The 72,089-nt window shown below is 43.7% G+C and overlaps 1 protein-coding gene across 1 annotated transcript; it reads right to left on the bottom strand.

The window, feature by feature from the left end:
• Positions 1–15,102: 15,102 nt before the first annotated feature.
• On the bottom strand, positions 15,103–53,224 carry DEPDC7 (DEP domain containing 7). The gene is made up of 9 exons (XM_077460902.1): positions 53,102–53,224; positions 43,738–44,137; positions 32,973–33,100; positions 29,153–29,336; positions 28,201–28,418; positions 24,311–24,453; positions 19,833–19,958; positions 18,885–18,963; positions 15,103–15,409 (listed from the first exon to the last, which is right to left on the bottom strand). The coding sequence occupies exons 1-9, from the start codon at positions 53,172–53,174 to the stop codon at positions 15,195–15,197; spliced, it is 1,566 nt and encodes a 521-aa protein (XP_077317028.1). The 5' UTR covers positions 53,175–53,224; the 3' UTR covers positions 15,103–15,194.
• Positions 53,225–72,089: the final 18,865 nt, after the last annotated feature.

The raw sequence follows: 72,089 nt of genomic DNA, 5'->3' as shown, positions 1-72,089 counted from the left end.
TGCGTCTTCTCCCACATCTCATCCATGCGCCGTGCATCTCCTCCCACTTCCTCCTGCTGCCAATCCGATCTAATCTCCTTTCGGCCAATATGGTGATGGGCCTTATGACCCGCTTCCTGATTGGCCAGGAAGAGAATCAGTGTTACAATAGCAAATATTCATTCACTATTGTCATACAACTGGGTGGCCTTTGAGTGCAGTGCTCTACTCCCTGAGCCCACCCTTTCTTGAAGCCTATTAGTGCCTCTAATCACTTGCTTAAAAAAAAAAAAAAAAAAAAACACACAACAAAGAAAGAAAAAGAACCCCCCCTCGTCCATTAGGGGCTGGGTGGCGGCACCCGTGTGCCCCTAATGGACGAGCGCCCACTGGTGTATACGTGTAAATTACTGCACTCATACATAACATTTTCTACTTTTCTTTTATAGCTCATGTAACAAGTTTAGGCGCATTAAGACCCCTTTCAGATGGAAAAAATTTGAAAAAAGGAAGGATGGATATGGAGTTGCAATTATTAAGAGGTAATCTGCAACCTCTGGATACTTGAGGGGTGTGTATACCACGGGTGCATTTAATGCAAAAAGTGACAAATAAAAAGTGCAGAGAATAGAAAATGTAAAGGATATCCTACTGTGTAAACTTCCTGATCGCTTATTTATAATGCATACTGTTAGAAGCTATGTGCATTCAAAAAAAAAAAAAATGAAAAAAAAAAACTAATAGAAAAGCGCTAACTTTTCCTGTGTAAAATCCACAATCCTGTGCAAAATCTGCAATTCAAAGTAACATTTCTGTGCCAAAAATACTACATATATGACTGGGCTCAGACACATGCATATACCATCCTTAAAACCCTGGTGTATAGAAAAAGTCCAATAATAAAGTGACAATGTGCTTCTTTATATTGTTCTGTGCTTCTTAGAAAACAGTTCCCCATAAGAAACGCACTCACCGCTATTATTCACCCCACAAGGAGGTATTTCACTTTCACAGTATGAGCCACTGTGCAGCCTGTGGAGTAGGAAAACGTCCTGTCCTGTATCCACCAAATGCCTCCTTTTCTGTGATGTAAGTGGTCTCCTTCCTGTTAACCTCTTAAATGTTGCCCATGTGTAGAGAGGAAAGAAACTCCATAGTGTGATACCGTGTGATGACGAAACATGTACGGCAGGATTAACAGTGTCAATGCATCACTTCCAGTTTTGAGCCGTGGAGCACAGATCGCTCCAGCTTCCTGGTTAAAATTTTTTTTATGAGTACCCATTCCCCCAGTTGGTTAGAAACACTCCCCTAGGACACACTTAACCCCTTCCCTGCCAGTGTCATTTACACAGTAATCAGTGCATTTCTATAGCACCGATTGCTGTATAAATGATAATGGTCCCAAAATAGTGTCAAAAGTGTCCGATGTGTCCGCCCTAATGTGGCAGTCATGATAAAAATCTCAGATCAACGCCATTACTAATAGAAAAAAAAAAAATAATAATAATAATAATAATAATAATGCCATAAAACTATCCCCTATTTTGTAAACGCTATAACTTTTTCGCAAATCAAATGCTTATTGCGATTTTTTTTTTTTTACCAAAAATATGTAAAAGAATACGTATCGGCCTAAACTGAGGGAATTTTTTTTTATATATATATATCTTTGGGGGATATTTATTATAGCAAAAAGCAAAAAATTTGTTTTTTCAAAAAATCTGCACTATTTTTTGTTTAACCACTACAGATCTGCGCTATTGCCAAATGACGGCATTAGGGCGGACCTACATTTCCGGGACTACGTCTATTGACGTCGTCCCGGTTACGAGCGGCCTGCGTGCCCCCTGAGGGGCGCGCGCGGCGCGCTCTGTGATCGGCGAGTCCGTGAGACTCGCCTGATCACCGATCCGTGTAAGGGGTCGATCCCGACCCCTTATCACGTGATCAGCTGTCAGCCAATGACAGCTGATCATGTGATAGAACGGAGCCGGTAATCGGCTATTATTCCTCCTCGCGCTGACAGCGCGAGGAGAGAAAAAAAAAGCAGATCACCGGCGGCCGTGATCGGGACATCAGTCCCGATCACGGCCATCAATACAAGGGACCACCTACCACCTGCCTGTGCCCACCTGCCTCCCGCAGTGCCATCCTGAAGTAAAATAAAAGCAAAAGTAAGTGCCCCCCGTCAGTGCCCATAGTGCCCACAGTGCCACCCACAGAGCCACCCCACAGTGCCACCCCACAGTGCCACCCACAGTGCCACCCAATCTGCCTCAAAGGTGCTGCACCCCAGTGCCGCCCATCTGTGCCCAGCAGTGCCGCCCATCTGTGCCCAGCAGTGCCGCCCATCAGTGCCCAGCAGTGCCACCTATCAGAGCCACCTATCAGTGCCACCTATCAGTGCCCATCAGTCCCATCTATCTGTGGTACCTATCAGTGCCCATCCGTGCCACCCATCCGTGCCACTTATCCGTGCCACCCATCCGTGCCATCTTATCTGTGCCCATCTTTGCCCATCAGTGCCGCCTTATCTGTGCCCATCGGTGCCGCCTTATCTGTGCCTATTAGTGCCGCCTTAACTATGCCTATCAGTGCCCACCGGTGCAGCCTATCAGTGCCCACCAATGCAGCCCATCAGTGCCCACCAATGCAGCCTATCAGTGCCGCCTAATCAGCGCACTTCAATGAAGGAGAAAAATGACCCGTTTGCAAAATTTTATAACAAACTATTAAAACATGATTTTTTTTTTTTTTTTTTTTGCATATTTTTTTGTTTGTTTAGCAAAAAATAAAACTCCGAGCTGTAACTAAATACCACCAAAAGAAAGCTCTATTTGTGGGAAAAAAATGATAAAAATTTCATTTGGGTACAGTGTTGTATGACCGCGTAATTGTCACTCAAAGTGCATCAGCGCTGAAAGCTGAAAATTGGTCTGGGACTGAGGGGGGTTTAAGTGCCCAGTAAGCAAGTGGTTAAAGCACAAAAATTAACCACTTTCAGACCGGACCATTTTGCTGGTAAATGACCAGAGGTCTTTTTACACTTTGGCACTGCACTGCTTTAACTGGTAATTGCGCGGTCATGCAATGTTGTACCCAAACGAAATTTGCGTCCTTTTCTTCCCACAAATAGAGCTTTCTTTTAAAAGGTATTTGACTGACTCTGCGATTTTTATTTTTTGCGATATAAACGTAAAAAGACCGCAAATTTTGAAAAAAAATGATATTTTCTACTTTTTGTTATTAGAAAAATCCAATAAACTCAATTTTAGTCATACATTTAGGCCAAAATGTATTCAGCCACATGTCTTTGGTAAAAAAAAAAAGTCAATAACTGTATATTTATTGGTTTGCGCAAAAGTTGTCACATCTACAAACTAAGGTACGTTTTCTGGAATCTACGCAGCTTTTAGTTTACGACTGCCTATCTCATTTCTTGAGGTGCTAAAATGGCAGGGCAGTACAAAACCCCCCCCCAAATGACCCCATTTTGGAAAGTAGACCCCCTAAGGAAATTGATAAGAGGCATGTTGAGCCCATTGAATATTTTATTTTTTTGCCTCAAACGATTGAATAATGACAAAAAAATTTTTTATTTTTTTTTATACAAAGTTGTCATTAAATGATATATTGCTCACACATGCTATGGGCATATGTGAAATGACACCCCAAAATAAATTCTGCTGCTTCTCCTGAGTATGGGGATACCACATATGTGGGACTTTTTGGGAGCCTAGCCACGTACGGGGCCCCGAAAACCAAGCACCGCCATCAGGCTTTCTAAGGGGGCGTAAATTTTTGATTTCACTTCTCACTACCTATTACAGTTTTGAAGGCCATAAAATGCCAAGATGGCACAAAACCCCCACAAATGACCCCATTTTAGAAAGTAGACACCCCAAGTTATTTGCTGAGAGGCATGTTGAGTCCATGGAATATTTTATATTTTGCCACAAGTTGCGGGAAAATTACAAACTTTTTATTTTTATTTTATTTTTTCACAAAGTTGTCACTAAATAATATATTGCTCACGCATGCCATGGGCATATGTGAAATGACACCCCAAAATAAATTCTGCTGCTTCTCCTGAGTACGGGGATACCACATATGTGGGACTTTTTGGGAGCCTAGCCACGTACGGGGCCCCGAAAACCAAGCACCGCCATCAGGCTTTCTAAGGGGGCGTAAATTTTTGATTTCACTTCTCACTACCTATTACAGTTTTGAAGGCCATAAAATGCCAAGATGGCACAAAACCCCCACAAATGACCCCATTTTAGAAAGTAGACACCCCAAGTTATTTGCTGAGAGGCATGTTGAGTCCATGGAATATTTTATATTTTGCCACAAGTTGTGGGAAAATTACAAACTTTTTATTTTTATTTTATTTTTTCACAAAGTTGTCACTAAATGATATATTGCTCACGCATGCCATGGGCATATGTGAAATGACACCCCAAAATAAATTCTGCTGCTTCTCCTGAGTATGGGGATACCACATATGTGGGACTTTTTGGGAGCCTAGCCGCGTACGGGGCCCCGAAAACCAAGCACTGCCTTCAGGCTTTCTAAGGGCGTTACAGTTTTGAAGGCCATAAAATGCCAAGATGGCACAAACCCCCCCCCCCCCCCCCAAATGACCCCATTTTGGAAAGTAGACACCCCTAAATTTACGGGTACACTAGTGAGACTAGGTAATAAATGGCGGGTGCCCTGAAACTATAAAAAAAATAACTAACCAACCAGCGTCACCTGTAACAGTTATATGGTGATCACTGGTGAAAGGGTTAACTAGGGGGCAATCAGGGGGCTTTATGCGGTAGTATATGGGGGGCCCTGGCGCTATAAAAAGCTGCGGCGAACCTAAATACCTACCTGCCTAACTAGCGTCACCTGTGACACTAATACAGCGATCAGAAAAATGATCGCTTATTAGGCTGGGTTCACACTGGAGCGATGCGGGAACGCCACGAATCTGCGGCGGGTTCCCGCATCGCATGCCTCCCGGCGGCAGTTCACACTGCCCTATGCGAACTGCTGGGAGTGTCAGTGAAATGTTAATGACACCCCCAGATCAGTTCGCATATCGCAGTGCGATCTGCAAACTCGGATCGCATGGTGTGAACACCCATGCGATCCGATTCTGCTGCGGACCAAAAAAAGGGTCCCGTGCGAATTTGCGGCGGGTGCGGCGAATGGCTAAACACAAATCGCAGAGATCGGATGTGATTTGCACTGCAGTGCGGTGCGAATCACATCCGTTCTCATAAACCGCTGCAATGTGAACCCAGCCTTAGTGACACTGGCGACGGGGGGTGATCACGGGGTTAAACCTTTATTGGGGGGGGGGTTAGGGGGGTACATTAGAACTAAAGGGGGCTAACCCTAACTGCCCTAACAGTTATTACAGTCACAAATGACACCAATGCAAAAAAAATAAAAAAAATGCATTGGTGTCACTGTGACTGGGGGGGCAGGGGTAATTGGGGGGGTGATCGGGGGGTAAAGTGGGGGGTGTGAGTGTGCCTGGCATGTTCTACTGTGAAGTGTCGTGTTGGTGCAACTCACCAATCCTCTCTCCTCGGTGCCGGAACGAAAAATACCGACACGAGGAGAGATTACATCACTTCCTCTGCCTGTGTTTACATTACAGGAGAGGAAGTGATGTCACGAAGGATTTCCATTCGTCGGGAGCGATCGCGAGGGGGTGGCCATGAATGAATGGCCGCCCCCTCATCCCGGATCGCTCCCGAACGAATACCGACCGCCGCAGGGACTTATATATACGCCCATATGCCTGCCCGTGCCATTCTGTCGACGTATATTGTCGTGCGGCGGTCGGCAAGTGGTTAAAAAAAGCAGGGGTGATCAAATACCACCAAAAGAAAGCTCTATTTGTGGGAAAAAAAAAAAAAAGGATGCCAATTTTGTTTGGGAGCCACGTTGCACAATTATCTGTTAAAGCAATGCAGTGCCGAATCGCAAAAAGTGCTCTGGTCAGTAAATGCAGTAAGTGCTCTGGTCAGTAAATAACCATCGCTCAAGATGTGTACAAATGTGATCAAAAAGGATATAAAAAAAAAAAAAAAAAAAAAAAAAAAAGAGTGGTAAATCAAGCTTAGCAAGAGATGTACCCGATATGTTTCGTACTAAACGTACTTCTACTGGGGCATAAACTTGCCACTGGATACCACGCCAATAAGTACTGATGCTAAAAATCGCCACAAATGATATCAGCTGTTTGCATTTGGTACAAAAACTTTCAAACAATTAAACGCCTCGGAGTCCACAACAAAATGTACATGCCCTGCATCTGAGACCTTCTAGCCCAGTGGCCAATCTAACACACAGAGCGTCATCGCGTCACTGCATTGCCGCTAAATGACATCACTACGCACCGCTGATACCAGTGCTTGCATTCCAAATCTCGTTCTGAACCCGGAACCATGAGTCATACGGAGGATGGCATAGCAGACACATGTTCACAATGCAGACACCAACGTTGATGACTCATCACACATCATGTGAATGCTAAGGTCATCAGTAATTATATTCACCAAGGAAACGAATCCTTAGTAAACACATCTCAATAGTTCGGCGTGATACAATCCCCTGGTGGTCAGAGGGTACAGGACATTGGAGAATCATGACAGAGCAAAGCAAAACCACATTGCTGATATCCGCTAGCTGATCATATTAGGAAATACCTAGAGCTGTGGAAATTAAAGATTAATTCCTCAATTAATCATTCTTTTTTTGATCGGTACTCACCTCTCCGCTGGCTTTCGGGTCTTCAGGGAGTTCGGTCGGAGATCAGTTGATGTCCCCGGACTCCTCTCCCCTTCCCCAAGTGCCTCCATCTGCTAACGAAGGGAAGGGGGGGGGGAGGAGTCTGGTGACGTTGAATTTCTGATTGAAGGTAACGCCTACGGGGGAGGAGCTACACATGGAGTCACCCGCTGCTGCCCTACGGAACTAACATGATTGTCGGCTTTACATGCATTTACATATTATGTTTATGTGAGTAGTTTGTGTTTAACATAAAATGTTTGTGTTCATGCAGTTATGTTATGCAGTGAGTACTTAGATCTTTTCTTTATACCCAAGACCTGCCATCCTTGCTGAGATCTAAGGAGACATGAGAGAAGTTTATGGTCAGTTTTAACCCTTTTTGATACCCGCTTGCATGACCACCTGTTTGCACAGGGGTCCATGCCATAAGGTGAGAGTGATTAGTTTGACCGGAGGTGGAGGGATTGTCACGCTACTGTGGGAAAAATAAGTTACTTACATCAGTGCTACAGTTTGAATTTAAAACGTATTTGTGTGAACTGTGAAGTTAAGTCATGGATTGTGAAAACTAACTAGTGTCGAGTGATTGTATATAGTGTATACCACATTTACCACTGGCTAATGCAGAGTTGCAATGGAAGGAGATCAGCTAAAAGTAGTTGGATCCGTGTGTGCATAATAATTGAAATTAGTAGATTTAAAAAAAAAAAAAAAAAAAAAATTGATTAATAGACTGCAAAAATGTTAAAATCGGTAACAGCCCTAGAAAGAACATTAAAAAGTGAACAATAAAATAGGAGAGGGACCATGATGGGATGGTGATGGAAAATAAGGGAAGGGCCCTTGACATAAAAGCCTCATGGGGGTCCGGTGGATAAATGTGTCATCATGGGTCCAACATACATGTTTCGGTGTATACCAATATAGGTGGACTGATGCAACGTTCCAGAGTACACAAATACAAGTGGGACAATGTAACCAATAAGGTCCTACAAACATACCAAGGTGGACACAAGGGCCATAATTGAATACACCAATACCCTTAACTCAAGATAGATTCCATCATCACCTCCTATTATATGAACAAAATAAAGATTATAACAATCATATCAACTAAATCCTAAAAAATATTTTAATCAAAAATCATAACTGGTTGATGAAGGCATTGATATCCCAGTCAATGTTCAACCCATAAGGGGAGTAACATTTGATATGGTTTATCTAAAAAGTTTTTAACTTCGAGACCCCGCCCCCCAATCAGCGATTCTCCTCTCCAGTGTGGAATAAACTTATCACCTGGAATTTGGTACCAAGGGGCTTTTTGTTGTGGAAATGGAAATAGTCTCTTGGTATGCTATGATTGGTTAAACCTTGTTTAACCACTTTCAGACCGGACCAATTTGCTGGTCAAAGACCAGACCACTTTTTGCGATTCGGCACTGCGTCGCTTTAACTGACAATTGCGCGGTCGTGCGACGTGGCTCCCAAACAAAATTAACGTCCTTTTTTTCCCACAAATAGAGCTTGCTTTTGGTGGTATTTGATCACCCCTGCGGTTTTTATTTTTTGCGCTATAAACAAAAATAGAGCGATAATTTTGAAAAAAAACGCATTATTTTTTACTTTTTGTAATAATAAATATCCCCCAAAAATATATAAAAAAACATTTTTTTATATTTTTTTTCCCTCAGTTTAGGCCGATACGTATTCTTCTACATATTTTTGGTTAAAAAAAATCGCAATAAGCGATTATTGATTGGTTTGCGCAAAAGTTATAGCGTTTACAAAATAGGGATAGTTTTATAGCATTTTTATTAATAATTTTTTATTATTTTTTTTTTGACTAGTAATGGCGGCGATCTGCGATTTTTATTGTGACTGCGACATTGTGGGGGACCCATCGGACATTTTTGACACATTTTTGGGACCATTGTCATTTATACAGTAATCACTGCTATATAAATGCAGTGATTCCTGTGTAAATGACACTGGCAGTGAAAGGGTTAACCAGTGGGTGGCAGTGTAGGGGTTAAGTGTTCCTAGGGGTGTGTTACTAACTGTGGGGGGGGTTGGGCTTTCATTTAGTGTACACTGATCTCTGCTCCAATCACATGGAGCAGAGATCAGCGTCACTAGTTGCTAGGCAGAATGGAAAAATTTTGTTTATACAGCATTTCCTCCATTCGGCCGCTCCGTGAGACGATCGCGGGGATGCCCGCGGCGATCGAGTCCGCGGGTCCCGCGACCGGACTCACGGGGGTCCCGACCAGCGCGGGAGCGCGCCACCGGCGGCGTGCTCCCGATGGCACGGCGGCAACGAATATTGGACGTACATGTACGCCAATATGCCTGCCCGTGCCATTCTGTCGACGTACATCGTCGTGCGCTGGTCGGGAAGTGGTTAATGCAGGCAATGTGCGCATTAACCCTAACCGAGAATGCTCTGATTGTATGCCCCACGTACTGCTTTTTACATGGACATGTGCTCAAATAAACGATGACTCATGTAGCACATGTATTGAAGTGCTCAGGGGGGGACTGACAACTCATGGGGCCCCCAGGCAATCAGACATTATAGGGCCACACAGTATAAACAGGACATGTTTCTATTGACTGAGAAGGTACTGGAGAGACCGATGTAAAAAAAAAAAAAAAAAAGATTTTTACATACTTTCAGTGGTTTTACTGAGGCTGGCAACCCTGATGGGGGCCCCCTAGTGGCACAGGGCCCTCAGGCAGTACCCGAGTGGCCCAATGGTCAGTCCGCCCCTGGAAGTGCTTAATTTGGTAAATAGCAGACGCTGGTAGTAGACTCAAAACATGATTACATTCGGGGCAATTAGACTTTTTTTTTTTTTTTGGGACAGAGCTCCCCTATAAATAACTCCAGCCTTGTCGGCAAGAACTGGACCCAGACATAGGTCATTCTTCATAATTTTCCAGTGGCGATTAAAGAGGTCATTGATTTGCTTATGTTCCACAGAAAATTGTGTTACAAAGGACCATTTAAATTTTGCATCAGCATATGTTTGGGATGTACGCTAGTACCCTTAACAAATTGAGACTTCAGGGTCCTGGCCTGTTGGGGGAAAAAAAAAAAGTCTTGGCAAATCCATGCAGTTCCCCCTAATGCATAGTAATTGACTGCATGGTACAGATTTAAGCCAGGGACCATAGTGACAGCTGACAACCAGGATGTACCCATTGCAACCAGCCAACTTGAAAAAAGTTTTGGTAACAAGCCAGTGATAGACAATGGACACATCCAAATCAAGAAAATGGATAGTAGTAGAACTCACTTTAGAGGTTAACACAATATCATTGATAGTGGCCATGAAATGAGGCATCAGTCCAGGCACTTGGTGGATCCGATGAGGACTCGTTGCATGTCTCAGTGGGCCACTGACAGCCTGAGACGGCTGCTCCACCACAGCTCAGCTCCAAAGAGAATGGAAGAGCAGGAGAGCTGCCGATTATCGGCAGCTCTCTGCTCGGGGAGGTGAGAGAACCGAGCCATCAGCGATGTTCAGCGACGCCGTGCTCAGTGCAGAGACACCGGGGGACAGATTCAGCATCCACCTAGGCAAGTATGAATTGGGGGGGGGTTGGGTGGGGGGAATGAGAACAAAAACCCCCACTTTCTTTAAAGAACCAGGCCTATTTTTTTTTTTAAACTTATTGTTTAGAAGTTAAAATCTATTTGCTAGAAAATTTAGAAGAGATATTTTTTTCAGACACCCTAGAGAATAAAATGGCGGTCATTGCAATACTTTATTTCACATTGTATTTGCACAGCGGTCTTACAAACCCAGTTTTGGGAAAAACACTGAATTAAAAAACATGAACAGTAAACGTTAGTCCAATTTTTCTGGATATTGTGAAAGATGTTACGCTGAGTAAATTGATACCCAGCATATCATGCTTCATAATTGCGCCCGCTCGTGGAATGGCAACAAACTGACACTTAAAAATCTCCATAGGTGAAGTTAAATTTCTACAGTTAAATTACCAGTTTTGAGTTAGGGGTCTTTTGTTAGAATTATTGCTCTTGCCAGCGGAGCGATTACTCACATATGTGGGCATGACTTACGTAGGCGTTTACTTCTGCGTGTGAGCACAGTGGGATGGGAGGATTCATTTTTTTCACTTTTACATTGCGCCTGAAAACATCCCTTGTAAAAGAAATTAAGAAAAAAAAAATCCAGCACAATAGGACCGCCCCAGCCCCCCAATTTTGAAGCGTGACATGTTAGGTATCAATATATTTCACAATCTAAAAAACATTGGGCTAACTTTCTTTTTTTTATTCAAAAGTGTATTTTTTCCCCAAAAAAAGTTGCACGACTGCTGGTCAAAAGACCTCTGATTTCACATTTAAAGTTTTTTTTATTATTATTATTGCAAAAAAATAAAGTCTGTTGGGCATAAGTGACTTTTACATCGTTGCGGCCCTGTGAGGACAGAGTTGAGTAGGGGCCATCATGCCCTCAATCGACTTCCTGCATAGACGCGGATCATCTTCACCTCTTCCAACAGCTTTGGTAATCGATGAAGATGCCTGGGACGCAGCAGAAGGGGGCACCTCTCCCTTTGCCGTTTAAAGTGATCTTGTGACGACTCTGGCACCGAGACCACTTTTACCTTAAAGTGGACCGCCTACCTTTTAAGATGATACCGGGGATATGGGAGCCATCTGCCGCCATAACCTCAGTATTTAACATCAAATTAGAAATGTACAATGATGGCAGGTTGTCTGTAAGTGGTCAGTTAGACAAATATAAAAATATCTTATCCAGGGAAAAAAAAAAAAAAACGCATTTCAAAAAAGTTAAATTGATTTGCATTTTAATGAGCAAAATAAGTATTTGATCCACTAACAGCAAAATGTCTGGCTCCCAGGTGTTTTCTATAGAGGCAACAAGCTGAGATTAGCACTTCGTGCTCCTAATCTCAGTTTATGATCAGATTTCAATCTCTCCACCATGGCCAAGCCCAAAGACCTGTCCAAGGATGTCAGGGACAAGATTGTAGACTTACACAAGGCTAGAATTTGCTACAAGACCAGCACCAAAAAGCTTGGTGAGAGGGTGACAGTTGGTGCAATTAATTCGCAAATGGAAGAAACTTAAAATACCTGTAGATCTCCCTCAGTCTGGGGCTCCATGCAAGCTCTCACCTTGTGGAGATTCAAAGATAAATGAGAACTGAGGAATCAGCCCAGAAGTACACACGAGAATCTTTTCAATGATCTCAAGGCAGCTGGGACCAGTCACCAAGAAAACATTTGGTAACACTATGCCATGAAAGACTGAAATCCTGCTGCACCCACAAAGCCCCCCTGCTTAAGTACATGTACAGGCCCATGTAAAGATTGCCAAGGAACATCTGAAAGATTCAGAGGAGAACTGGGTGACAGTGTTATGGTCACGAGACCAAAATCAAGCTCTTTGGCGTCAACTCCCACCCCCACAGGATATACCTTCTGAGGAGCCCCTACAGCAGTCACAGGAGGGAATTATGTAGATGTCAGGTTGGGCAGAGATCTCATATCTGCCAAGAGCTAAAGATTGGAAGGGGAAATGAGAATCCTTTTGCTACAGACACTGGCAGGGTCATCTTCTCAGGAAGAAAGGCGAACCAGCTGAAAAGGGAAATTGGTAGGCCTACTAAACTCCTAAGAAACCCTAGTGAGGGAGAGTCCCTAGAGGGCATCAAAAGGCCCTGGCTGGGTGTTTAGCCACAAGCACTATTGACCTTGTGATAGAATACTTGCTTACCAACCAAGACCTCCTTTCTGAATAGGTGGTGCTCCAAATTACACCACATTCTAGGTAACAGATCGTGGCGTGATTGCAGACACTAACAACTTATATTCATATATTAACCATTGAAACGCTCACCTTTCTGGACTTAAATTGGATTTCACTTGTTTGTTAAAACACTCATTCAGGACAACTCGATGCTTAGTTTGTTCTACTTAAAATAGTTTACTTACCTTTTGCTTTTACCATTTCTTGAACATGGTATTGTAAACCAGGTGGACAACTAAGATTTCAGCGAAATATTCAGAAGCACAAACTTACCAGGCGTAGACATTTGAGCAAACTATAGTTAGATCCTAAAACACTTAACCCTACAATAACAGGGGAAGCAAGATGACCTAGTACAGTGGTTCTCAACCCTGTCTTCAAGTACCCACAACAGGCCATGTTTGCAGGTTTTCCTTCCTCTTGTACAGGTGCTTTAAAATCTGAGTCAGTTTATGGGTTGGTATTTTGGACCGCCATTTCATCTAATAAATTCCCAAAACATGACCCGTTGGGGTACTTGGACAGGGTTGATAACCACTGACCTAGTGTACCACGTAGAAGGCCATCACCAATAGTCAGAAACTAACTCCAAGGTCAGCCCTGGAATGACCCATACAAACCTATTCTTACAAGAGAGTGGGCATTAGTACAGAAATCCTACTATGCTAGAATAGATCACCCCCTAGATCAGCCCCTCAACCTTTTCAACACAGAGGAACCCTTGAAATAGTTCCTGTCTTAGGGAACCCCTGCTAAAAATTAGAAGTCTACAACTCATGATACATTAGTGTGATGGTCAGTGGGAAGAATGGTCCTTACACTTGTGGTCATTGGAAAGAGTTACCTCCTTATAGATAGCTAAAAAGATCAATGGTGTCTGTGGGAACTTATCCGAGAGACAGAAATTCCCAATGCTGAAGGAACCCCTAGCAACCTTTGGAGGAACCCTGGTTGAGAATCACTGCCCTAGATCCTGGGTAGACTTTCCATAAGAGTAGTGCATTTGAAAACTTGCGTCTAACCAGAGCAATTGTAAAAATTAGGCAACATTGTTGACAAGACCTTTGTTACAATAGGCATTTTAATTCACCCAAAAGTTGCTCAGTAGGGTTCTACTTTATGTCAGGGCTCTGTGCAGGCCACTCCAATTCCTCTACTCTAAACTAGGTATTTATGGGCCTGACTGAACAGCAGCTTTAACAGAAAAAAGTCTTCCCAAATAATTGCCACAAGGTTGGAAGCAAACATTTCTTAAAGGTCCTTTGTATGATGTAGCATTACACTGCAATAGAACATAAAGGAAAAGTTCACTTAATTAGAAATGCATTTATGTTTTTTTTACTCCCTAGAAATGGTTGGAACATGTACAAGTGCCTTAAAAAAAAGTATACACATCCCTTAAAAATGTTCCACATTGTCATGTTTCAACCAAAAACAAAAGGTTTCAGATTTTATGCGATAGACCAACACAAAGGGGCACATTGTGAAGTGGAAGGAAAATTATAAGTTTTCAAAATGGTTTACAAATAAATATCTGACAAGTGTGTGGCATGCATTTGTATTCAGCCACCCTAAGTGAACACTTTGTCGAACCACCTGTTGCTGCAATCACAGTTGCAAGTCTTTTTGGAGGAGCTTTGCACATCTAAAAAGTAAAGTTTTTGCCCATTCTTTGCAAAATAGTTCAAGCTCTGTCAGATTGGATGGCGAGTGTCTGAACAGCAATTTAAGTCTTGCCACAGATTCTCAATTGGATTGAGGTCTGGACCATTCTAAACACTTGAATATGCTTTACTATAATCATTCCATTGTAGCTCTATGTTTAGGGTCATTGTCCTGCTGGAAGGTGAACTTCGCCAGTCTCAAGTCTTCTGCAGGCGAACAGGTTTTCTTCTAAGACTGTCCTGTATTTGGCTCCATCCTTCATCCCATAAACTCTGACCCTGCTAAAGAAAAGCATTCCCACATGATGCTGCTGCCACCACCATGTTTCACAGTGGGGATGGTGTATTCAGGATGACGTGCAGTGTTAGTTTTCTGCCACACATAGCATTTTGCTTTTAGGCCAAAAAGTTAGAATTTGGTCTCATCTGATCAGAGCACCTTCGTCACATGTTTGCTGTGTCCCCCACATGGCTTCTCGTAAACTGCAAGTGGGATTTCTTACGGACTTCTTGCCACTTTAATAAAGGGCATATTTGTGGAGTTCACAAATAGTTGTCCTGTGGACAGATTCCAGTGCAGAAAAAAAAAAACAAAAAAAAAAAAAACAAACACACTTGTGCAAATCCAATGAGCGCTCAGCTATACAAACTGTATGGCAGAACTCGCATTGCACAGACATCACATGTCAACACAGCAATGTGGTTGCGAATCAGTTGCAAATGTCAGTTTGCAAATGTGTGAACCCAGGTTTACACACAACTAGGCGTTTATGTCATTGCCCATTCACATTGACTTTGAGCAATAAAGGATTCATCACTATGTGCGCTAATGTAATTTACATTATATCAAATTAAAAAAAAGTCTTCTTTTATTAATGTGCAAAATAAACATACATATACAATATTAACACTTGACATTTACATGTTATACATTTATAATATATTACGTATACACAGTGCTGACTTTGTCACCAAAGAACTGGATGAATACATCTGGGTGACTTTTGTAGAACTGACCCAGAAGACGCTTTTTTTCTTTAGGTGACAGTTTAGTGTTTTCATATATCGTTTTCAACAAAGTCCACAGTTCTGTCCGTGTAGTTTTCTTTGTGGCAGAATCAAGTTCGCTTTTCTCCATTCTTTGGCAGAAGGCATAACCTGAGAACAAAGACAAAATTATGTTGTAGAAAATATGTCACCACCAGCAGCTTTAGTGTTCCTTTATCTCAATGATCATAATCCTGCATCTCTGCTCTACGGCTTCTGCATCTTGCACCAAGAACCAATGTACTTGAAACTGCTACAACAGCCATAAAACTGAATCTACACATTTAGCCCTGTTTCCCACCACTTGAGACTTTAAAACCGTGCTACTTCACTTGAATTTCAATTTCAAAACTGCAGGCCAGTGGGATTTTCGGGTGAAACTTCATGCACAGATATCTATGCAAGTTGCACCTGAAATTGCTGAAATGCAGGAACCTTTCACACAAATTTGAAGGGTTCCATTGCTGACAATAGGGTGCGACTTGTCATGTGATTTGGAACAGTCAAATTGCATGACAAGTCATCTCAGATCTATAAATTACTCACAAGGTTAGAGGAGCGAGGAATGCCCCCATTCATCAAATTATGGGAAAAGGCATTAGGGTCATGCTTGAGACCAAGTAAGCAAAGTATTGAGCTGTATATGATTTCACGGTAGATAACAGTAGAAACGCATGAATATCTGGCAAGATGGTACAGAATGCCTGACAAAGCTCACATACCAGCTAGAAAAGCCTCCACAGTGTTGAAGGGTGTAATCAGAAAGGCACCATGTCCAACCAATGGTGAGAGTGTCCGAAGATACGGGAAAATTGCCAGGAGGTACAACAATACATAGGGGAGATTATGGGATCAGAGACTCAACGACTCATGGTTTTGGCCATTTCATAACAGATGCCACAAAAATTTATTATAAGTACAGTATTTTGGCACACTTCATAAATACAGCAAAGGCAGCAAGACAAAAAAAAAAAAGTTGGAACCAGGAAAACACAATAAAAGGATGTTTTAAAAAGATTGACTATATACAGTTAGGTCCATATATATTTGGACACAAGCATAATATTGGCTCTGTATGCCACCAGAATAAAATAAAAAAATTAGCCAAATTTGAAGTGCAGACTTTCAGCTTAAATTCAAGGGGCTGAACAAATATCAAGTACAAATTTTAACCACTTAAGCCCCGGACCCTTTTGCAGGCCAAAGACCAGAGCACTTTTTGTGATTCGGCACTGCGTCGCTTTGACTGACAATTGCGCAGTCGTGCGACATGGCTCCCAAACAAAATTGATGTCTTTTCCCCCCACAAATAGAGCTTTTTGGTGGTATTTGATCACCCTGAAGTTTATTTTTTGCGCTATAAACAAAAAACGACAATTTTGAAAAGACGCAATTTACATTTTGATACAATATCCCCCAAAAATATATAAAAAAGATTTTCCTCAGTTTAGGCAGATATGTAGTATTCTACTTTTACCAAAAATAACTCAAGCAATTGGTTTGCGCAAAAGTTATAGCGTTTACAAACTAGGGGATAGTTTTATAAAAAATTTTTTTACTAGTAATGGCGGCAATCAGCATTTATCATGACTGCGACATTATGGCGGACACATGACACATTTTTGGGACCATTGTCATTTATACAGCAATCAGTGCTATACAAATGAAGTGATTCCTGTGTGATTGACACTGGCAGTGTAGGGGTTAAGTGAGCCCTGGGAAGTGTTTCCAACTGTGGGGGGGCATGGCTGTGTATGACACTTCCCTGTGGAGCAGAGATCAGCGAGCAGAGATCAGCGACACTCACTAGGCAGAACAGGGAGATGGTTGTTTACATTAGCCTCTCACCGTTCTTCCTCCCCGTGAGAGGATCGTGGGTATCCCCACAGCGATAGAGTTCACAGGACCCACGATCAGACTCATGGAGGTCTTGACCGGCGTGCACGAGATGGCATGGCGGCAAATTTAAGGGACGTACCTACACGCCCATTTGCCTGTCTGCCGACGTACAAGGCATGCACCGGTCGGCATGTGGTTTTAAGAACTGCAACCATTTTTATGCAGTCCCAGCTTTCACACTCGGACTGCAGATGAGGCATTTTTCATTTATTTTTAGCGCTAAAGTGCCTGAAAAACACCTCCAGTGTGAAAGGGGTCTTAAAATCAACTCCAGACCTTTTGCCCCCTTAATTGATGAAATAACGAAGGAATAGCCAACACCTGGCCATGAAAGTTTGATTCTATTGTCTAATTGTTTTTGGGCCCTTGAAAAGGGTAGGATGGCTATTAAGAGCTGCAATACCTAAACCCTTCCTCTGATTTGGTTGTACATACCCTCAAATTAAACCCAAGTGCACTTTCAGCCCATATCCATTATAGAACTATGGCTTGAATAGGTTTTGGCACATACAAAAATAGAGTACCTGAATAGCAGGGAAGACCAGCATATGGGAAAGGTGGACGGAATGTACGAAAACTAGGAAATGTGGAGATTTGGAGCGAAAGGAGTGAGGGCCACAATTAGGGTAGGAAAACGGGGGAAAATGTTTGATTTTTCCATATAAAAACAAAAATCAAACTAAAAAATATAAAACAAATTGCACGACAAGTCACACAGGTATGAATGTGAGCTTAGGCTGCAGGTGTGCCTTAAACACAATTACATTTTAGTGATGGTAAAGTAAAACCAGTCAGTTATTTGCTGCAGTGTCCCTGGAACGGTCTTCACTTCCTGCCCCAGCGATGCATGAGGAAGTGCGAAAAAAAAAAATCGTAAAAAGGTTATCGCTTCTCATTCACTACTACCTCCATTCCAAATAAAGGTCAATCACTCCTCTGGGGAGAAAAAAAATTAATTGGTTTAAAGAGCTAACCCTTCACTTCCGTATCCAGAAAATTTTGGGTATACAGCAACCAACATGAATGGATTATAAAGGAAAAATAAAATGGGTTTGGTGTAATCCCTCACCATATCTTTAGCTTTCCTTCCCACCTCCCCAACTCCATGAAGCCAAAAGGAGATAAACCTTGAATTCCAAGTTCAGAGGAGCATGCGATAGTGTGGTTCAAAACCATGCTTTCACTAGGAATCCATAGCCCTGTGTAAATTACGAACTCTACCAACTCCACTCCTGCAGAGCTTTGCTTTCACTTCCAAATGAACCGATTGGCTGGGGAGCAAAGGCAGGTATAGGCCTGCGGTCTGCATGAACGTGAGCCTGTTGCTTTATTTTTCATGGATATATTAAAACGCGTTTCCTTTTGCAAGGAAGAATGAAGGCTGATTTATTAAAGAGAACCTATTACCCCAATACACTGGAGGCAACCCTCCTATGTACTGACCAAAAACAGTTTTCATATAAACCCAAGTATTGCAAGCCACAATGAATAAGTGCATGATCCTGGGCAATTCACAAGCTGCAGTTTATGAATTTTCACGCCATCCTAAAAGCAGTGGTCTCCACGAGGCTAGGACATGCAGTTATGTATAGGGACCATTCAATGATTCAAAGAATCTTTAAAAGTACCCAAATGTTAGAAAAAAGCCCCACAAAAGCATTTGGCAGGACATTTGGGATATATCCACCTGTGTCTTTGTCTGGGTCTCTTCCCTGTTGAATAGCCACCAGCTTCTCGCTGACCATTTTGTGCAAACTCCCAGGAATCTAAAAAAAAAAAAAAAAAAAAAAAAAAAAACACAATGTTATTAGCCTAGCATGTTGCATTACTAAACCCACACACCGTTCTGGTGTGCCAATCAGGCTGGCTGTTTAAACACAAATCTTGTTTGCGACCAAATAGTAAAAACCAATTGTTTCAGGAGGTAGTGATGGACTAATTGAAGGGCTCCTTAATGTGTCCAACAATTTACCTGACAACCAATTGTGCAGATGAAGGCTTGGCAACAGATTCATCACCTGCCCAATTCACTTCACTCATGCGTCATAACATTGGGAACAAGGATTATTCTTTCAATTAAGGGCGGCTATAGACTGAGCAAATTCTTTCCTGCAGACAGTGTTGACAGGGGAATCTTCCAGTCGAGTCATTGTATTCTACTGGGGGGGGGGGGGAGCTGTCCTCACCGGGAGAAGATCGTGATTGATCGCAGCTATACTAGCCATAATCGCATGCAACAGCCAGCAGGCTGGCTGTACCCAAGTTCATCAAATAGATTAACTTGAGTAAATTCCGCCTGCCCATACATGGTTCGAATCTTGTCCAGTTTCTGCTGAACTGGCAAAAAACCCAAACAGTCTATGACCGGCTCAAATCTTCCTAAATGTAGCCCAATTATCTAGGAATTGTGCACCACAAATCTTCGAAAAGGCCTTGCAGGGTTTTACCATTGACATCCCCCATTTCCCTCATCCTCCCCCTCCAAAAAGGCCCTACAGCCATTGTTTATTCTTTTTAACCAAGAGCAAAATAGAAGTTAAGCCAAATGAAATAACTCCTAAAATAAGACCTGTGTTACTGCACTTGGTACTGTGTCATAGAATGAGCCCACAACATGTCCAATCAACCTAGTTACCTTGAACACATCCTTGTGGTGGTCCAGCAAGAACAGAACCAGCATGTCAGACTTCCCCTTGGACAAATTCTTGTGGTCGACAATGGCTCGAGAGAACTTTCGCTTTACAGTCATTCGGTTGTCACTCTGGGGGGAAAAAAATAAAAAATAAATACATTTACACAGAAGTTAGAGCTGCACGATTAATTGTAAACCCCCTAACAACCTTAATCCAGCAAATCCATGAGATAACTATAAGACAGGGGAGGCCAGCAATAGAAGTCTCTTGTGGCCCTCAGGATGTATACTAGCGGTGCATACTAGCTCATTATGCCTTTTGCTTTGCAGGTTTAAAAAAAAAAAAAAAAAAAAAAAGCGCAGGTTTACTACCGCTTTAAACCACAAAAAAAAAAAAAAAAAAAAAACACTTTGCAGAGGTCTGAAATGGAGCTGAACTGCCAGTATGGAAGAGGTCAGGGTTCCCAACGCTGAACATGATCTTCCTGATGGACAAAATCTGATTGGACTGTAGCCGTGACACCACTTGTACCAACTTTTCCTGTTTTCCTTCTGGCAGGAAACATTTTTTGCTCTAAAGAGTTGATACGGAAACCCAGGAACACTTCCTGTGAGGGAATCAGATTTTATTTTTGAAGATTTAAGATCCACCCTATGGATTCTAGGTGAACACAGGCTCTGACCAAGTTTTCTTGAAATCCTTCTCTTGTTTGAGCAAAAAACAGCAAGGAGTCCAGATAAGGAATCACTGAGATTCCTTCTAGGCATAGAGACACCAATGCTTCGGACATTATTTTGGTGAACAACCTTGGGGATGATGGCAGACCGAATGGGAGTGCTCTGTATTGCAGATGTACCACCTTCTTTCAGTGCCAACCTCAGACATCTGTGACCTGGCAGCAATAGGAATGTGGAGGTAGGAATCTTGTAAATCCATTGATGCCATGTAGCACCCTTGATTTAGGAGGTTTCTTACTGAGAAAATGGAATCCATCCGAAATCTTCTGTACTCTGATTTGTTCAGCATTTTGAGATTTAGGATGAGGCGGAACTTTCCTGAAGGTTTCTGAATAAGGAATACATGCAAGTAGAAACCCTGGAAGAACTCCCCTGTCGGGACCGGAACAATGAATGAGTTTTCAGTTCCCTAATTAGGGACTGCACAGCGAAAGCTTCGACCGGATGCCTTGGGACGTTTGTCATCAAGAATCTTTTTGGAGGTTCTTCCGTGAATTATATCATGTATCCCTGGGAGAGCATATTCACAATAAACTGGTTTGAAGTAATGGCTCTCCACTGACGAAACTCCTGGAGTCTTCCCCTGACCTTGAGGGTAGAGTCATTGTGGTTTTCCAGAGGTCGTAGAAGGATTGAAGAGCACTCCACTCCTACCTTTGGGCTTATGGGAAGACCATGGCTTCCTCTTGCGCCGTTTTTCCTTCCTGCTGCCTTTTTAGGGCCTAAAAAAATAAAATAAAAACGCTTACGGGTCTGTACCCGTTTGACCAAAAAAACTTTTTTTTTTTTTTTTATCAGCGGCCTGGTCAAGAATGGACTCTAGCTTTAAACTGAACAGCAGATCTCGTGCAAAAGGAATACTACACAGTATTTTTAGATGCAGCATCCCCTGGCCAAGTTTTCAGCCACAAAGCCCTCCTAGCAGAATTAGTTAAAGCTGCTTACCTGGCTGACATGCGAATAGATTCTGAAGCATCTGCAATGCAAGATTGCTGCAGACAAAGTTGGAGTCTAGAATCTCCTGTTTTGGGGAATCCACTGTAACATGGGCCTTCAGCTGGTTAACCCAGTGGTCTAAATTCCTTGCAACACAGGTTGTTGCCATTGCCAGTTTTAGATTGTTAATCACTGATTGGCAGGTTCATCCTTTTATCCATGGGCTCCTTCAGAGTGCCCATATCCTCAAAGGCGAGGTCTGTAGACTTCAAGACCTGAGAAAAGGCAGAGTCCAATTTTGAAACTGTTCCATATAAAGTCTGGATTTTCCACAAATGGATATCTTCTCTTGTGAGCCCCAGGAAAAGAATGGCTTTTCAGGTTCCAGACACTTTTAATCATATCTTCCTCAGAATCCGATTTATCTGGAGCGAGGGAAACAGACTTTTGAGACGTGTCCTGGGATATCGGACTCCCTATTAGTATTTGAGAGCCGCCTTGGGGTTCTGAAGATGGCTGTGGAACCCTAGGATCCCTTGAGGGACCTGGCTGCTCTTAGGTTTGACCTAAAGGCTTGAAAAGGTGGCCCAGAGTTCATCCTTTATGGTTGTAACCAAATCGCCACAGATGAATGGAGACTCCCCCTTAACTAGATTTGCAATGCAAACTGCACAAAGCGATTTAGTCCAAGCTTCACTCAACTTTTCTTTGCAGACAGGTCACCTTCTCTTAACTGGTTGGACAGAACTTTTGGCCTGAACAGAAGAGAAAAAAAAAAAAAAAAAAAAAAAAAACGGAACCACGCTTCAAATTATGCTACGCAGCACAACCAACACCCAGGTGCAGTAGGAAAGACCACCTTACTTCCCTGTGCCCAGCAAGCCACCACCTAAGGTCCCCCATTGCTAGGCAGAAATGCCAAGTACTAGCACTGCAGCAAACATTTCCCAGTGAGATGGGAGATGGGGGGGGGGCAGGATGAGTAACCCCCCCTACAGGAGAAAATGGCCCAGGGTAACAGGAGGACACAGTCCCTTACCTTAGCCTTGCTGGCACCTTGGCTTGCCCCCCCTTATCCACTGCATTGCTATCTATAGCTGTCTGCAGACGTGTGGTGAAGAAAAACACTGTTCTAGATTCAAAAACACTGACCTGGAACCAGAACTTTAAAAAGGCACCAGGTGACCCTGCCCTCACGCCTGCAGCAGTAAAGGTTGCAGGGTGCCGACCTGGAAGTACTGCCCCTTCCTATACAGGACGTGGCCGAGGCTCTCCTCAGCCACCAGAACAATGGCGGCTGCTACGTTTATATCCCACAGTACAGGTGTCAGCGGGGAAACAAAACGGCTACTGCCCGTCTGAGGGAAAAAAATAAAAATAAAAAAGGGAGACAGCACTGCCAGCCATACAGGCAGGCACAGAAGAGGGAGCCCACAGGACCATTCAGCAGGAGGCAAGTGGGAGGATCACTCTCCCAGCAAAAAAGACTAACAGGTGAGAACCGGTGTCTCCCAGGAAAGCCCTGAGATCATGGCTCCTACCAGAGGTGTTCCTCTAGCTGGAGGAAACAAACTGATGGAAGCAACGTGGAGGCCTCCTATTAAAGACTTGACTGATGAGGAGTTTCCTGTGGGAGGAGGAGCCATGATCTCTCGGGTGCTGTCCTGAAAGACATTTTGGAAAAGCGAAATTTTAGTCTCATCACGCCAATTGACTGTCAGAAGGTTTGAGGCTTCACTGTGCAGTTTAGCGTATTGTAAGCGGGATACTTTGTGCTATTTGCATAGTAATGGCTTTCTTCTGGCGACTCGACCATGCAGCCCATCTTCCTTCAAGTGCCTCCTTATTGTGCATCTTGAAACAGCCACTCCACATGTTTTCAGAGAGTCCTGTATTTCATCTGAAGTTATTTGTGGGTTTCTTTGCGTCCCAAACAATTTTTATGGCAGTTGTGGCTGAACCCTTAGTTGGTCTACCTAACCATGGTTTGGTTTCAACAGAAAACCCAATTTTCCACTTCTTGATTAGCATTTGAACACTGCTGATTGGCATTCTCAAGTCCTTGTATATATCTTTATATCCATTTCCTGTTTTATACAGTTTGACAATTCTTTTGCTTTCCCCATGATTCAGAATACAGAAAAATCAGTGCAGCACTGGATGAAAGGTGCAAGGGTCCATCAGGAGTCAAGCAACTCATTGACCGTTTACACACACACCAATTACAAGCAAACAGATCACAGATGAGGATGGTTACCTTTACTAGCCATTTAAACCCCTTTGTGTCAACTTGTGTGCATGCATCACCAGGGAAAGTAAACTTTTGATCAGGGTCATTTGGCTAGTTTGTCATGATTTAAAAAAAGTTGATCGATAATAAATGGCTTCAGCCAAACACTAACCATGAGTGAATTATATTTTATACACATACACCTCATTCTGTGCCACCACTGTCATCTAAGGAAAGACCCAGAGTGCCCAATCAAAAAAAAAGTGAAGATCCATATAGCTGCCCACACATCACAAATCATACGAAGTACATGTATTGTCCATATGAATGGAGATGCACTACAGACTTTATGCAGATCTTTCTGCCAGCAAGATTCTGCATGATATTTGCTTTAGTTTACAGCTTTAGACCAAAAACAAAATATGTTAAGCACTTCAGTGATAAGAGTCTGGAAATAATAAAACTAGAAGCTAAAAGCATTCTTCCATAAAATGGCTCAAAAGGTTGGGTGCCAGCTACAATGTCACATTAACATAAGAAAAAACATCCCCATATTGCATATCCACACAGCCAGTACCTCTTCTTGAAGTCTAAACTCTGAGGGCTCCGCAACAACGGCCATGAAATAGAGCAGACGCCTGAACTCCTCCCGGGTGTGAGAATCCAGGAGCTTCAAACACAACTGTGTGGCCTCCAGTGCTTGTTCGGTCTTTCCATTAACTAAAAAGTACAAAATGGGGTTAAATGAAAGCAAAATCAGAAAAGCAGGCTTAATAGAGACACTAAACGAAAGCAAAGTGGTGTAGATAAGTGTCTAAAGATGAACTCCAACCTTACTCAGGCTCCACTGTATTTAAATGGCTTACTCTAGAGCCTACCTCATTTCTTGGCCGAGGACATCAGCATCTAGCCTTTCCTCTTCAACCTTAGGCAAGTCACATGATTTGAGTTTTGTCCTTCCACCACGAGTGGTTGCTGTATTTCCCCATCACAGTGGGTGCTGATGGAACCCCTCCCATGGAGGCATTGTGTTCTGCAGACAAGGAGCCTTCCTGGCCAGAACACAATGATTACTCCTAGCTGCTATAGCCAGCAGCAGTAAATCACATGCAACAAAAACCAGAGGCTAGTTTTACCCAAGTTGATTAATCAGTTTGGGTACAGTCTGCCCACAGATATATTAAAGTCTAGGCCAAGATTTAAGCCATCTATAGCCAAGCTTTACCACCCCTGGCTCAAATTTTCACTCACTGAAATTAAATGTTTTCATTCAAGAAACCTGACCACTATCGAGTTGCATACAAATGAAGCCTGCCTAGGAGCATTTACTGACATCCACCCATCAAGGCATCTTTATATTGGCCCAACTCCTCCTAAGAGTCAGCTCACTGCTCGCATCAGGTCTGATGGCTCTTGAGCCAAGGTGCGTCATGTTTTCTGAGGATCATGAAAGCATCCTGCCAGGCTGTCATTTCATATTGAAGCACAGACACCCAGTGAGGACATCAGTGGGTCTAAAAGTAGGTATATAGTAAAAACTAGTTTATTTAAACTTCATTAGCATGTTGGTAGAGAGGAAGGAAAAATATAGGCAAATTAAACTGACTTGTGAAAGCTACTTATTGGAATATTCACACCATGTCAATGCTCATCCTTCAAAAGTACAGTAATGAGGAATTCTGTCACTCAGCATGGTTCTTCTAGGTATTGAAGCCATCAAGGGAACTAGCATTTTCAGAAGTAAAATCATAAAAGTCATCCCCCCCATACTTGTCCCATAACAGGTAGACTTTGAAGTAAACCAACACAAGAAAAATAGATTATGGACCACTCTGAAAATGCTAGTGGCTGGCTGCTTCTGGCATTGATACTATCAAACACCAATCTGAACATGCACGTTTTAAAGTCAGAACTTCTGGTAAGCATACATGATCCAAGCCATTGACCCAAGGACTGACACCACTGAATTACCACGGAAGCCAGAAAACTAGTGTAGTGTATTGAGGTGTCATCAGTTGGAGCCTCTAGCCTGAAAAATCTAATATATGTATAACTTGTTCCAAGTCTGACTTTGAACGACACCAAAAGCCACTGGATCAGCACGACAGCCATGTAACCAGCATTTTATTTTTAACTGAAGGCATCAATGTTAATTAGCTGGCTGCAGTTTCTGCATTTTTCACTTTGCTGTGCATGGAAACTATCAGCTGAACAGAAAAAAAAAAAAAAAAAAAAAAAAAAAAAAAATACGGCACACTGGGATGAAACAAGCTACATCATGCAGATCTTTCAGGACTTTCAATGCTCATCCTTTAGATCTACCATACAGGGCAGACAAACCAAGAATGCAACAATCCCCAAAGCAGTTCTTGCTTTTTCCAAGCAGAAATCGGGATGGAGCTTTTCGGTTTCAGTAGGTTGTCACCCTAAAGAGTCACCCAGTTGAAATCTACATGAGCAGACTGTTAGCCTTTTACAACAGCAAGGGCCAGCCAAACTAGTAGGGTTGTAAAAACCATCATGGCTGACCGCATGCTTTCCCTGTGCCCCTCCATACCAACAGTTCTGTATGCAAGAGAATACGGCTACAAAGCTAAAACGCAATCAAGTCCACAGCACACTTAAGTCAGGAGACCTACACATCCTAGAGGGGCCTACCATATTGGATTCAGTGATAAACAATGGCGCACTGTTTCCACACAACAGAGCCCATTCTGCCAAGCCTACTGAGTAATACTCCATGAGACATGGGTATTTCATCAGACCAGACATCTAATGTCTATGGGTTTATTAGAGGAAAAGAGAACACAAAAAGGAGCTGCCATTACTAAAATTGTTCCCAAAAAAATAGTAAATAAATGTGGGCCTAGGGCCGTCATCTCACCTCTGGTTTCACCATTTAAGGTGTTGACCTAAAATTTGATCATGCAGACAGCAAAAGCAGAAAAGCTCAGCCTGGTCATTTAGAAAAAAAATGATTAAGAGAAGCTCCAATATTTGTCCTCACAGGTTTACTTTTAAGCTTGGCTGCCATAATTATAAGAACACTGTACAACATTGATCCAGGGAGATCCGATTGCCTTTGGGGATCTGGAAGGAATTTCTTCCCTGCTGCAACACATTGGACCAAGTTTTATAAAGGTTTTTTGTCTTTTTCTGGATCAGCTCCATATTTGGGTTTATAAGAATGCAACGTGTTTTTATTCTTAGTTGACCAGTCTAGAGCCATACAAGTCAAATCCACTAAATGTTGCTATAATACAGGTGAAACAGAAGTGGAAATGTACTGAAACTTGGCTAGCTGAAGTGACAACATCCTACAATTAGAATGACTAAAGCCATATGGGTAAGCACTAGAGTACATAAACTGTTTGCTCAACACTTCCACAAAACTGAAGCACTTTATCTGAGTTAACTTGGTCTTATCTCACGTTCTCTTGTAACTTATTTAAACAGCTTGTCATTTGCCATTAAATAGTTTGGTAACCATGTTCTGGATAACGTACTTTAAACTCTGAAACCTCTCCGGAAGTGTAGGCTTGCATATTAAAAAGGAATTTTTTTTAAAGCAGGCCTGACATAGAAAAATCTTGCTCAAGTGCCAAGTACCCTCTGTTTTAGTGTGCTGAAACCAGACTTTCAATTTGTGTTCCAGTTCATCCCAATGGTTTTCAGTAAGGTATAGTTCAAAGCTCTGTGCAAGTCACTCTAGTACTCTACAACAGTCTTTATGAATATGATTTTGTACCCCTTCAATGGAAAACTCACTCAACACTGTCTTAGAATGGATTTGTCAAGCGTAATGGCCAAGGGTCCAGACTTTTGTCCAGTTTATGAATGCTCAAAAAGATATTCCAGATGCTGGTAACAATCATTGTTGACCACCACCTTTCATAACATCTTTGGCCCTGGGGATATACATAGACAAGGGCAGAGAAATCATCCGAAGTCAGTGGTTACCTTTAAAAGTAGGCATGCATAAATTTGTTTTTTGGCCACATGTGCATCTGCAAGTCATCCTCTGCAGCCCCAGCTGTTCCCAGTTAGGGCTTTTACACAAAACACTGCAGCTGAATACTTCAGGAAAAATGCTTAAGGGACCCTTTCTCTGGGATAAAAGTTGCCATTTTTGACAAAAATGTTCATTACTAAAGTGGCACACAAAGCTTTTCCAGAAACTAGTGTTAACCTGAAGAGGCGCAATCCCATGAAGATTTTTCAACCATGTTCATCCCATGGGTTCATTTGAGACATGCCAGCTTTGGACCAACATCTGCATGGCAGTCAAGTCTTCAAAAGGACTTGAAACAATGGGACAGCCAGTCCTTACAGTGACTATTTTGCTAACTGGGCTCATACGCACACGATTATCTCATAAGGGACCTTAAAAGCTGCAAAAACTCAATCTTCAAAGAAGGATTTTGTAGAGCACATACAGTTTCAAGGTCTTTGTTTCTGAAAACTTACCTAAAAGCTCAGCAATGCCTGAGTGAATGTCAAAGAATGGGTTGGTAACAAGCGGAACCCTGTTCTGGTTATAGTGCTTGCTGATGGTCTCAAACAGCAGCAGTTTCCACGACCTGTCCTTGTCTGGGCATTCAGGGAGGTTACGGCTCACATCCACAACAATCTGGTCTGGAAGGTATTCCAAACAGTCCACTGCAGCTGAAATCCATTCATCTGCCCTGTCGTAGAAACATAAAAAAAGTCTCAAAATCACAGCTGACTGGAATATTCGTGCTCAAAAGCCTTAATCGAACCTGTGTTTTTCCCTATGCAGTAATGCAACAAGTTTGCTTTAAAGCAGTCTGTCCCCAGTAGCACACATTCTTTGTTGCCTGCTGTAGCTGTTCAGGCATCAGCTACAATCACTCTGGTCAGGGCTTACACAGGGGTGAGACCTTCCCTGCCCAATGTGAAAACTCTTAAGTGTTTAACTTGGGGGGGAAAAAAATGGTTAGCTCTAATATTTCTCCCTTTACCCCTTCCAGAAACTGAACAAGGATTTACATTAGAGTTTGAGCATGACAGTTCTTTAGGACAGTGTTCCAAGACTGGATGAGATCAATGTTGAAGATCTGGTTCTACTACTGTTTTGTCCAGCTTCATTGTAACAATGCCTTAGGCAATAACTTAATAGCGTAGCACTGCAGGGACACCTACATAATAACCACCACACAAGACAATGACTTAAAGGGTTACAGAGAATCCAGTTTTAACATTTTGTGACAGAGCCGATTACTTGACCAATTTGTGTTGGCACTAGACCACAGGGTGGCATTTTCTACATCTAAAGGAAACCCCATTTAACTTTTTCATAGGTTACAAGGCAAGGTACAATCCTGCCCAGCAATAGCTGCAATTTGCTTAAAATGCTTTATATTGTTTGATCCTATAGTAGAAAAGAATGATCACTTACTGAGAGTCACTGAATGCCTTGAGGATTTCTCTATCCAAATAGTGGGAGGTAAGTAGCAGCTCCTCCTTTGATGGCTGTGTTTTAGGCTTGGCAGGAGTGCTCTCTAATAAAGAGTCCAGAATTGGGAGGTCCACTAGCTGCAGTAGTCGGCGAATGGTTTGTTCTTGCCAAACTTCACTGAGAACTAAAAAAATAAAAAAAACACAAGTCAACATATTGAAGCTTACCATTCCTTCCATATGGCCTTTTTTTTCCAGACCATGTACATTTTGGCAAGTATAGGAAATACCTAGTGTCCCAGAAATCCAGTTTCCCCTGGAAATTTCAGGGCATTAAACTGATCACAAACATCTGCTGACTACAACAACCCTATGCAATGAAGAAGCTTGGATCGTAGTCCAAATAAGAGCAGCCCAGGGTGACAATGTTGCTCTTTCACAGGTACAGTAAAGTGAACGTGGCCACCCTAGGACAGAAGGGTATTACAAGTAGCATCACTGGGTAAAAAAAAAAAAAAGAAAAAAAAAAGAAAAAAAAAAATTATTGCAGTCATCACAACCCAGAATTGATAGGCTGTAATAAAAGTTTTTATTTCCGATAAGCTTTAAAAGGTACTCGTCTCTGCATGTGCCTGTATAATATACAGCCAAACATTTAAGCATTTACAGGGTCTTTAGAATGTTCCATGTTTAAATGACCCACCATGGAATCCCCACATGCACCGTAAAACTCTCCAAGATCTGTTGGAAAAGTCTTGGTGGACTCGGACAGTACATTTAGTGCTGCAGAACAAAAAATATACAGAGTGTCTTCTTCCAGTGTGCAGACTACAATCACCCCCATTGTAATACAAGGGACCTTTTAGAGATTTCCTTCTACAATCTTGAAGCCAAAAACTGACAGTCAAGTGAAATTACATATAAGCCCGTCCTTTCATAGACTTACTGAGCTTGTCATTATACTTTATAATGAACGCGACAAGAACTGAACAATGCTATAAACTGTGCCTTAGTCAATAGAAGTGTTTGTTACCAGTCTGGCCGCAGATTTGCCCTAGAGGCAAATATTTCAGGTTTCTTAAATTCTTTATTAAGTGGGTACAGTATTCCAACTTCATCGGTGGTTTAATAATTACAAGTAATCAGTCAAAAGCATGGCCCTTCAGTATTGATAGGCATCAGGCATTTTTAGAAATTACTGATTGTGATACCGTAATCACTGAAAAATGAGTGAAGGTCCTTAACCTCCCTGGCAGTATGATCATTTCAGATTTTTGATGCTGAAAGTGGTACAATGTTTTGCATGGAAATTTGGTGTTTTATAGTGTAGGCCTGTAATTCTTAGGAATAACTCACTTAAATCTATCCAAGAGTCTAGTAGACATCCCGGGTATGATTCAGAGAATAGTGGTTAATGATTCTTACTCTGCATGGTCTAAGGTTATCAGTGGTGTACCCCAAGGTTCAGTGCTGGGACCCTTACTTTTTAATATCTTTATAAAGGATATTGGTTCTGGGATCAAAAGTAACATTTCAGTCTTTCCAGATGACACCAAGCTATGCAGTGGAATAACGACCTTACAGGATGTCCAATTCACAAGCCAACCCCAATGCTCTGTCTAATTGGGAGACTGTGGCAGATGAGGTTTAATGTTGATAAATGTAAAGTTGTGCACTTGGGGGCTAAGAATATGCATGCATCATACATACTAGGGGGGTTACAACTAGGGGGATCCAGTGGAGAAGGATCTGGGGGTTTTGGTAGATCATAAGCTCAATAGCATGCAATGCCAAGCTGCGGTTGCCAAAGCGAGCAAAGTCCTTTCTTGTATTGAGAGGAATGGACTCAAGAGAAATATCATTTTGCCCCTGTTCAAATAATTAGTAAGACCTCATCTGGAATATGCAGTTCAGTTTTGGGCACCAGTTCTCAAAAACGATATTGGGGAACTGCTGGAGAAAGTGCAGAGAAGGGCAACCAAACTGATAAGAAGCATGGAGGAACTCAGCTATGAGGAAATATTAGAGGAACTGAACTTATTCTCTTGATGAGGAGATTAAGGGGGGGGGGGGGGGGGGGGTATGATCAATATGTACAAATATATAAGTTTTTTTTGTGGTTGAATTGGATGGACTTATGTCTTTTCAAGCTAACTATGATAACGTTTGAAACACCAAATCATAAAATTGTAATATAATAACTATATATTATAACAAATATAAAAAACTTGTGCAATAATGTAATCAAAAAAAACACAGAAAATTTGTTCAGTTGAAGAATTGTCACTGTCATTACTTTGTGTTTGATGATGGATTTCCCCACAAAATCACTATCGCTCAATTTTGCAAATGAATTAATGTATTATTGCTATTTTATAACGGTCTAAAACAGCTTTTGATATAAATGGACAGTTTTGGTTGCCATGGACAGTCCAGTTTCCAGGCAGAAACAGTACATAAAATATAAAACTGCATGCAGGACACTGGACAAAAGGGATGTGAAACAATTTGATACAGTAATCTGTAAGATTAGTGTACGTATTGTCACTTTTTGAATTTGGCGCCGTGCTTTGTCCCCATGCGTCACAACACTCGCAGGGAACTGAGCCTTGCACTGTGATAGATCAAGCGGAGGACACGGCTCGCACACAGCGGGGAGAAATCGCAGGATCCTGGGGACAAGGCAAGTAACTGTACCTGGATCCTGCAATGCTATTCCAAGACCCCAAGCCACACTTGGGATTACGGCCAGGGAGGAAAAGAAAGAAAAAAAAAGTTTTAGGATTATACTTAAAATTTTTTAACACGAACATTGAAGTGGTATAAACCTCCGATATAAAAATCGGAAAGCATATCCCTCTATAGTGTGTACTTGTCTCAATTAAGATCATCAATTGTAATTTCTGTACACTGCTTTGTTCCTCTGCTATTGGCACAAGCAACTTTTGACAAGTTTTCCTGACACCAAGCGAAAAAAAACAAAAAAATGACAGCCTCAACTCTGTGTGGAAGGGTGTGTGTCCCTTCCCACCAATCAGCTCTCCCCCCGAGCTCTGCAGAATGAAGTTGTTATCCTTTGACAGCTCAGACTAGAGATAAAAAACAGTTACAAGAGAACAAGTCACTTCACTGGCTATATGCAAGGGTTTACAGACCCCTTTAAAGGTATATAAACTTTCCTACATGCACCAAGTTTTTTTACCTGCATAAGATGTGCCATTGTAGTTTCATGGTGTCGTTTGTTGGCCTGTGCACCATAACTAGTAGAGCAAGTCACCACATCCCGATATCCAAAGTCTGTGTTCAAAGAGGCAGGACACTGCACAGATTACCTCGTGACCTGTGTGTAGTCCAAGAACTGACACCTACTCTGCAGAAACTACATATCCCACAATCACTGGGTCTCAATCTAGTACTGGTGCAGGGGACAGCCAAATCAAAAATAGATACAGAGGCACAAACTGGCAGAGCATTCTGAGAGCTCACCATGCTGGAAGAGATGTGCTTTTAACATGTTAGCGCGCCCACATTTGTGATGCAACACATGGACTGGACGATGTGCCACCCGGAAAACAAGAAGCTGCCTGCCCTTTCAGTGAACAGGGACAAGCTAGGTGAAGGAATACATGGACATAGGGGAATGAGGCATGACATGTGATCCCAACACCACATAAAGTATAACTAGGCTAAAGCTAGTATAAAAAGCAGATTGCCTTTAAAGCTCCAATATATCCAAGTCTTTGTCCACAACTAAATTTTTTTCTGCTGGAGTTGGGTTTAAGTGTGCCCCAAAGCACAGTCAGTATCCCATGCATTCTTACCTTTGGGAGGTAGGTCTATGGGCAGATTCATCTGCGTTGGGTCAGCAGGTGTCAGACTGAGGTTATCCCAGAGATCTTCCAGGCTCTGTGACTGCAGAGGAGCGGACTGGAACCGAGCCTGTTCATGCCTGCCAGTAACAGATTACAGGTTAGTCAACAATACAGCAAGGTCACACGGCATTACACAGTCTTTGAGCAAGTTGTTGGAAATGAACAGGGTACAGTATTTATGACAGCTGCTATATTCCAGGCACTGAGTTTTTCAGCAGGCTGGGCAATCAAGTCCTACAAGGGCTTTTGTGTTACAGTGGATCTACAAGTCTAGGTGAGAGTAAAATCTGGCTATAACAAAATCAAATCGCAAAGCCCATCTCTGGCCATAAAAAAAAGCTAAAAACCAAACAAACCTACTCATGACTCGAGTTAAAGGGGGAACTATAGTCCCAGATTTAAAGCCTGAGCAGGCAGAAGAGATATGCAATGTCTTTTCTGCAATAAAAAAACCTACCTGCGAGTAAGTTTTTTTGGAATGTGCACTGAGCAGTGCAAGTGCAGATCAATTTGCGTTCTAGCACAGCTCTTTCCCCTTTTACAACCAAACTCCTATACAGGGGTGACATTTCACATCTGCCAATGAAGAGCCACAGCTTGACACGGAAGAAACCAGGTACAAGATACTGGAGTGGGATGGACCGTTAAGGCCAAGTATCGGGACTTTTAGTTCCACTTTAAAAGCAAGCAGTTCAGCATGGCAGCCAATAAACTAGCATTTTAAGAGGCCAGCATAAGCTGCCCTTATTTTTCCAGCATAGTATTACATTAAAAGGGGAAAATTACCTCACCGATTTAATCATGCCTTGAGTGAGAATGAACAGTTATTAGTGTGCTTAGGTTAGCTCTTGAAATGGTCAAGCCATCAAATGGCTGGTGTCATAGTCAATCACATTTGCAGCACCACAGCAACTGCAGACCAAAAAGGCCAAGATAGCATCTTCCTTGGCTGTAAAGGATAGGAGGGTTTAGTTCCATTTTAAGTTCTCTTCAAATACAATAGAAATAAATCTATGGCCGTCTATTCTGTTTCAGCTCACCCAATTATAAGGGAGGCAGGTAAAATGCTATGGGCATCGCTACCACCATTTCCTTCAATGGGAAAAACCCAATACAGCCTACGAAAAAATAAAAATAAAAAAAACACACCCTTCCTTAAAGAGGAAAATATTTGACATTTGTTGTACAAACAAAAGCAGGAGATGACCTTTGCATTGCTAACATGCATCAACTAGTATGAGTTTTTAAATTGGTTTAATTTTTTTGGTAATTCTTTATTTTCAGAAAAAAAGTGCATAACAATTGGCATAATCAACATAGGTACAAAGCATGTGTCAGGTTAGAGAATCAGGTAAGATTACAGCATTGAATCAGCAATTCAGATTTACCAACATTGCACCCTGGGTAAGGCACAAGAGGGGAAAAACCCCATCATATCGGTGCTGGCGGTGTGAGGGGACTCGGAGGTGTCCCAACCACCGCTTATCCTACTCGAGTCTGATAATGGCGTGTACCGAGTTATGCAATGTAACATGGCAAACATTTTATATTTATTAGGGAGGTAAGGCAACTCTGTTATCCAGTGGGCGAGACATGAAAACATCTGCATCTAGGATGTTTAAATTATCCCTTCCGAACACTCAAGGGTGGGTACAAGCTGCTGAGATGGAAGTACCAGGGAGGGGGAAGGAGGGGATAATTAACCAGGCAGTAGCATTAGGGAAGGAACTAGGGATTGGGAAAGAGGGAGGGGGCAAGGGGGGGGGGGGTAAGTAAAGCGTAAAGTAGTGCACCCTGCTCAAGAAGGGGGGTGATGAGGACCAGCACATTGGGTCAAGGGTTCCGGGCCATCTCTTGGAGATGGGCATCTGTGTATATGAAGTGTTGCCAGGGTCTCCAGAAAGGTCTCCTCCCTGTTATGAAGAGTGGCAGTGAGGCCCTCCTTGTCCCTCAACTCATTCACTTTAGTGAACCACAGGGACTTTGCCAGTGGGTTCCCGATCTCAAACACAGAGGGATGCGTGCTTTTGCTGCATTCAATAGCTGAACGGTCAAGGAGTTCTTGTATTTTTGATGGGTCGTTCTGTCAGGTGGAGCAGACAGGCAGCAGGACTCCCCTCCGGTGATACATTGTCAGATGCCCAATTGTGCGAATCACCTCACGCCAAAAGGGGGCAAGTCTGGGGCATATCCAAAAATGCAGCATTGTCCATTCCACAGCACCAGTCTGACACCTGTGGAAAGATGTGGTGTAAGGTAGTGGGTACTCTACCATTGGGTCGTTATTTTATAGCAGATCTCTTGGACTCTGGCGGCAATGGACGATTTCTGAGCAAAGTGGAGAATTTTCTTCCTCTGACCGTCTGTAAATTGGGTACCATGTTCCGCTTCCCACTTGGGGGGGGGGGGGGGGGGCGCAAACCACTCTGCTGGTTGGTTTAAGGAGGAATAGAGGAGTGAAAGACAGTGCCGGACTGGTTCTCTGTGATGACAAATGTGCTCCAGCTCCGAGTTGGCAGGAGATGCCCAGTTTCCGCAGGCAGCTGCGCAAAAAGTTGCGCAGCTGCAGACCGCTCCAGAAGTCCAGGGGAGGGTCCGTCGCTGACGCCCCAGCCTCCAGGGAGAGCTGGCCGTCCGGCCCCACAAAGGCGCTTAGGCGATACCCGCCACCAAACATTTAAGGTGGGGGCTCTGTAGGCTGGGCACAAATTCTGGGTTGCTCAGTACTGGCATCAGGGAGGGCACCGAGGAGTGCTTAAAAGGCATCTCTGGCCACTGATAGGTACTTCCCAGCGTGGGGTGTTCCACCAGGTCCCTTGGTAGAGGTGCTATGATCCATGGCCGGCTCCCGACCATGCTCCCAGAGTCCTCCCTCTCCATGGCCACCCAATGCTTTGCTTCTGCATGGCAGTGCCAATCCACTATGCTGGTGAGATGGACCGCCCTATAGTAGGCCTTCATATCTGGGAAGCCGACCCCACCCTTGTTTTGCGCAAGGTGTAAGAGCTGCAGTCTGATGTGTGGCTTGCAATGGGACTAGGCAAATGCTCAGAACATGGAGTCAATACATTTGACGAAAGCTGGGGGCAGGCGGATAGGAAGCGCCTGCATCAGATACAGCACTTTCGGCAGCAAGGTCATCTTAAGGGCATTGCAGCGGCCCAGCCAAATCAACGTGAGCGTGTGCCAGTGCAGAAGGTCCGTCTTAAGGCGAATAAGCAGCGGTGCAAAGTTTAACGAGTATAGGTCAGCGGGATCAGGGGTAATGTCTACTCCCAGATAACAAATGCGGTCGGTTGCCCATCTCACCAGGAAGGCCGACCGCAGACGTTGCACCACGTCTGCCCACCGTTATATTGAGGATGGATGATTTAGTTAGATTCATTTGAAAGAGTACGGCCGCGTACACACGGGCGGACTGTTCGCCCAACTTTGTCCGCTGAACAGTGTTTGGGCGGACAGTCCGCTCGTGTGTGGGCTTTCAGCGGACAGTTTCAGCGGACAGTTTGACGAACAAGGTTTTTCGGAATTTCCGAAAAACTGTCCGCTGAAACCTTGTTTCAGCGAACAGTCCGCTCGTGTGTAGGCTTGTTCGTCAAACTAAGTTCCGCGCATGCTCAGAAAGGATTTACACGCCGAAAGTTATAATGCAGTGTATAGGACGTCGTATTTTTCGTCCCGTCGTACGTGCCGTTCACGTCATCGCGCACGGTTTCAGCAAACTGTTCGTCCGTCGTGTGTGGCCATGTCCGTCCATGCTAATTTTGAGCGGACTGTTTGCCGAAACTGTTTGACGGACAAAGTTGGGCGAACAGTCCCCGCGTGTGTACGCGGCCTACCATATTCCTTCAAGGAATGAAGCAAGTTGGGGAGGGAAATGAGTAGTTCTGTTAAGAAAAAATAAATAAATGAGGTCATCTGCAAAACGGCCACCTTGTGAGCCCCCAATGATTTGGGGTAGCCAATAATGGCTACTTCTGCCCTTATGCAGCACAGGAGCGGCTCCAATGATAGAATGAAGATCAACGGGGACAGAGGGCAGACCCGACACGTGCCATTACGAATGATGAAAAAGTCAGACCTTGCTCATGCACTCTGCAGTGTAGTTGAGCATCATGGGAAATGTAGTTCCAAAACATCTGGGGTGCCAAGGTTCACCATCACTGGTATAGAGGGACAGTATCCACCTCACCATGGATGATTGCAGTTCGATTATGCTCCAAGGTGGCCCGTATAAAAGACCAATCCACGCGATCAAAGGCCTTCTCCATGTCAGGAGAAGGGCCCTGGGGAGTGAAGGCATGCCTGAGGCAGTTACATACGACTGAGGGGGGTTAGATTGTCTTCTGTCTGGGGGTCAGTAAGAGAGGGCTTGTCCAAGTTGTAGAGACCTTCATAGAAGGAATGGAACCTTCTCGCTATGTCTGGAAATGTTTAGCTTTTGACCAGTAGAGGCCAAAATGTGGGGGATACAAGTTTTTGTGCGTGGGCCCTGCAGAGCCTTAGCCAGTAATGACCCGGGTTTGTTTGAGAATTCATACATGGTACGATGTTCCCAAGCCAGTTTCTGCTTCGTTTTATGGAATAAGTGCACGGCGATCCTGGAAGGCAGCTTGAGCGAGACTCGCCTTATGCAAACACTCCAGACTGTGCATCAGGGCCAAAAGATCTTCTGCACCGGGGGTTCTCTCCCATTTAAGGTGGGCTCCCATTTTGATCAGTGCGCCCCTGACAACTGCCTTGTGGGCCTCCCAGACCACAAGGGGATTGGCTACCGACTCCCAGTTAATGGGGGAAAAAAAAAAAAAAAAAACTCATGTAGGGTGCTCAATATCTGAGCGAGTTTCCTACGATTGGAGTAGAGCTTCATTTAGTCTCCTAAATTGGTTTGGTTTTTAAAGGATGTATAAAACAAACCAAAAACAGGTTCTTAAAACTACAGACTTAGAAAATCTACTAAAATAAAGATGCCCAGTAAAAATCTGACTTTTCTCCTTTGATCCAGCACCAGTCCAGGTTAGAGAACACCCAGTGTCATTTACCACACTGGCTGCGAGTACCGGGCATTATTAACATGCCTCCGCAGGTGAGCACCACCACAGTACCCTTCACCCTCCCTTTAAAGACAAAGTTCACTTTTCCCCAAAAAAAAAAAAACAATTTTAATAAATGCTAATGATTTTGCAGGTAAAGGGCATTTTAACCATGATGCCAGCAAAGCATTGCAGTGTCAAGCTCCTGCAGAATACTAATATCTGTCTGCCTGTAACTCCATGGGGCAGACAGTCAAGTTAGACTACCATAGATCAAACTTTTTTCCCCTCCACCACATGTGGAAGTAAAATTGCTGGTTGTGCCAAAGTTGGATTGACGGATACGTGTACAATCAGACTGCAGATAGATGGAAAATTGGGTGGTCCCTGCTGACTGGGTCGAGATGCAATCCATCTATGATGGGCTACAGGAAGTGTCAGTGAACTATGAGGGTGCCGATAACCCTAATAGTTCATTGAGAACTACAAGACGCCTGAGTGTGGGCACCTGGCTGTGACAGTTTGTGGTTTCACATCCGGGCGCACGCACAAGCCACGCTCCGTCAACAATGGCCAGGCAATGTCCTGGGACCTGTCACGGTATATTGCCAGGAGGGGCCACCTAGGCTGTTCGAATCCTGGAAGGAGGAAATGGGAGAGGAAGTCCCACTAAAAAAAACAAATACGCTGCCCCCCCCCCCCCCCCCAAAAAAAAGCCAATTGTGGCACGTCAGGGGGCGAGGAGTACTTAAAGCAGAAGTACCACTTTTGGGTGGAACTCCACTCTAAGGATGATTGGCAACAAGAGGCTCACGATGCCAGAAGCCCGTTTTGATCTCCACTGCAGGAGTGCATACCATCTGATATCACAATGGAATAAAAACAAAGTGCGCTTTGTTTACACGACACGAAAACCGTACAGCTTGTTACCAAGAATTTAAGCTATTGACAAATTGTCCAACTTAGAGAGAAGCCATCATTCAACATACCTAGAATTATCCAGTTTGTACAACATGAATACTAACAAACCTCAGGCTACAAGCCTACCAGAAGAACTGCCTCAACTGGCTAGATCAATACAAGACACGACAGACCAAAACACAAGCCTAGCTGTGAGCGTCACAGCTCAGGAGAAGTCATGTGGCTCGGTTTATAGAAGTCTAGTGGTGAAAAACCCCTCCATGGATAAAGATCAGCTTAAAAAAAATAAAATAAAAAAATATATAAAATAAAAACCACAGGTAATCAGTGGGGCCTTTACAAAGAGCAGATATAGGATGCATGCCATTACTTTTATTTAGGGCTGAAACTAGTAAACATAATTGGATTATAAAATTGATGAAAATAGTCGTCAACGGTTTTCATAATCAATTAGTTGGCCTGCATACAGAATGCATTAGTTGCTTATACATCAGAAAATAGTGCAATGCACATACAGCTCAGTACACCGTCCATACATGTCAGTATACACAGTGCAGCACATACAGCTCAGTACACTGTCCATACATGTCAGCAAGTGCCTGAAAACTTGCGAATCTGATGAGCAATGCCTTGAGACAAAATTCTGGACAGGAAAGATTTAAAGTGGTTCTAAAGACAAAGGGCTTCACCCCAAAGCATGCTATGCAAGGAGAAAAACCTTCTGGAACACCCCCCCCATCCTTTCTCAGCCCCATCTCGATCTAGCGATGTGCAGCTGCTCTCCCAGATCTCTCCTCATTGGCTCACAGCAGCAGGAGCTATCAGAGTGAGCCAATGAGGAGAGTTGGGGGGGGGGGGGGGGGCACTGGGCCGAGCCACTCTGTATGAACAATGTCCATTCACAGGAGCATGGCTCCAGAGTCAGCCTGCTCGAGTGACCCCATAGCAAGAGGCTAGGTATTAGAGGCACTTGGCAGGAAGGGGGGGGGGAGCAGCATACAGCTCCAGTGGGGGGGGGGGCAAAAATCAGGCTGTTTTGTGCAAAACCACACAGTCAAAAGTACAACATTGTAGTGATTGGGAAAAAAAAAAATATTATAAAAAATATAAAATACACATCTCTCTAAGGGAATTCTAAAAAGGCAGACGTTTTACCTTGCTATAGGGGCACGCTGAAGGCAGGAGGAGCCAGAAGCACCGGTGGGGGACAGAAGAGGATCGGGGCTGCTCTGTACCAGATTTAACCTCTGTTCCCTAACCATATAGCTGGTTGTTTATATTTACCACTGCATAGAGATAGTCAAGAATACAATTAAGGTTTTTATTTGACCAAAATAAATTTGCCAACTATGAAAATAGTTTGTTGCAACCCTACTTTTATTAGCCTGAAAAGTCATCTGTGCCCCCCGATTTAGTTTGACTTTGTTACCAGTAAGCAATTTCTCCCGATTCATGGCTAAACCTCACCACCTGCCATACTCCTGTCCAACAAGTGACCTAGATGCAGTGCCGGGACAAGGTCATCCAGAGCCCAGGGCAAAAACACGCCAAACTGCGCCCCTAATGTGTATGAGCATTATGTGTCATCAAAAATCCCCCCCCCCAAAAAAAAAAAAAAAAACTAAGCACTAATCTTTTTCACCCCCCTAAGCATAAATTCCCCCTCCTCCCAGTGCAAATCTGTTCCCTGCTGAAATACACCCCCAGCACAAATATTACCCCCATCCCCCCAAAAAAAACGAACAAAAATCACTCCTCCTAGCAAATTATCTACCCCAAAATTGCCCCTTCGAATAACCCCACTGCAAATCCCTCCTTCCAGCACAAAGCGCCCCAATCATCCCTCCTAGCACAAATCTTCCCCCCTCCCCCATTCCTTCTCCCCTTAAATTTTAGCATACCCTCCCAACTTTACCCTCCTAGAATACTTACTCCCTGCAGCCCCCCCAAAGCCTCCTTTCAAACACAAATCCCCCCCCCCCCCCCCCGATTTCCTTGTGGTGCCCCCCACCTCACATGATACCACAGTGCCCAGGGCAGCCGCCCCCCTGCCCATCCCTTGTCCCGGCCCTGCCTAGATGGCCACTGAATACAAATGGAGGCAGCACTAGGGAAAACATGAAACGAAATCAGAAGGGCACAGAAGGAACATCTGGCTCAGTATAAACAGCTGGCCTCTTTATGCCTGCAGCAAAATTTGAATTGTAATTATGACATTTGCGGTAGCAATCACCACCCTTGTAAAGTAAAATATATAATAAAGCTTCATTATGGAACCGACAGCATCACGTGACTGGCTGGCTGCCAATTTACATACAACTCAATCAAAATTTTGATTCGAAGTCTGGAGACCGTAAAAAAAGTTGCATCGTTTCATAAAACAATTTGGAAATTCCTGACATTCCTGGAGGAAAGTAACTGTTTTAGGAGCTCATCAAGGCAGAAATTTAAAATGTATAGCCAAAACATTTTGTTGACGATTTGGACAGCGTAGGAATGAATTAGTATCCATTAAGTTTTTATTTGCTTATTTGGGAGTACTTTCCAGGTAGAGTCACCCTCTATTCTGTATTGGTGACCATCATCAAGACAGGACCCAATGGAAAATGCCTAATCTGAGTTGTCACCACGAGACGACTTGTCACCACGATTTTGGACTGCAAAATAGAATGACAAGTCATTCTCCATGATTTTGAATGACCATTCATATTGGCAAGACTTGAAGTTGTGGCGACTTCAAATCCTGCACTACTTTTTTCTGAAGTCGGATCAAAGTCGGATTCTGTATTAACGGCTCCGACTTTGGGATGCGACTTGTGCATAAAGGGGAACTCAGTCATGGGTTTTTCATGAGCATACTGGGCCCTTTGGTCTGGTATGGATTTTAAGGGGAACCCCCACGCCGAAAAAAACCCCCAAAAAAGGTGGTGTCCCCCCCAAAAAAAATCCATGCCAGACCCTTATCCGAGCACCAGGAAAGGGGATGGGACGACTGAGCTGCCCCCCCCCCCCCGGGCCATACCAGGCTGCATGCCCTCAACATGGGTTGGGTGCTTTGAAAAGCACCATCCACCAGGTTGCTGACGACAAGGGCCCCTTCCCGACAACCCAGGTCGTTGGTTGTCAGGGTCTACGGGTAGGGGGCTTATCAGAATCTGGAACCCTTTTAATAAGGGGCAACCCCAGATCCCAGCCCCCCACCCTATGTCAATGAGCATGGGGCCTCGTACTCCTACCGATTCACTGGGAAGTGTAAAAAAAAAAAAAAAACAGAAAAAAAAAAAAAAAAAAAAACAAACACACACACTACACAGTTCCTGCCTCAAAGCATCCACCCCCATGTTGAGGGCATGCGGTCTGGTACGGCTCGGGGGGGGGGGGGCAGTCACTTGTCCCCACCCTCTTTTCTGACCGGCCATGCTGGTGCTCAGATAAGGGTCTGGTATGGATTTTGGAGGGTGGACCACGCCGTTTCTGGTTCCCCTTAAAATCCATACCAGACCGAAGGGCCCGGTATGCTCATGAAGGGGTAACCCATGCCTTTTTTTTTTCTTTAAAAAGTTGCCGTGGAGTTCTCCCTAATTTGGTAATCAAAGTCACGTCCCTGGTCATCGAAGTCATACTTCAATTCGTGGGGCAGATCCACAGTCATGACTGTCTTGTCAAAATTGCGGCCGCAAAATCGCACAATTTTGGAGTAGCACAAGTGTGAAAGGGGCCTTACAGTTCTCTTCATTCAAAAAATAAATAAAAAAATTCAACCACTTTGTTCAGGTTCTATGTGACCAGCATCCACCCAAAAAGCCCCCAGGATCAGGTCCTGAATTTTCTTACAAGATATAGAATACAAAAAGTCGCATAAGGGAATATAGTGGAAGAGGTGAATTGCTGCAATCTGGCCATTCAAGTAGGGCAATGGATTTAGCAGGGTAGACAACTACAGAGAGCCACAATATAGAGCCTAGGATAGTACAGGTACTCAAAGCAAAAGGTCTCATTTTACTTTGGATAGAGTTCTCATGTCCCCACTCAATTCACCCTCTGACCATCATCGTAGGGAGAGAAAGTGATTGGAAACTGACTCGTCTAGTCAAGAAACTAGTGAATTTTCGAACAGGAGAAGGTAATCTTCCTACAGATACACCTGGTACAGTGACAACTAAAGCTGGCATTAGATAGATCTTCTCACCCCCCTTCCCCTCATCAGCCAGCATGCGGGACAAAAAAAAAAAGTGAACAAATTCATTCAGCCACACAAACAAGGTGGGCAGAGGAATCCTGGCTGAGACATTGTATACCGACAGCAGGGATTCTTCCACTTGAATAAAGTGACTTGTTCAAGCGTCTTCTGTTGAGTGGGAGCGGCCCCACTACCTACTGAAATTCAATCTATGGGTAGCTTAAGGAGGGGGCTTCCCATGTTCGGTTTTGTTTCAGAAAAGATGTCCCATTGATTCTCCTTCCCCCCCCCCCCCCCCCCAACAACCACCCCAAAAGACGTATAAACAGAAAAACATTGAATGTGTCTAGTGGTTGAGCAACAATGCATTCCAATGGCCAGAATAAGTTAATATTCTAGACAATGGAATCTTAATACTCAAATGCTTGATGCGCCTAAATGCATTTGCAATATGCAGCTTTAGACGCTTTAAGCAGCTTTTCTCCTGCCAGAAGATCCAGCATTCATAAGGGCTAAACAGATGCCCCGAGTGCATGAGGCCTAAAAGGTCCCACAGCACAATAGCACCTTACTCACGTACCTCTGCGGTGTACATCGGCCATTGCCCTTTTCAATCTGCCCAGTAGTGCGATGTGGTACATTGAGGAATCTGTACAGGCTGCAGCTGCTGTCTTCAAAAACTGAGCGTTTCTTCTCTTTTCCAAACACACACGTGCTCAATACAGATTCAAACACCTTACAGTCCATAAGAGCCTGGCACACCCGCACAACCTTGGAACGTGGGATGTCGGCATTGCCAAAGTACTTGTGCTGCACCAGATGAGCAAATACAACATCCACAGCATCTGAGCCGATGAAACAATCCGGGTGGGACTTCAAGTGGTGCCGCCGCTTCTTCACCTCCACCTGAGTGTGTAGAGCGTGGATGATGCTGCTCCAGATGTAGGTGGCTCGGAAAGGTTTGTTATTCAGATTGGGACCTGGCAAGATGAGGAAAAGAAGGTCAGTTTGTTGTATTTGTCAGATAAAGTGCCCACATCTTTGGACTATTGTATTTGGTTATATGAGAAAAAAAAAAAAAATATATATTTTATACAACCCTTAAAAATCAAAAAGACAAAAAAACAACAATGTAGTACATGTTGCTTCTTATGCCTCTACACCACTAGGAAATACTTTGTGAACTTGCCAGTTCCCTTGGCATCCTAGCATGGTCAGCTTACATCTGTCCTAACCCGAGACCCAGAATGCCATGCCAATACACCTGTAAATCCTGTAGTCCGACTGCTGCTGGCACACACCACCCACCCCATTGCTAGCATGCCTCCCCATGCAGCTGTTGCAAGCTGCATCTTGCTATATGTGGCGAGTGTCCAGAGCTCATCCTTGTATCCCCACCTACAGCAGAGATCACTACTGCTCCACTGGCAGACACTGCTTCCCATTCCCCAGTCATGAAATCTCCGGAGGGGTGGGGGGGTTTAAAATACAAAAACAAATGAGAAAAAGGTTGGAATATTTTTATTTTTAAACAATGCCATTTGCCTGATCTAGGTATTTAATGATCCCTGAAAACCCTTCTCTTCAAAGAAGCCTATCCTGCTTCTAAGCCCTTGTACACACGGTTGGAGATTCCAACGGAAGGTTTCCTATCGGACCGTTTTGTCGGATATTCCGACTGTGTGGTCTCCATCGGATTGTTTCTGTCGGAATATCCGACGGACCAAGTTTTCCAACTTGCCGGTAAAATTTTCCGACAAAATGCTCCTATCGGACATACTCCAATCATGTGTAGCCTACTCCGACGGACAAAGTGCTACGCATGCTCAGATCAAATTCCTAGGCCAAAGCTATTGGCTACTAGCCTGAACGTAGTCCCGTCATAACGAAATAACGTTCAACATCACGTTGTGTACAATCGGATTTTCCGACAACTTAGTCCGACCGTGTGTATGCACATCACTTCCGGACCTCTTCCGGAATTAATCCGTCGGAATTACTTCAACGGATTTGGTTGTCAGAATCTCCGACCGTGTGTACAAGGGCTTACAGTGTTTCACTTCATCAGCTCATCCCCCCACAGCTATTACCTTTTGTATCAATTGACCCTTCCTTTTTAGATTGTAAGCTCTAACGAGCAGGGCCCTCTGATTCCACTTGTATCAAATTGTAATGTAACTAATGTCTGCCCTCATGTTGTAAAGCGCTGAGCAAACTGTTGGCGCTATATAAAACCTGTATAATAATAAAACATGGCTTTTATTTAACCAAAGGCTTCATACACTAACATTTAATCAATTTAACATTACACTGAAAGTTATTAGAGAAGCTAAAAAAATATGGAACGGCAAACAGTTTAGAGCCACAAGTGTGCAGTTTGCTTAACTCCAAGCAAGCTGATAAAAAAAACTACTTGGCCAAGTATTAAGTATTAAGTCAAATGCAACGTACTCCTTGGATAGCAGACTGACTTACCAGTTTTGTTTGACCGTTGGCCAAAACCCATGCATAAAGTCACTTTGGGAAATTTATCCTGGAACCCCAAAATTCCAAAAACACCAAGGGGGTGGATCTGTTAGAACTGGAGAGCGCAAAATCTGGTGCAGCTGTGCATAGAAGCCAATCAGCTTCCAGGTTTTATTGTCAAAGCTTAACTGATTGGCTACTATGTACATCTGCACCAGATTGAGCGCACCAGTTTTATTAAATCTCCCCCATGTGTTACACACTGAGCCATAGGATGGGGCGAACACACAACTCTTCCCCTTTAACGCTCGGAGTAATATAGTAACTGGCAAGCTGGAAGGGACAGCAGGAGGGAATGCTGAGCCCCTTATAGCCATGGAAGGTTTCACCAACTAAATCTACAGAATGGGGTTTAGCCTGCAGTCTAGAAGTTCTCCTCATACGCCTTGCTATGAAATATTACTAGCTTAACCATTGTACTTCTGAAAACCACAACTGTATATTACCAGTTGACATTTTTACTGGCAGAAATACTAAAGTTCCCTGTTCTTTGGAGAACAGCAGTCAATTCACACACAGCAGTAAATCTCAAAGTGATTACATCGGTACTATGGTTGTGGCACAACTTGTGGTATTTAGGAGATTAAATTAACTACTATAGGTTTAAAAAAAAAAAAAAAAAATAGACTATAAATGCTTACAAAATCCAGGGGACCACCATGAAAAGGTCTGCACGGGCAAGCTGCAGACTCATTAAAGTATCAATTGAAGAAATGGGCTATATTACTGGATGCTGGATACCTTTGCAGTGGATTAATGGACCTGTAAATTTGCACACAATCCATTGATACCATCTGCAGTCTTGCATCTTAAGGTTGAAAAAAAAAAAAAAAACCCCACACAACCCTTTATGTGCAGATTCCCCCCTGACTTCACCTAACCACTTACCCGAGCTCATTCTCAAACTGAACTCTTACTGAACTCAGAGCAGCAGGAGCCACTGCTCCCTGCTGCCGTCAAACCCAGTGATGCAGTAGAAAGTGGTGCCAAGCTGCAAGGAGTGCCCATTAGCAAGGTAAAAGGAGCCAGCAGGGGACCCCAAAAGAGAAGGATCTGGGCTGCTTTGTGCAAAATCATTGCTCAGAGCAGGTAAGTGGAACTATTAAAAAATAACTATTACTATCACCTTAAGGTATACACCTCTGTACAGACCTGGAAAAGAGTATAGGAGCCAGAGCATTGCACCCACAATCTACTGACCGCAGTTCCAATAGCAAAAAAATAAATGCATAATTTTGCAAATACAATTTTTGGCAAAAAGGCAGAATCCTTTAATCAACTGCAATATTTGGGATCACCCCCACACATTACAATTTGACAGTGCAATAAACTAACTTTACTAAAACAGATACATGGACCTAGTATGCAATTTGGCAGGCCATTGAATGTTGTAAAATCATATTGTTAGGTTCTGGCGAGTTTAAGGGATCTGAACCAGGACAATTGCCAAGTTAACTTCCAGTTTATAGAACACAAATTGCAGAAGACAAAAGTCTGTGCCATAAAACAAACTTGGGCAAACTGCATTGCTCCTAGCACCAGGTGTTATTTGATGCTATAGGATTACACATGAACAGACCTACCCAGGACAGTGTTCACCTGAGGCTACAGGTTTAATCAATATTTCTTACTATACAATAAACTATGGCTGGGCCCCCAAAAGTCCCAGTTTCTCATGTGGCTCCTTGGGAAAATTGGCAATCTCTTCTATAAAATTTTCAAGGAGATAAAATTAACGTGATGAGACATCTGATATTGCAAGACTAGATTAAAAGCAAGTCAAGCAAGAAAATTTCAAGCGGTGGACCGCCTGACAAATTTTGCATTCATCATATAGTTCTCTGGGTACACAGAAGCATGTAGATAAAAGGTCATAAAATGCAACTTGTACAAGTTACATTTGCCATATGGATGGTAAAAAATGCCCCAACTTTTGGCAAATACAACAAATGACAGCAAATTTATTCAACCAACCATACTCAGAATCCTGAAGTTCCAATATTGGTAAAATGGTAAACAGATTTAGGGGATGTCAATCAATGTATGGACAATCCTCTTCCAACATGGATCCACTGAATGTTGGTCATCGTTACACTGACTGTACCTTTATAGGAAATCAAGGTTCTATTGACACAAATATGTAACTGTTTGCTACTTTGTAGTTAGATGCCAAAAGAGTTAGTCAGCTCTGGATATAAAGCCACTAAAACTCCAAACAGATTTGGTACATTGGACTTCCACTTTGAACAAGGTCACATTCAGATCATGCAATAAATACCAGAGCATTCCTCAGTCTTATCTCTCTATACCTGCAACCTGCTGTCACCCAGCAAACAAATGGCAATCAGAAACAATGAGCTGAACAAGGTTTACACCAGGGCTGACAGATTGATTTTTAGTAGGAAAATTACCCAACTGACACAGTACAAGGCCAATCTAGATAGCCATACACTGGTAGAATTTCATATAAATGTTTATACAAAGTCTCATCAGAACATTCTTAGAACATTCTTAATTTCCTTCAAGTGAACCAGTTTTAGGCTGATCTGTTTAGGTCCACCTGTCAGTTTTTCAGGCAGACCTGAACAGATGCTCCATAGACTTCTATGGAGCGTCGGATGTCAGCGGTGACATGTCCGCTAACATCAGACCCGAAAAAGTGATGGAGAAAAAAAAACTACTTTTCCATCAGTCATCAGATCAGGTGACAACGGACTCTGTGGTCCGTCATCACCCGATCTCCCATAGGGGAGAGGTGCTCTGACAGGACACCTCATCTTCCTGCTTAGCGGGGGATCGACCGAGCGATCCATACCTCCATACCCAGAAGTACTGCATGTATTTCTTCACTCCCAGCAGTTGAACAGGACAAATTGTAAAACGATCACCCTTCTGGGACATGTCAGATCCCAGAAAGGTGTGGGACCATTCACAAAGCAAAATGCAGTGGGGCTCATACATGCACAGTGAGAAGCCACAAGGCGCCACAGCTGACTTCCCAAAGTAAATATGCCAGTGACCACAGGATTGAAGAACTGGCTCGCGTGAGGACAGTGCTGGATCCCTGGACAGGTAAAATGTATTTTTTTTTAAGTCGCACGTACAGTATTTGTAGCTGCTGATATATATTTTTTTGGGGGGGGGGGGGGGGGTGTGAAGATCCTCTAAGGCTACATGCAAAGGTGGAGGGAGTTTTCCCCATTGGCAGTGAATACTGGAGATTTCAGGCATGCGGGATGCACATGCGCAGCATCCAGCACTATTGCTAGAAGATTGACAATCTAAAACAGGCTGAAATATATAGTATATGCTCAGTGTACCAACATTAGGAGCTGTCTGCATTGAGAGTGCATACAGACAATTTAGACAGCATTGTGTGGTACATTGTCCAACCACCATGTATTCAGCCTGTGCTTTCCAGGTGCCCGAAAACAGTTTTGATGCCAATGGGCCAAACCACCCATGTGCATGAGAACCTAACAAATCACACATGTTCTGTGAACCGGTACTTAGGAGCAGAGCGACTTTGGATCCGACTTAAAGTCACCCCAAGTCACTCCTACTTTAGAAAAGGTTCCTGTACTACACGGGGACTTCTACCCATAGATTTCAATGGAAGCTGCCTCCAAGTTGGATCCTTCTCTTAATTGATGTGATTTGGATCAGACATGACATGAGGATTCAAAGTCTTTCAGGTTGCTGTAGTGGGAAATGGCACTAACAAATCACACATGAACAAGCAGACTGCACAGGGCACAGCCTAACCCAACCACATTACATGGACTGTTCATCTCCACCCAGGATTCTCCTTCTGATCCACAAATTCATGGAATATATACAATCTGTATACTCTGACAGGAAGACAGCCTATTCAAAAGGAAATGAGCAAATACAAAATTTCAAACCAGACGGCTGAGCTGCCCAATCCACATTCCCTGTGCTGAGACATCGCATACCTTCACATGTAACGCGGCAAAGGACAGCTCGTCCAACTGTCATATGTTATGTGCATTACACAGCTCTGTTCTCCGAAAGCACCAGATTCCCACGCCACTGACTAATAGGATAATAGGCTACTACACCACACAAACCACAACATGCGCATAAACAAACTAATAAAAACAGAAGCATGTATACAATGCTGAACACAAAGCAGCATAGGACACTGGTGGAGGTAAAAACTGAATCACATGGTTACATAAGACATCACACACACGGGGCACACACCATGGCATGCATACAAAGCTACAAGACCCTCAGCGCACATTAAAACAGGATTTATATAGAGCTTTACACATACCACACCAATACATGTGTGAAGAACAATCCATGTTCAGATCACTGAAATATTGACAGGCGGTGAGGAGGCATTGCATCGCCTCCTCACTGCCTGTTTTAATCCCTTGAGCCCCACTAACAAGCCACACCAGCATGCATTGCAAGTGGTAGCGGGGTGCTTGCAGAGTGGCCCTATTCACTTAAATGGGTTGCATGTTTGGGGGGAGCTTTACCGGTCAAAAGAAACAAGGGGTACAATTCCTGCCGAGGCTGTGACCAAATCTGTGTGGCCGAAACATGTGAACCCCAGCCACTATCTACAGCTAAAGGGGGTGGTAGATGTGATATACACCCCCCCCCCCCCAATGCTGGTGTGAACATGTGGACAAGCCTTTAGGACTCCAAAAGCCTTCCCAGAAAAATCTCCATTATATAAAGCCAGCATTTACAGAGGAAATCCAATATTTCAATTGCTCACATTTGTTTTGCAAACATCCCCTTTTTTATTTAACAATAACCAATTATATATAAACTCCAATCAGTTTTATACACGTCACGTTGTAAACGCCAGTCCTAACGGTGTCCCAACAGGTCATGTTTTTAGGACAACTGAACCAAAACAGAGGGCACACCAGCTTGTGTGATACCATAAAAATTATTTATTGTGGAAATAAATCCCAATATACACTCAAAGGATTATACAAGCACAGAACACGTCTAAGGTACACAAGTGATTCCCAACAATAGGGAGCAAGGCCAACACGTTTCAAGAGCAGTATCCTCTTCAGAGCTCCAAGGAGCCTGGACATACCTTCCTTTCGCAATAAATCAATTTTATGGTAAAGCACAAGGCTGGTGCCCTCTTGTTTTTGTTACCAGTCCTGTTGAGGATTTCCCCAGCCTGAAGGGGGCAGCGAGGCTCACATTACCCGACCTTTGTTGGAAGACCTGCTTTTTGGGATGACATTTGAAGACTCAAAGTCTATAACTGACCATCACTTAGGCAGGACTTCGGTTGCCTTTGTCCTTTAGGCTCGAGTCACAGTAGTGCAACTTATCATGCAACTTGTGACAGTCGCATGAAAAGTCAAACCCAACTTATTTCGGATAGCACCCGTTCCAATCTATGAAACTAAACTTGCAGCAGTCCCTGAACTATTTTGGTGCAACTTTCTAGCGACTTATAAGTCACACTAGTGTGAACTGAGTCTTCACTTTAAGGGTGAGGTTTTTGTGTGTTTGTTTTTAGGACAACCATCAGAATACCTATAATTACCAGGTCATGGTATTGGGTAACCATTGAGGTAGATTGGAAACATGACCTGCTGAGGGTACTTTAGGTAGACCTGATCATGGATCGCTGTTCCTTGTTCCCGAGACAGACATGGCACTGAAGAGGACCTGTACCCTCTAGACTACTCCTACTGATTGAAATATGAAGAGAAGGCATTAGACCTAACTGGCCTTCACACAGTGTCGAAAAAAAAAAAAAAAATACATACACAGTGGTGTAGTGGTTCGCACTTTCACCTACAAAAAGGGTTGCTGGTTTGAACCATCTGTCTGGAGTTTGCATGTTCTCCCTGTGCCTGCCTGGGTTTCCTCCGGGTAATCAGGTTTCCTCCCATACTCAGTCATGCTGGTAGGTTAACTGGATCCGGTCTAAATGGACCCTACTATATGTGGGTTAGGGACCTTAGGTTGTAAGTGCCTAGAGGGTAGGAACTTAAAATTAAAAAAAAGGTTTTCGCACATCAAACTGACACACCATATCAGTTAAATAAAATGTCAAAAGTATAAGAAAAGTTAATGTAAAGGTAATCACTGCACGTGTCTTGCAATGTATCGAAGCCCGTTTGCTAAATGGACAGCAGCAGTTGTGTAGTGTGTAATAGTAATATCACACACCCCTATTGGTGCTGCAATGTAATGTAGTGCATAAGTTATATTAACATAAAGTAAAGCAATATAATGTAACACAAAAGGTCCAAAAATGCACACCTACATGCGCATAGTGTGAGTGAGCTCATTGTATGCGTTTGATTTTATCTGCAAAGAGTAATTGGCGTACCAAAGAACCGGATTAGAGAGAAGGTGCTGAAATCATTAGACATGGGGGGGGGGGGGGGGGGTCACCACCTGATCACCAACCCTTCATTATACAATGAAGGAACAGGACACTCTTTTCTCCTCCTCCCCCCCAAACGTGGATCAGATATACAGTGGTGGACAATCCATCTCCCTACAATCAACCCAACGATATCCCAATCCCCAGCCAAAGCCCATCACCACCCAGATACCAGACCCCCCCCCCTCAATACAACACCCCCCAAAAACAACCAAAGACCACCACCCAGATACCAGATCCCCCCAATACACTACACAGAAAATAAACCCCCCATCCCATACAACACCCAAAAATACCCCCCCCCCAATACACAGCCAAAGACCACCACCCAAAATATAACAACCCCCCAATACACAAAGACCACCACCCAGATACTTCCCCCCCCCCCCCCCATACACAGCCAAATACCACCACCACCCATATACCCCCCTCTCAATACACAGCCAAAGACCACCACCCAGATACCAGATCCCCCATCCAACACTCAAAAAATGCCCCCCTCCAATACACAGCCAAAGACCACCACCCAGATACCCCCCTCTCAATACACAGCCAAAGACCACCACCCAGATACCAAATCCCCCCCCCCCCCCATCCAACACTTAAAAATACCCCCCTCCAATACACAGCCAAAGACCACCACCCAGATACACACTCACCCAAAATCCCAAAATACCCCCGCTCCCAATATACAGCCAAAGACCACCATCCAGATACCAGACCCCCCCCCCCCCCCCCATACACGGACCAATGATACCCCACCAATACACCACCCAGGGGTAGAACAGCCAAGGATATATAGTAGGACAATGTAGCCCCGCACAGATCAGGTCGGGTGATGATGAACACACATGGGTCGGTCAATGGGTGATCAGAGAACAGGAGGGAATCACCTACAAGTTTCCAATCAACCCCTCCATATAGATCTCTATGTGTGTGATTATCATCCATACAGACACAGCGATCCCTGCTGTGTGTAGTGCTCTATACACGGGATATATCCGGGCAGTACCTGGCGGTCGGTGTACCGGGCTGTACTCCACACACAGACCGAGACTCAGCGCCTTCTCCCGGACTGTAGCCATCCTCCTCTCCCCGAGATCCTGGACTGAGCCCGGGGGCGGGGCTCTGAGCCTCTTCTACTACACAAGGGCGGGGCTACACACCACGTACCGCCCCCAATGTCAGAAGAAGCCGAGGAACTCCGCTAACATGTGTGTAGTGTGATCGTCGGATCAGAGCATTACCGACACTGTGTGCCCATTCTACAGCAACTCACACAGCATGCTCTCCTCCCCCCCACCACACCTTCTATTCCAGATGTAGTGTCTTGTATCTCATGCCTGTAATCTCTGATTATTGCCCCTACACACTATCAGAAAATCGTACAGAAAATACCGCTTTCGAATCGATCATACGATAATCGGATCGTTAATACGGAGCTTTCGAGAGCCAATCATCACAGTTCATCCGATATTATTATTCTATCGGAAGTGCATGAAATAGTTTTTCGTAGGATGCCAGATCATACAATTTTCATTTAATCAGTACAGCTGTCCTTCGAAAATGCAATACAAATGCATTACAACACATGACATCACTTCCGAATTTTTTTCTGTCCTACAAGAATTTTCATGACTTTAGTAAACTCAGATGAGATTAGCATGCAAAGAAAAAAAAATGGATGATCAAATCGTCCGATAATCTCATTGTGTTTATCAGACGAATGATTTATTGGACGATGGCTTAAATCCTGTTGTGTGTCTAATGTGCAGTACACACAATCCGAAAATCGGACGAAAGATCATTCGTCTTTTTTCGTTTAATAGTCGCAAGTAGAAATTGAATAGGTTACTAAAGTCACAAAAATTCTCGTACAGCAGAAGAAAAAAATGGGAAGTGATGTCATGTGTTGTAATGTATTTGTATTGTATTTTCAGACGACAACTGTACTGACTAAACGAAAATCGTACGATCTGCTATTGTATGAGAAATATTTTTGTGCTTGTCCCATCGAATAATATCAGATGAACTGTCCTGATCGGCTCTCCAAAGCTCAGTACTAACGATCCGATTATCGTGCGCTCGCGTCAAAAGTGGGATTTTTCGTCCAATTTTCGGATATTGTGCGCGGGCCATAAAGCTGGGTACACACATACAATTTTTGTTGAACTAAGAAAACGTAAGCCTCGTACACACAATCAGATTTTCGGACAGCCGAACATCCGTTTTTTTGTGGCATGCTAGTCTCATGTCCAAAGTGAAGAGGTTACTCAACATACAAATATTCTCATAGGACGGAATTCAGTGTCAGAGGTGACGTAATGTGTTGAATAGTTGTGTATGTATTCTTTGTTTCTGCGTAGTCTTGCTCTTCTGATTTTTTTCATACGGAAAACTGTACAGCTGAAACGAAAATCAGACGTGGAGTTCACATCCGACATTTTATAGTCCGCACATCCAGCTTTTGCATGACGAAAAAGAAAAATCGTCTGTCGAAAGCTCCAGACTAACGATCCAAAAATCGTCAGACCGCTCGTCGTATGAATTTTTCCATCCGATTTTCATATGGTGTGTATGGCCTTTAGGGATTCCTACATCAACTCAACGATGTGTGATGTGGGCATCTCTCCCGCTGTGATGTTTTATTTGGCAGGGCACCAGAGAGAGCTTTGACTTTTGATACTTTGTTCCCATGTCTGTGTGCATGTAAAAGTCATCCTGACCTACTACGTGGGATTCGTGGTCCTCAAGCTCTTCTGATCACATTACTGCATTACACGATCATTAGTGACAATCACATGACCTATGACCTGTGCGTCTGGCAGTGGCGGCCCGTGCATTGTGGGCGCACGGGTGCCACCGCCTGACACCTCCGCCGCCCTCCCTATTCATGTGCCCGGCCCCTTTCAGGTGGCACATGAAATTCTATGGCGCGGATAGGCGGAGGTGTGTATTTTGAAGCACGTGATTAGAGCCAGAGTCTCTAATAGGCTTCAAAATAGGGTGCGCTCGGGGTGCAGAGCATTGCATCCGATCCCACCCTCCCACCCTGTTTTGTGGCATAGCAAATTAATTTTAGCTATTTTCACACTAACGTTCCTCCTTGCCAATCACCTGGCAGGTCACTGGGACCTGTCTCCCGATTGGCCAAAGCATTAGGCAATCCTATTGGATGCCTAACACTTTGGCAGAAGAGGAGACACAGTGGAGGAAGCCTGAGGAGCAGACACATGAGCCACAGCTGCCGCTTCCCGTCACTACAAAAGAGGAGTAGGAAGCCTGGCTGCATTTGATGGGCACAAGTGGCTGCATATACTGGGCACAAGAGGCTGCATATGATGGGCACAAGAGGCTGCATATGATGGGCACAAGTGGCTGCATATGATGGGCACAAATGGTTGCATATGATGGGCACAAGTGGCTGCATTTAATTGGCACAAGTGGCTGCATATGATGGGCACAATTGGCTGTATTTTGACAGTCACAAATGGCTGCATATGATGGACACAAGTGGCTGCATTTGATTGGCACAAGTGGCTGTATTTGATTAGCACAAGTGGCTGCATATGACCAGGGCCGCTGATAGGCCAGTACAACTGGCCCTGCTGTACCGGGGCCTGACCAGCAGGGGGGCCCGGGCAACCTGAACTGCAAAGTAAATTTTTTATGAAAAAAAAATAAGATTCTCCTCCACCGATCATCGTCCGCACCCCCAGCCGCTCGGTAACGTTTTTTTTTTTTTTTACAGATGTGCTTAATCTGTTCTGTATGCGGCTGCAGGGAGGGGAGGGACTATTTGTTGTATTTCGGGCGTGGAAGAATACGTCTTCTGCGCCCGCTCCTCATGCTCCGCACACCGCACAAGTCCCGGCCAGCATATCCTATGGTGTTGCGGAGTGATATTCCTCTCTCTCTCTCTCCCCGCGTGAGAAGAAGTAGCAGAGTGAGAGGAGCAGAGAGAGCAGGGGCCGGGCGATCGAGCTATTGTGGACACTCAGGAAGAGGGAGAAAGTGATCTCTGCTGGGGCCAAGGCAGCTGAGCTAACAATTACACAGGTGAGGTGTATGCTTGCTTGGGGGGGGGGGGGCTTGAAGTTCAACATCTACTACTACTCTGCAATACATACCCTGCCAATACTCTGCCAATACTCTGCAATAAATACCCTGACAATACTCTGCAATACTTACCCTGACAATACTCTGCAATACTTACCCTGACAATACTCTGCAATACTTACCCTGACAATACTCTGCAATACTTACCCTGACAATACTCTGCAATACTTACCCTGACAATACTCTGCAATACATACCCTGACAATACTCTGCAATACATACCCTGACAATACTCTGCAATACTTACCCTGACAATACTCTGCAATAAATACCCTGACAATACTCTGCAATACTTACCCTGACAATACTCTGCAATACTTACCCTGACAATACTCTGCAATACTTACCCTGACAATACTCTGCAATAAATACCCCGACAATACTCTGCAATACATACCCTGACAATACTCTGCAATACATACCCTGACAATACTCTGCAATAATACCAAAAATACCATTTTATTTATTAATTAATGGTTTGTATTACATATAAATATTAAAGAGGTATGTTCTCATCTGAAAACAGTATTTCTTTTGGATAATCAAACCTATAACTGGCTGGAGAAAAACAAATATCACTTGTAGACAAACCTACACTTTGTTTCAAGGCGGGGTCTGGGAGGGGCAATGGGTGGGGTCAGGGGTGGGGCTGAAGGAGGGGCCAGGGGCGGGGCCAGGGAGGAGCTGAGGGGGGCCCCGTCAGGAAGACTGTACGGGGCCCCATGATTTCTATCAGCGGCCCTGCATATGACAGGCACACGTGGCTGCATATGATGGGGCACAGTGGCTGCATATGATGGGCACAAGTGGCTGTATTTGACAGTCACAAATGGCTGCATATACTGGACACATGTGGCTGCATTTGATTGGCACAAGTGGCTGCATATGATGGGCACAGTGGCTGAAATTGATGGGCACAGTGGCTGCAAATGATGGGCACAGTGGCTACATTTGATGGGCACAATGGCTGCATTTGGCTGCATTTAATAGGGGGGGTTCAGTATTTTTCATTTTGTTAGCGCCCCCCCCCCCCCCCAAAAAAATTTGAGCACCAGCCACCACTGGCGTCTGGTCAGCCTAATGTACCTGTTACAATGACCGGTGTAGTAGTACAATGTAGGAAAGCCCCCAGACAGTGTCATCTACACAAGGACATCTCTGAGCTGGCTCACTGGCAACACAATGTATTTAAACGTGTTAAATCAATGTTGTCCTGATTAAGTAATAATGCCAACATTGTCCTGCTCGAGATCACCTTCCAGGGCTTTACCTGTTTTTAAGAATGTAGTGTGACTGAATGAGGAAGGAAGAATCACCACCATATTTTACTCCTTGCCCCGTCTCCATGTCTGTAGCAATAACCCAGGGGTGTCCAAACTTTTTTCAAAGAGGGCCAGATTTGATGAAGTGAAAATGCTTAAGGGCCGACCATTTTGCCTGACATTCTTTAAACCATTAAAATTCAGTCTAAGGGTCTAAGGGTGTTCGTCCGAGCACTAATACACGACCCAACAAGAATTCTCCTGCCTTTGTGCTGTGTGTGGTGAATAGATGAGCTCGGTGTGTTATTTGGATATACCGTATTTAATCGGCTTATAACACGCACCTTAACTATAAAATGGAAGTTTCAAGAAAAAAATCTTACATTTTAAATAAAGAACTGTGAAGCAAAATAAGGGTCAGTGCCCATCAATGCAGCCTAAACAGTGCCCATCTGCAGCACCCACTCCATTGCCTCCTATGATGGACAAAACAGTTGTCCAATGGAAGCGCAGAAGACAGGACTTCCTTTTACACAGGACGCCGTGTAAACAGGAAACACTCCTCTCCTGTATGCACGGCACTCGTCCCGCCCCCTCCAAGGCAGCCAGCATATCTATCTTTTGTGGCCCCCGGCACTTGGGCATTCGTTGTGGGCCACAAAAGATATATATGTCAAAATTACCAGATGGGCCGTCCCAAACCGGAACGTGGGCCGGACTTTGGACATGCCTGCAATAACCCATTTACCTATGTAGCACTACCCCCGTAGGAGCCGCTGGTGAATGTTGGCTATCTCCCACCCTGCACAGCCAGGCACATGCATTTTCCATACACTCTGGAGTCAAGAAACAGTCCTTGCAGCTATGTTTTTTATGTTTTATTTAGGGAGATTGAACTTGGATGGGGAAGGGGTAATATGGGATGCCCATTTGATCAGCAGACCTCTTCATATACACAATCCTCTTCTACCTCCAGCCCCCTTGCTTGTGAAGTACTATTCCCAGGACCAACCAGCATTGTAAGGATGATCTAACACAGACTCTGATCCTGGAGACTAACACAGACTTATGCCCCGTACACACGAGAGGGATTAAGTCTGACAGACCTCCAAAGGAGTTCCGCCGGAGTTCCGACGGAGTTCTGGCGGACTTTTCGACCGAACGGACTTGACCACACACCATCACACCAAACTCCGACGGAGTCGAACGTGATGACGTACGACTGGATTCGACGTAGGAAGTTCCTAGACAGTAGCCAATAGCTGCCCTAGCGTCGGTTTTAGTCCGTCGGAGTAGCACACACACGAGCGGATTTTTCAAAGGGGACCGGGTCCGGCGGAGTTCCGTCGGGAAAATTTAAAGCATGCTTCATTTCTAAAGTCCGTCAGACTTTAGCTTCGCTAAAGTCCGTTGCAGCCCACACACGATCGGATAGTCCGCCGGACTCAGTCCGTCGGAGTTTGGATGTCGAAAAGTCCGCTCGTGTGTACGGGGCATTAGATCCTGGAGAATGCCTTTTGCAGGCAGGGACCGCGGGGCATTGATTTCAATGGGGAGCAGCGGAGGAGGAGCAGTAAGCACACCGCTCCTTCACCGTTCCAAAGAAGCTGCTGGCAGGACTTTTTCTGACGTCCTGCCAGCGCATCGCTCCAGTGTGAAGGCCCTCGGGGCTTTCACATTGGAGACAAAGGAGTAGCAGTTTGAGGGCGGATTGCAGGCACTATTTTTAATGCTATTGTGCCTGCAAAACACCCTCAGTGTGAAAGGGGTCTTATGAGAGGAAGTTCTGAGCCCCAGAAATGCATTGGATGTTTGATTACATGTCCTGAAAATAGAGAATTCTTACTGGACTGAATCAAGTGGTGGGCGCTCTGATTTTTCTAATGCTCTACAGCAGTGGTTCTAAACCATCAGTCCATGGCTTACTGATGGACCACAGCCACCCATCTCTTTGGCCTCCAGTCAACTGCGGTTCACTTAGGGCTCATTTACACTTGCTTCGACTTCAACACACTTCAACACACATTAACCACTTAAGGACCGCCGCATGGCAATGTACGTTGGCACAATGGCACCGACAGGCACAAGCACGTACATGTACGTGCTTGTCTTCCAGCCGGTGGGGGGTCCGATCGGACCCCCTCCCGCTGGATGCGGCGGTCCATTTCACTTCAGGAGCGATCCGGGATGAGGGGATGGCCGTTGGTTTCTGGCCATCCCCTCTCGATCGCTCCTGGCGAATGAGAAGCTTCCCCCGCTGTGTATTGTAAACACAGGCAGGGAGGAAGTGATGTCATTCTCAGTCTTTTTGACCGGACTGCGAGGAGAATACAGAAAGTAAGTGCACCAAACACTACACTGACATGTAGGTACACATAGGCACACAAATCCCCCCACGATCACCCCCCCTTGATCGCCCCCCTCCCAGTCACAGTGTCACTGATTGCAGTGATCATTTATTTACTGATCACTGCATTTAGTGTCAGTTGTGACAGTAAAAACTGTCAGGGCAGTTAGTGTTAGGTCCAGGGTAGCCCCCTACCCCCCCCCCCCCCGAATAAAGGTTTAACCCCCTGATTCCCCCTAGAGTTAACCCTTTCACCCCCTTTTGCCAGTGTCACTAAGCAATCGTTTTTCTGATCGCTGCATTAGTGTCATTGGTGCCGCTAGGTAGCTAGTTATTTTTTTAGGTTCACTGCCAGGTTTTTATAGCGCTAGGTACCCCCATATACTACCCAATAATGGTTTAACCCCCTGATTGCCCCTAGTTAACCCTTTCACCCCCTTTTGCCAGTGTCACTTAGCGATGGTTTTTCTGATCGCTGCATTAGTATCACTGGTGCCGTTAGGTAGCTAGTTATTTTTTTAGGTTCACCGCTAGGTTTTTATAGCGCTAGGTACCCCCATATACTACCCAATAATGGTTTAACCCCCTGATTGCCCCTAGTTAACCCTTTCACCCCCTTTTGCCAGTGTCACTAAGCGATTGTTTTTCTGATCGCTGCATTAGTGTCACTGGTGCCGCTAGGTAGCTAGTTATTTTTTTAGGTTCACCGACAAGTTTTTATAGCGCTAGGTACCCCCATATACTATCCAATAACGGTTTTAACCACCTGATTGCCCCTAGTTAACCCTTTCACCCCCTTTTGCCAGTGTCACTAAGTGATCGTTTTTTCTGATCGTTGCATTAGTGTCACTGGTGCCGCTAGGTAGCTAGTTATTTTTTTAGGTTCACCGACAAGTTTTTATAGCTCTAGGTACCCCCATATACTACCCAATAACGGTTTTAACCCCCTGATTGCCCCTAGTTAACCCTTTCACCCCCTTTTGCCAGTGTCACTAAGCGATCGTTTTTCTGATCGTTGCATTAGTGTCACTGATGTCGCTAGGTAGCTAGTTATTTTTTTAGGTACACCGACAAGTTTTTATAGCGCTAGGTACCCCCATATACTACCCAATAACAGTTTTAACCCCCTGATTGCCCCTAGTTAACCCTTTCACCCCCTTTTGCCAGTGTCCCTAAGCGATCGTTTTTCTGATCGTTGCATTAGTGTCACTGGTGCCGCTAGGTAGCTAGTTATTTTTTTAGGTTCACCGCCAGGTTTTTATAGCGCTAGGTACCCCCATATACTACCCAATAATGGTTTTAACCCCCTAGTTAACCGTTTCACCAGCGATCACCGTATAAGTGCCACTGGTGACACTGGTTAGCCAGTTAGTTATTTAGGTTCCCCGTCAGGTTTTTATATAGCGCCAGGGACCCCCATATACTACCTAATAAAGATTTTAACCCCCTGATTGCCCCTAGTTAACCCTTTCACCAGTGATCACCGTATAAGTGTTACAGGTGACTGGTTAGTTAGTTTGCTTTTTATAGCATCAGGGCACCCACCATTTATTACCCAATAAAGGTTTAACCACCTGATCACCCGATGGGTGATATCAATTAGGTTTTAGGGTCAGGGTCTGCGTCGCCCCAGGCAGCGCTAGGTTAATGCCAGTACCGCTAACACCCACGCGCAAAGCATAAACCTCCCGTAGTGGTATAGAATCTGAACAGATCAATATCTGATCTGATCAGATCTATACTAGCGTCCCCAGCAGTTTAGGGTTCCAAAAAAACGCATCGTTAGCGGGATCAGCCCAGATACCTGCTGGCACCTGCATTTTGCCCCTCCGCCCAGCCCACCCAAGTGCAGTATCGATCGATCACTGTCCCTTACAAAACACTAAACACATAACTGCAGCGTTCGCAGAGTCAGGCCTGATCCCTGCGATCGCTAACAGATTTTTTGGTAGCGTTTTATATTTAAATCCTGAAGGCAGTGCTTGGTTTTCGGGGCCCCGTACGTGGCTAGGCTCCCAAAAAGTCCCCCACATGTGGTATCCCTGTACTCGGGAGAAGCAGCAGAATTTATTTTGGGGTGTAATTTCACTTATGCCCATAGCATGTGTGAGCAATATATCATTTAGTGACAACTTTGTGCAAAAAAAATTAAAAAATTAAATATTCCTGCAACTTGTGGCAAAATATAAAATATTTCATGGACTCAGCATGCCTCCCAGTAAATAGCTTGGGGTGTCTACTTTCCAAAATGGGGTCATTTGGGGGGGGGGGGTTTGTGCTATTTTAGCATTTTATGGCCTTCGAAACTGTGATAGGTAGTGAAGAGTGAAATCAAAAATTTGCACCCTTAGAAATCCTGAAGGCAGTGATTGGTTTTCGGGGTGCTGTACGTGGCTAGACTCCCAAAAAGTCCCACATATGTGGTATCTCCGTACTCAGGAGAAGCAGCAAAATATATTTTGGGGTGCAATTCCACATATAACTATGGCATGTGTGAGCAATATATCATTTAGTGACAACTTTTTGTAAACTTTATTTTTTATTTTTTTTTGCGTCATTATTCAATCACTTGGGGCAAAAAAAATAAAAATATTCAATGGGCTCAACATGCCCCTCAGCAATTTCCTTGGGGTGTTTACTTTCCAAAATTGGGTCATTTTGGGGAGGGGTTTGTGTTATTTTTTTTCTGGCCTTTCGAAACTGTGATAGGTAGTGAGGAGTGAAATCAAAAATTTGCACCCTTAGAAATCCTGAAGGCAGTGATTGGTTTTCAGGGTGCCGTACGCGGCTAGACTCCCAAAAAGTCCCACATATGTGGTATCCTCGTACTCAGGAGAAGCAGCAGAATATATTTTGGGGTACAATTCCACATATAACTATGGCATGTGTGAGCAATATATCATTTAGTGACAACTTTTTGTAAACTTTTTTTTTTTTGTGTGTCCTTATTCAATCACTTGGGACAAAAAAAAAATATTCAATGGGCTCAACATGCCCCTCAGCAATTTCCTTGGGGTGTCTACTTTCCAAAATGGGGTTATTTGGGGGAGAGGTTTGTACTGCCCTGCCATTTTAGCACCTCAAGATATGAGATAGGCAGTCATAAATTAAAAGCTGTGTAAATTCCAGAAAATGTACTCTAGTTTGTAGTCGCTATAACTTTTGCGCAAACCAATAAATATACACTTATTGACATTTTTTTTACTAAAGACATGTGGCTGAATAAATTTTGCCCTAAATGTATGACTAAAATTGAGTTTATTCGATTTTTCTTATAACAAAAAGTAGAAAATATATTTTTTTCTCGAAATTTTCTGTCTTTTGCCATTTATATCGCAAAAAATAAAAATCGCAGAGGCAATCAAATACCATCAAAAGAAAGCTCTATTTGTGGGAAGAAAAGGACGCAAATTTCGTTTGAGCGGGCAATTACCAGTTAAAGCAGTGCAGTGCGAAATTGTAAAAAGACCTCTGGTCCTTAGGCTGACAATTGGTACGGGGCTGAAGTGGTTAAAGCGCCTACCGATTCAACATGCTTTTTTGATGTGTTTTTGATGCTTCAATGATGCTTCATGGTGCTTTTTTGAAGCTTGGCAGATGCCCTGTGTATGTGTGTGGATATCTCATACCTGCAATTTCTCCAAAACAAAGCAAAGCTAAATCTCAATTAAAGCCTCTGAAAAGCTACAGGTGCTTCAAGTGAGCTTTGCCATAGACTTCTATGGAGGCTTTGAAGATGCCTTAAAAGCACCACTAAAGCGACATGGGTAGAGTTTTTGAAGTGAAGCCAAAGCAAATGCAAGGTGTAAACGGGATTGTAAGCTAACCATTTTATTTAGTAACTGGGGCTTTGACTGGCATTCAGAGAGCTTTAACAAAGCATGTCTGAAGCCATGTTTTGAAGCAAGTGTAAATGAGTCCTAAAAGTGCCACTAAACCCACATCATAAAAAAAAAATCAAAAAATTGTGTATTACATACTGTTTATACTTACTCACTTTGGGAATCGTTTTCTGTATTCTGAAAAAAAAAAAAAACCTACTGTTCTCTATCTCCACCTTCTGTTCATGTCCCCATTTCAGCTAGGGATTTTGCAGCTGTGGTGGCAACTCTGCACATGCTCAGTTTTCAGGGAGTTTCTATGCTAAGCATTTCCTCCCTATCACATCTGAGCAGCCCATGTGACTATAGAGTCACACATGTGGATGTATACACAGTGGTAAATGACAGCATAATCCCTCCCTCCTCCTCCTTTCTTTTGGTGGTATTTGATTACCTCTGTGGCTTTTATTTTTTGCGCTGTAAACAAAAAAAGAGTGACAATTTTGGAAGGAAAAAAAAACACAATTTTTTACTTTCTGCTATAAAACAATTCCAAAAAAAATGTAAACAAATTTATTCATCAGTATATTGATTGGTTTGCCCAAAAGTTATTGCGTCTACAAAATAAGGGATAGATTTATGGCATTTTTTTTTCTAGTAATGGTGGCGATCAGTGATTTTTAGCGGGACTTTCACATTGCGGCAGACAGTCGGACACCTAAATTACATTTTTGACACTTTTTTGGGAACCATTATTACAGTAATCAGTGCTAAAAATATGCACTGACACTGTACTAATGACACTGGCAGGGAAAGGGTGATCAAGGGGTTAAATGTGTTCCCTGTTTGTGTTTTCTAACTGTATGGGGGACTGTGTGACTGGTGAAATACACAGATCCGTGTTCCTGCTTAGCAGAAAGACAGGATCTGTGTGACATTGTTTACACAGACAGATCCCCGTTCTGTCACTGTGGAAAACGATTGCGGGTGGCCGGCAGACATCGAGGACCCGCTGATTGGCTCCCCTGCTGGCCAATGGGAGCACTGGCATGCCTCCGGCAGCATGTGCGCCCACAAAATTTAGTTCACAAGCCGACGTACACCTACGGCGATTCAAGGGAACAAGCCTACCTGCCACAGCATAATGACAGCGGCTGGTCGGCAAGAGGTTAATGGTGGCTTCACCTTCCTCTTATTCTTATGCCGCGTACACACCATCGCAATTCTCGTCGGAAAAAGCCCTGTGGTTTTTCCGACGGAATTCCGCTCAAGCTGTCTTGCCAACACACGGTCACACCAAATTCTGACCGCCAAGAGTGCGGTGATGTACAGCACGTACGACGGGACTAGAAAAAGGAAGTTACCTAGTAGCCAATAGCATCCATCTAGTTGAATCTGAGCATGCGTGATTTTTGGCGTGTCGGAATTGCATACACACGATCGGAATTATGATAGTGATAAAAAAGTGGTGTTGCGCTCCATAAAAGAACTAAATTAATTCAATAAATACCTAGATAGTGATAACAAATAGTGGATAAATAATCGCATACAGGATCTAAAATACACTCTATGCGACTATTTAAAATCAATTATTTCAAATTGTGCAACCTATTTAAAGTATATCAATGCCATTTAAACATTATAGAAACCATTGTAATGTGACCAGTATAAATATTCCAAATCCAGGTAATACAAATATTCCTAGTAAAGTGCAAGTGAAAATAGGTGGTGGAATCACAAATATAATTCAACCAGTGATAATGAAAATACAGAAAATATAAAATCCAAAATGTGTCTCAATCCATAAAGTGCATCCAGTGAAACAAATATTAAAAAATAAATAAATAAATAAATAAATAAATAAATAATGAAGATAGAAATAAAAAAAGCACAATCCAAAAAAACGGAATTCTTAGTGTCTCTATTTATAGAAAAAAAGGCAATCCATATCAAGCCATGCAATAAGTGAGTCCACACTGTGCTATATAACGGGCTAGTTCCGTGGATGAAAGCAGGTGATAATTCCACGGGTGATCTCCCAGATCCTCAAGACAGGTGCTCGCACACTGAGTGCAGTGGGTACCTTACCTCACTGCTGTCAGTTAAACAGCAATACCTTCCAATGGTTAGAATGTATGTTCTCAGCTGGTGCAGACACCCCAGGCGATCCCCTCTAGGTACTCAGCCATGGACCATAAATCGCAACCAAAAAAAAGAGAAGGGGCTCCAATAGTGAAGTAATGCTAGACAGACTTTATTGCAAAAAGGACATAGTCCTGGGTACTCACATTTAGTAGCACAATTTTAAGCGAAAGTTACAGTTAAAAAATGAACGAACTCCTCGTTCGTACCCTGGACGTCACTTCCGGTATCCTCCTAAGCCAATCCTACGTGTATCGTCATTGATCACGTGACTTCATCAGGGACACACGATCGGAATTATCGACAGAAAGTTTTTCCATCGGGAAAATTGAGAACATGCTATCAATTTTGGGCTGGCGGGAATTCGGACAGCTAAATTCCGATGGAGCATACACATGGTCGCATTTTCCAATGAAAAGCTCTCATCTGTCTTTTTCTGGCCGGAATTCTGATCGTGTGTACGCGGCATGAGACAGGCTGGAGGGGTGTGACACATCCGGTGACTGGCAGATATACGCCCACACCATGTTATTTCCACAAAATAATATGTGATTTGATTTCACATATATTTTATGACAGTTTAAAACAGTTTAAAACAGTTTATTGAGATATATATATATATATATATATATATATATATATTATTTTTTTTTTGCTCTGTATTCCAAATGCTGTTTTTTTTGTTTTGTTTTTTGACCATGTGACCAGCAGTAGAGGACTAGAAGCTCCTCCTGCTTATGTTTCCCTGCAGTCAGGCTGGGAAAGATCCGGGTCATGTGACAGCTGTAATTCAATTAGGAAAAGGTCAAATAATTATAGTGCCATCATCCACATACAGAAATAGAAGGGATAATGTAAATTAAACAGTGTGTGCTTAGTATCACTTTAACCTCCCATAGTGCTTCCCAACCTCCCATAGTAGCCCACAATGCCCACACGCTCCCAAAGGCCCTCAGTCTCCATAGTGCCCCCCACCTCTTACAAGGCCACCCAGCCTCCCACAGAGCCCTAGTCCCATCAGGAGCCTTCCAACATTTCCATGCATGAGTTGCATTACCATAATTTAATTGTGTGAGTATACATTTTATGTTTTACTGTTGGGTTATGGAAGGTTTTGAAATGAATTTACCAAGCACTGGTCTCAAAAAGGTTAAGAATCTGCTCTATAGAGCTTTACAGACTAGTGCAAAGACCCTCTGGTATACTGTGGTTGATAGAGAGCTGCCTTTAAAAGTTCATTTTTTTACTCCAGATGTCAGTCTACTCTGGTATCCAGCGCTCCTCCATCACATACATAAATGTTTTAATTTGGTAGGATATCTATGGAAGTCAAGGATGTCACATACAATAGATACTGTAATTAGCAGCCTAGCTTATGGTCTCCTTGATTTTGTGTTAGCCTGGAACTGGGCATTTTCTAAAGTCATTCCGACAACAAAATCCATGGATTTTTTCTGATGGATGTTGGCTCAAACTCGTCTTGCATACACACGGTCACACAAAGTTGCTCGGAAATTGCGAACATCAAGAGCGCGGTGACATACAACATATACAACGAGTCGAGAAAAATTAAGTTCAATAGCCAGGCTCTTCTGCTTGATTCCGAGCAAGCGTGGTACTTTGTGCGTCGGAATTGTGTACACACGATCAGAATTTGTTGTCGGAAAATTGGAGATCCAGATCTCAAATTTTGTGTGATGGAAATTCCGATGGAAAATGTCCGATGGAGCCTACACACGGTCGAAATTTCTGACAAAAAGCTCCCATCGAACATTTTCCGTCTAAAAATCCGACCTTGTATATGGGGCATAAGAGTGGTTCTTCCATCGGTAATGCCTGCCATGTTGGAACTTGAGAGGAATTTTACTCCACCCTAACCTCATGCCCCCATGCTTTTTATTCCTCCTCTTGCCTTGATCACTGGGTTAGCTAAAAAATAAAATAAAAAAAAACGAAAAAAAAACTCAAACTTAGCAAATCCAGTGGTTTTCCTTCTGGGTTCCTACAGCTGGCTCCCTAATAATGTGCATGTATTGCAACCGGTCACTAGGGGACCAGCTACAAAAGCCAGGAAAAGGCAGCTGTCTCCCTGTTGCACTGTGGCTCATGCTCTGTAGAGTACCCCAAGGCCTCTTGGAATGCGTGATGTGATTATCCCAGGAAGATGAATATTTTACACTAGTCTGGTTGAGAATCCAGGAAGTGCAGGGGTGTGGTCCCCACAAATGGTTAAAAAATGTCTGATTGTGAGAGAGGAGGGGGGTAGGAGTGAGAAGACTTAAAGTGGTGAGGTGGGGGAAGGTTTCCTTTAACGTCCCTAAAGCTGACCATAGATGGTTTGCATCTTGGCCAGTTCAACAGGGACCAGCTGAGATTCGAACAATCTATGGGCAGGCCAATTGTACCCAAGTCGATCCTCCAATTGATTTGGGTGCAACCAGCATGTTGGATGTTTTCATGTGATTTTTGCCAGCGGCTATAGTCTCTAGCAATAATCATTGTGTTTTCCCGGCAGGGATGGCTCCCCATGCCCCTCTGCTGTGAGAACACAATAACTCCGCAGGAGGGATTCCCATATCAACACTAACTGTGTTGATTGGAAATCAAGCGTTTTTCTTTCCTTCCACCTATGGCGGAAGGAAAGAAAATCAATTCATCTATAGCCTGCCTAATTTTTGGGCTAAACCAAAAGTACCTGCATGCACTCTGTTCAATAAGCGCACACTCAATGACCACTAAAGTGATATTATTGGACAGGTGTATGGCAGTTGGGTGGGTCTTCGCTCAGAAGGCCAGAAAATCAAGCTCTTAAGCCGCCAAAGACGGACTGAAATTTTGATCCATCTATGAATTGTACTAAAGTCGATCTATTGATTGACTTCAGTACAATCATCCTGTTGGTTTGCTTTCCATACAATCACTGCCGCTGGCTATAGCCAACTACAGTGATCAATGTATTCTGACAACAGGGAAACCTCCCACTTTCAGAATACAATAACACAGAGGAGGGATTCCCCCACCACTCTGACTGTGAGATCAGAGAGCCTCATAAAGGTAATAACATTCATTATGTGGTAAAATGCCTAAAATAAACATGAAAAGTAATTTACATTGATATTTTATAGTCCAAAACAGTAATATCTCGGTTTGTGTGGTATATGAGGGTTTTATAAGATGAGCTACATTTATTTATTTTTTGACTTTATATGTAAGCGCTGTCTTGCAAGATGAGCAGAACTCTGGTGCTCATCCATGTTGTATAGCCGCTTGTGTATATATTACTGTATGTGGCTGGAGGATGGGGGGCGCTGGTGGCTCCCAGCGCTTCCTGGAGAACTTGGAGACGCTCTGAGACACTCAGAGACACTCCCAGCTGGGTGGGGTGGGCATAACAGAGAACCCGGAATTGTCAACAGTTCCAGAGTGTCTCTGAGTTCATACAGTACTGCATACACCAGCGCCCCCCCGCACCGCTGGTCACATACAATACTGCATACACCAGCGCCTCCGCACCTCTGGCCACATACAGTACTGCATACACCAGTGCCCCCCCCCCCGCACCGCTGGTCACATACAATACTGCATACACCAGCACCCCTGCACCTCTGGCTAAATACAGAGCTGCCTACACCAGCGCCCCCACACCTCTGGCCACATGCAGTACTGCATACACCAGCGCCCCCGCATCTCTGGCCACATACAGTACTGCATACACCAGCGCCCCCGCACCTCTGGCCACATACAGTACTGCATACACCATCGCCCCCCCCCCCCCCCCCCCACCGCTGGTCACATCACATACAATACTGCATACACCAGCACCCCCAGGGCTGTCTTTAATATTGACTGGACCCTGGGCAAACATTTTCTTGGGCCCCCTCTTTCATGCAATTTCGCTCTCCACATGCTTTGAGACATACAATAAATAGCAGCTAGACTCAAAACCAGTTTATTGAATCAGATCAGGCAGCGATAGCGATTGGTTGTCAGACGTTACAGTGTATCATTACCTCTCACTGACTGGCTGCTAGAGGTTACAGCACACATTATGGCTCACTGTTATTTTCTTTAGGTTACAGCACATGACCTCTGCTTGTTTGGTTGCTAGAGATTACTGTACATCAATACTGCTCACTTTTCACAATTGATTTCTAGAGGTTACTGAACAAGTGAACATCTATACCACTCACTAATTGGTTGTTAGAGGTTACTGCACATTATTACTGCTCACTGATTGTTTGCTAAAGGTTACAGCACATCATCTCCTCACTCCCTGCCTGCGTATTCACATGCACCAAAATTCAGGGTGCTGTTTTATTTTGAAGACGGTTTTCCACCTCCAATTTGCTTACTTTTGCAGAACAGGCTGATGTTAGGCTTAATGACCACAGTTGTAGGCAGGGCTTTAAAGTATATTCCTTTACCTCCCCAGTGGGCAGCATTCAGCAGAGGTGATGGTGGATGGGACCTCAGAGGGAGGGACATGATATACTTATGAATGCTGCCTCTATTTACATATCAATGCAGCAGTCCATGACTATTTACATATTATTGCCACCACTATTTACATATCAATTCACTACATTGATGGGGCCCAGGGCAGCCGCCCCTTTTGCCCTGCCTTAAAAACAGTCCTGAGCACCCCCGCACCTCTGGCTACATACAGTACTGCATACACCAGCACCCCCGCACCTCTGGCTACATACAGTACTGCATACACCAGCGCACCCGCACTACATTGATGGGGACCAGGGCAGCTGCCCCTTTTGCCCTGCCTTAAAAACGGGCCTGAGCACCCCCGCACCTCTGGCTACATACAGCACTGCATACACCAGCACCCCCGCACCTCTGGCCACATACAGTACTGCATACACCAGCAGTGGTTGTGGAACAAATCGTCTGAGTTTCCATTATCTCTTATGGGGAAACTCGCTTTGATACACGAGTGCTTTGGATTACAAGCATGCTTCTGGAACGAATTATGCTCGTAATCCAAGGTATTACTGTAATGACCAGTAGTACTGTATATTGATAATGTAACCAGAGACATATTTTCTCCTGTACAGCTTCGACTCCTAGTGTGTCTTTTCACTTTGTTTATTGATTTGTGTGGCTTTTATCTGCACTATCAAATTTATCTTAGCCCCTGTACACACGGTCGGAGATTTCCACAACCAAATCTGTCGGATTTTGTCCGTCAGATTTAGTCTGACGGATTGTGTCCAAAACTGTTGCATACACACGGTCGGACTAAGTTGTCGAAAAATCCGATCTTTCAGAACGTGATGACCTAATTTCGTTACGATGGGACTAGATTCAGGCTAGTAGCCAATAGCTTTGATGTAGGAATTTAATCTGAGCATGCGTGGCACTTGGTCCGATCAAAATTCTCTACACATGATCGGATTACGTCCGACCGGCCCAGTTGGTCGGGAAATATTTCCAACATGTTGGAAAATTGGGTCCGACGGAGATTCGGACGGAATCAGTCCGATGCATACCACACACAGTCGGATTATCTGACGACACGGTCTGATAAGACACATTCCGACGGATTCTCCGACCGTGTGTACGTGGCATTATTGTCATTGCATTGGTACAGTATACGTCTTTCTTTGTTTCCATACAACGAATGACAGTGTAATTTATGTGCTAAAGATTGATCTGTTGTCCCTATAACATACCGTACTTGTCATCTTCTCTGTTCTATGTAATTACCTGTCTTTTCTATTTAGTGTAAATTACAGCATTGTAGCAAACCCGGCCAGTTTAAACTGAGTATATGATGAAACAATTTATAATTAGGAGTTACCTTCTATGAAAACCTCATGCTAAAACTATAATTAGATCCAAAGATATAGATAGCCGAAGTTATATGCAAATCCTGACTTTTTCTGTACAAGTTGAGCTTGGTCCTGTCTCACCTCCTGAGCCGCCCTATTGGTTAATAAGGCCATCCATTACCAATAAGGGGACGCTGGAGGGGTTGGATGGGACTTCACATTTTAAAGCCAAGATTTGTATAGAACTTCTTCTGACTGAGTCTCCATATTTTCTTGGTTGGTATTACCTGACCATTTCCTTACAGTTGCCTTAAATACGCTTGTATTGATAATATTTCTTTAAAATTATCATCTACAAATAAAAGTATGCCAACAAACTTAAAAAGTCTGTTTAATCAACTTCAACCATCTTCTGTATGTTGTAAAAAATAATAATGTATATAGTATATAGCATGTTACATTGTCTTTCTCTGAGTATTCACCTCACTATAGCAAAAGCTCTGTTAACTTTAGGGATGGGGAGGTA

This window comes from Lithobates pipiens, unplaced genomic scaffold (assembly GCF_037356315.1).
Source record: "Lithobates pipiens isolate NorthernLeopardFrog02 unplaced genomic scaffold, aLitPip1_a1.2 Scaffold_10, whole genome shotgun sequence".
Lineage (NCBI taxonomy): Eukaryota > Metazoa > Chordata > Amphibia > Anura > Ranidae > Lithobates > Lithobates pipiens.
Note: the sequence above shows the minus strand (reverse complement) of the source record. Positions and strands in the feature narration are given on the sequence as shown.

Coding starts and splice junctions, on each gene's coding strand:
- DEPDC7 (XM_077460902.1), bottom strand. CDS start 53,174: ATGGCTACAGTCCGGGAGAAGGCGCTGAGTCTCGGTCTGTGTGTGGAG. Junction 33,101..43,737: donor GGCCGATGTACACCGCAGAG/GTACGTGAGTAA, acceptor TGTTACTGGCAG/GCATGAACAGGCTCGGTTCC. Junction 15,410..18,884: donor AGACCCAGACAAAGACACAG/GTGGATATATCC, acceptor CTTTGTTCTCAG/GTTATGCCTTCTGCCAAAGA.